We start from the raw sequence: 72089 nt of genomic DNA, 5'->3' as shown, positions 1-72089 counted from the left end.
GGAATAATATTGTTGGAATCTAATGTGTTCATGGCAAAGTTTACTAAAAGGCATGCTTGTGAAAGCTCTGTGTGTGATGACAGATGGAAGTATGAATCAGTGAGTCTCCCTGCTATAGATGGAGATGTGTGTTTAGTCTATGTGTGTTTTGTCCAGCAGTGCACCTTCCATTACCTGCCACAGGGCAGCGAGTGGCCCTCCTAGATTGTGTTTAATAGTTTTCAGGCGAGTGAAAATAGCCTCTGGGCTCCCAAAGCATATTGCAGTCCAAACTCTAACCTTTTTCCATTGCCATGGCAACCTCTGTGCGAGTGTATGTGCTGCCCAATTATGGCAGATCTGGGATACCTGCTGTCACCAACCTATTTGGTTAGAGTCCTACTGGAGGATCATGTTTCAACCCAAATGATCACTAGAGTAATCATGTCAATAAGATAAGGCTAATTTCAATATATTTTGTAACAATATGAAATTTTCTAATCAGTAAAAAAATAAATATAGGGATTCTAGCAAACTATGTATCCTTATCCATATTAAGAGTGAATAGTGGGGTGGATTCTGAGCAAACACAGAATGAAAGAACACTATCATACAGTTGTTGCAATTGATGTTGTTGTTTTACACTATCAAGCTTGTGCTGGTGCTTTCTGTGTCCTACCCTGCATGTTTCCTGCCCATTTTCTTTGCCACTTATGCATCCAAGAAGGTGGATTATAAGGAGACAAAATGTTTTAATGCAAAACACACAGAAGCTGCATTAGGATTTAGTAGCATATGAAAATATCCACAATGAAAATATAAATACATCCATACATCAATTTGTTTTCTTTGTGAAATCTACAAAATAAATTCAGGTTGAATGCAGACTTTGGAGAAGAAAATAATCTGTACACAAAAGAAAAAAAAATGAATATTTGGCCAGAATAGCTGCTGGTATTATGATTGAAAGCTTTCTATTCATGCAATAACCTTCAATTTCAATAAATGCCTTTACATTTCTACAGTAGCAATTTCTCACCTTGCAGGGTGTAATTAAATGAAGTTAGACAGTGGTGCATTTTTTTGTCTAAATATATCCTGTGGTATAGGGAGACCAGCTCAACCCCTGTAGGAATTGATGTGACAGACAAAAAATAAGTTCTGTGCAGAAGCAGATGTGAAAGAAACAGCTTCTTCTCCTTGATTAATGGCCCTCCAGCTGTTTACCACTGAAGAGTTCAGATGACACGTGTATGCTACACATGAACAGGCGATCTGTACTTATGTGCAATACAGCAGGATCATACATGGTCTATTGCTTTGCTACTGTTTAAGAAAAGAGAGTCACAAGATGGGGTGGGAATATAAATATTCATTTTTTATATTCCTTAAGGCACCAGTTGGGTTTAGAATACTAATGCCATTAGACTTTTAATAATGCCCTACTTTTTTCTATTTCCACATTATTTAGTCTGTTATCTATATCCCTCATATTATCACACTCAAGCTACATCTTCTGCAGAAATCTTTGTGGAGGGACACCAGTAATGTTTTATGACCTATTCTGAACTAGACAGCTCAAGATGGAAAAATGTTTCATGACCCAGAGAGCCATTAGGGTCCCTGCTTCAGACCTCTAAGAGGTCATTACTGCTCTGTGCTTTTTTATATTCAAAGCATGTCTCAGTGTGGTGTAAACCCATGTTTACAGAGTCACCTGTCCATGCAACTCACCTCTCCAGACATGCAGCATCTATTCAGAGCTTAGAACATGCCTGCTTTATATACACCCTGCCTCTTTTGTCTTTATAGTCTACTGGTATGGCAAATTAGTAACTGAAATGTCTACTGTATGTATACAACATAAAATACTGTGAAAATGTTTTCCTGGTAAGTACAATTCCCATCTTCTGGTGGGTTTGATTTAATAAAAATTAGTAGCATGTTATCTACCATGAGAACTAAAATTTAGAACATTTTATTATTATTTATCAAAATTTTGATAGCTGTTTAAATTGTTCAGGGTTTTTTTAGCTTTGCTGTATTTTTGCATTATTATTGCATGTTGCTCGATCGTAAACCACAAAGTATAAACTTAAACCAATTGGTTGTTTAAAAACAAACTTAAGGAAATGTTTCATTTAAGCAGTTAGATTAAGTTCTAAAACTTTGTAAAAAAAAATCTTTATAAAAACACAGATAAAACCACATTACTGAATATACCAAACCAAAACCTGGGTAGAAACCTGTAAAGGATGAACATGACCATACTGATATATGACATAAGAGATCACATCATATATGATATGAAATATCATGTATAGAGTTTGGGCAAAGCATTATGCTGGCATGTATGTATGTAGTATAAATACTGAGCTCAGGTTGCTGTACTGTATGAGTCTATTTTGATATATTTGCATGTCCTTTCCATAGTCGGTTGTTTTCCTCCAGCTTGCCCATAGGTTGCATGTATATGATAAATTTCCTCTAGGTTTAAAAGAGTGAGTATATGTGAGAGTGCATGTTGTCCTACAATGGACTACTATCCCATACAGGGTAAATTCCTGACTCATGCAATATGAGGGATTGATATTTCCAAAAATTGTCCAAAAAGCTTCAAAATATATAAAAATATCACTTTTTGGCACACAGCCCATATTTTTGCTCAGTTTCTATCTTTCAGACATAAAATGTCCCTAAAATATTATGCAACTTTGTAAAAATTTCAAGAACAAAAATATCATCAAAATGATCCTGACTGACCATTTGACTGAAAACTAGAGAAAATTGTCATGATACTATAATTATCACACATTTGTCTGTTATGATTTACAGCTTTTATAAATAAAATTCAGTTCAAGCAGAAAGCTTTATATCTTTTATGCAATGAAACATTTTTACTTAATTAATATACTATACTGTGCAGAATCCCACATTCTCACTCATGCAGCCTGGGTTCCAACCCAGAAACTGCGGGGTTAATTCACAGTGCTGGTCCCTCCCCGGATAAAATGGGAGGGTTGTGTGTGAGAAGGCATCCGGCATAAAACCTGTGCCAAAATCAAAATATGCAGATCGTACGATCTGCTGTGGCGACTCCAAAGCTGGAAGACAATAACACCAACAACATACTATAATGTAGTTTATATTATAATATGTCTTTTATTGATTATTTCTCCCTATAACTGAAACATATTTGCAGATATATATGTGTCTATGTGTCTAACACTTCTTTACCAGATTCTCACACCTTCTATATAATAGTCATTGTGTATACTATAAAGACCTCCTTCAGGGATGTTTAGAGCTTTATTGATGTCGCAGCTCACTTCATTTTACATAGCAATATGTTCCCAGGCATTTTAGAAGGCCTATTATAGCTGAAATGGAATAAAGGACATTTCCTGAACAAAATCCAGTTTATACATGCTCGAAAGAAAGAAAGAAAGAAAGAAAGAAAGAAAGAAAGAAAGAAAGATAGATAGATAGATAGATAGATAGATAGATAGATAGATAGATAGATAGATAGATAGATAGATAGATTGATTGATTGATTGATTGATTGATTGATTGATTGATTGATTGATTGTGCCATCGGTGGGAGCTCATGAGTTCATGTCCAAATAAAAAGGATGGATGTCCTGACTTCATCTGTTTTGGAAAAAGCTATTCTAATTTACACAAAGTAAATTAAATCATAGTTCAAATAAAAAGGAGCTCAGTGGTGTGGAATTCTTGCATCCTTAACACTATATGCAATTTTGCTGTTGTACCCCCAGAAAACTTTTTGTGTCTGTCAGGGTTAAGATTTAATATTTGCAACATTGTAAGCTTAAAAAAACTTAATAATCTAAATACTATTTTACTCTTATACTCATTATCTTAGTTGAAACACCAGCTTTACTTTTTATATGTTTAGTTGAAATAAAAAAAAGACAGCAAACATAATTAATTTTGGTAGTTAATTAAGGCATCATATTCTGCTACCCATTTTTAATTTTCCTACTTAATAGGTAAATTCTAACATTGCAGTTAAATTTAATGAGAATGTCCTCCTACCTTACCCCTTCCAAGTAGTTATTTATCTATTTTAGTACTTTAGTTGCCCTAATCTTGTCCAAGTAAACAGTGCTTAGGACATTAATACAGCTCATATGCCATTAAATGCTCATCTGCTTTTACCCTAATTAAAATAATACACTGGGTCCAAAACTCTTCCATAACAGTTGGAACATTTTTGTCGTAGACATGAGATGAGTGCTTGTCGATTTATGTCGATATATTTTATGACCATGATCGGCATATCTGCCTGACAAAAACAGCCTAATAAACAAATAAAGCACATTAGTTACCTAATGGGTACTTTTGTGTTTTATGTACTACACTAGATATTTTTAATAAAGAAAGAAAACATATAAGAATGGATAAAAAACAACAAAAAAAAATAACCCTGCATTAACATTTGGCAGAGGCCCTTATTTAAGGCAATTAATACATCAGTTCAATACTGATTCACTGTAAGAAGAAGAAGCCTTTATTTGTCACATATACATTACAGAACAATGAAATGTTTTTTCCACATATCCCAGCTTGTTAGGACGGTCGGACATGTTGATACAGCACCCCTGGAGCAGAGCACCCTTGCTGAAGGCAGCTTTGTGGTGTTGAGGTTTGCACATCAACCTTCTGAACCACAATCCAGAGCAAAAATTACCCTCAGTCTAAACCTCTGTTGGGAGGTAATACCTTTTTTTAAATAGAAGTGTTAGTTTAAGTTAGTATTTCAGGAAGAGGTAGGTCTGTACACGTCATTTGAAGATTGACCATTACCCTGGCATTTGATAATCATGCATTGTTGGTTGTAAAATATCCCAGTTCTGTGGTAAACTGATTTTGTTAACACTGACACCACAAGAGTAACATTTCGGGCAATCATTTAGACCTGCCTTTTTTTTAGTAGACATCAATCTGAATATGTAATCAGTGGCACTTCCCCTTTCTCCACCCATATTTGCTCTGACTTTCCCACATGAAATTATATTCCCTCCACAAAATTAAATGTATGAGAGAAGCAACTTCTTTAGCAACTGTGTTTAGGCTTTTGCGCCAGATACATATATAATAAGCCAGATTTTTTCGAGCAGAATTCAGCCAAATTGCATCTGAAACGAGCACAAACAGCTCAATACATCATGCTCTCAGTACTCTGGAGTTTGTGCACTTACCCTGCTGACAGCTAGAACTTATGGGACTGTTAAATAAAGCATTACAAGCTGTAAATCCAATGACATGACTAGTCCCAGTTTACGGGGACAGCAAAAGCAAATGTACAGAGCCCTGGAGAGGCCATGATTTTTTATTCATGTACACAGTATACTAAGTTGTGCAAAAATGTAGGTTATCATGACCATAAAAAAATTGTAATGGGTACACACTCCCTGACCATGTTATCTTTAAAAGAGAGCAGAAATTAGTTTAATCATGTTTATTAATTGAGGAACTTAACATACAAAAACTGAAATAATGAATTAACAATTTGCACAATTTAGTAAGCTGCACATTCATTTGCACATGTACATATGAAATAAATGCATCATTTAAATGAAAACGTTTTTGAACATTGTTTAATTATGTATTTTTATTTATATTTGTTGCAGCTATTCCTTCTTTGTATTTTCTGCTAAGGTTGTAAACAGAAAACATTCTACTTGGATCTGACTAACCAGAAAGGTATCAGTTGGAGATCTAATGACTAGACATAATGTAACATTAAATGCTCACTTCCGAACACTGTAAAAATGTACATCTTCTAAATGTTATCGTCGAAACTAAATGGCCACTAACACCCTCAATAGTTGCAACCAGAAGAAGCATTATTTTGGGAAAATGCCTTATAAAAACTGAACTGACACACAAAAGCATAAACCTCAGTAAGAAACACAAAGGAGATAAACTATATGAATACAGAACTTTTTAAGTACAGAACCAATTAAGCAAGCCTATTTTCATTTTGTGTAAAAATTCACAGATTTATTTTTGTCATATTTATTTTACCAGCAAGTATTTTTTTTCCATCCAGAGTGGAATAAAACAAAGAAAAAGACATCGGAGTGTGTCCTTTCAACCACCATTTCATCACAATGTCACCTCCTCAGAGAAAGTAAACACATTCGAGATCCAATCACCTATGGGAATTGTGGCAATCATGTGTGAGTTTGTTTGTATGTGGTTTTGTGTATATGTGTGTGTGTGTGTGTGTGTGTGTGTGTGTGTGTGTGTGTGTGTGTGTGTGTGTGTGTGTGTGTGTGTGTGTGTGTGTGTGTGTGTGTGTTTCCTTTTCTCTTGGCTGATAACCTCTGTAGCACCCCTATTAACCACTGAGAGTTTTTTAAGTACACAGACTGACGACACATGCAGCTTTTTCTTTTTTAACTTGTGTTGGAAACAAAGGAGATTTTGTATACTTGTTTAGCAATGACCATTCATTCATTTGTTTGTTCATTAATTTATTCATTCATTCATTCATTCATTCATTCATTCATTCATTCATTCTTTCTTTCTTTCTTTCTTTCTTCTTCAGTAACTGCTGTTCAGACTTGCAGTGGATCCTACTGGGTGAGGAGGGAATGCATCCTCGTTGGGACGCCAGTGGAAACTGCAGAGTAAAACCCTGCAGACATGAGGAAAACTTTCATGCTGCAGATAGAAGGAATTTACATGTCCTTTTAAGATATCACAACAGCACATGAATTTGGTTTATCTTTTATATATGCTAGTGTCTTGAACCTCTTTATTGGAACAGATAGCTGTTTTAAAGAGCAATGTTGGTAAAGCACGCACAGTGCACAAAGAGCTTCACAAAACCAAGGGCATAAAACATGACAGAGCCACACAATCACTGACATTTAGAAAAATGATCAATACTTAGAAGCAGCTGTATTACCATAGAGTTTACAGCACCAAAATTTATCTTAGCCCCAGGCAAAGGTAAGATTAAGGCAACACAAGGCTGTTGAGATGGCCCAGCTCGTAAAACACCAGGCCATTATCGTCATCCCTGTAATGCAACACTTAGCATTCAAGATATCAATTTCATTTAGTTATGGCCTGGATATCCATTTGAAATTTAGTTACTATTTCAGATTGGTGAGAGAGCAAAAATAAGAAGTGGGAGAGAAGGGGCTCCCCAGCTGCTCACCAGTCGCTGTAATGGCTGTAATTTTCACCACATACAGGGCAGTGCTGCCGCAGGAGGCTATTACAATAAAGAATCGTTTGTTTAACATTTTATAACAAGCTGCCACAGAGACAGGGTTAGATTTGTGGTGGCATGTGTGTCTGGACTAGGCAAGGAATAAGAAGAAAGGGCATTATTGTCAGGTGGACACTTTATGTGCAGATCACAGCCGCTAAAGAAAAGCACTGCACCTTTGTTCTTTACAATATATAAATAGAAGCAATTTTTTTGTCTAGCACATTATGATTTTTTTTCCACAAAAGGGAACCTTTATAGATTCTGTGTGAAACTCTTCAACATATATTGTTCTTTTAGAAAAGGTTACAATCCCTTTATATATAGCAAAACACTTTTTATCCAATTCACAACTGTAGCATGAAAGCCAATCATAAGATAGATTATCTAACATAAACATTTATTCCTAAATGACTGAAAAAAATATTGACATCTGTTACTTGCTTGCAGTTGATATGCACCAGTTGATTAAGGGTTTTAATTGAGAGGTTCCTATTGAAAAGGTCAAATGGTGCCTCTATATCAAATGACCTTTTTGAAGATTTGGGAAGCTTAATCTATTGCTCCAAAGACAGTCTGCAAGGCTTCTATATGGCTTTATAAAATCACTATTGAGCTGGATTAAGCATGTGTGGTATGATTTATTATTGTATATGAATTATTTGATAAAGGTTCTTGCATGTCAGAACAAAAGTCTCAGGAGAAGCACTGAGATGGGGAGGATTTTTGAGGCTTCTGCACTGTCGTAAAGTAGATCAATCATGATCTCTGAGCAATCTGTGAACCCAGAGAACCAAAGCCATTCTACTAAACTGATTCTGCTCTATGCATATTAAGTACCGTGTGTGTTCCTGCCTTGGATTGTCCTACTACCATGAGCTTTGCAAATATGTTTTGGAACAAGATGTGCATAAAGTTTTTTTAGCAGCCAGATTGCTGTTAACCTTTATGTCATTTGACAAACACCATTTAATCTCATTTGATTAGTACAACTAAGCAATTGAGGGTTGAGGGCCTTGCTCAGGAGCCCAGCAGGGGAAGCTTGGTGGTCCTGGGATTCAAATTCACAACCTCTTGATCTATAGTTCTACACCTTAACCACTGAGCTACTATGTCTTCTGTTTGTCTTCTGTTTTTCAGCTGTTTCTCAACTTTTCTCTCACATAAATTTATTCATTATATTTTAAAGGTCTTTAACTCACAGCTTCAATAATCTGATTCAGAGACTTAGGTGCAAATGCAACCATTTTATTGTTAATGAGTCAGAAAAAGGTCAATAACAGTAAACACTGTAGTATAACACTCAGAAGTATTGTATGAGAAAGCATTGGACTAGAATAGGAAACGTCTACCTTGCTGATTTCTGCTACTCATGCAAATTCATCTATCATCAAGGGATAAAACAACCCTAGCATGCAAATAGAATGCTGTATCCAAGCATTTACTGTACATGTAAGGATGTTTAACCTGAATTGTATCCAGGCTGCTTTGTGCTGCTTTACATAAATTGTAATGCAAATTGTAATCATTATTTCATCATTAGTTTAAATCAGAGGCCCAAAAACAGACAAAGAAATCTTGCAATGTCAGAAATCCTGTCAATGCTGCTAAGGCCAAGAACGCAATGTCATCACTTGCAGCACACCAAGATTTTATTAGCATCATTTTTTAGTGTGACATTCAATAAAACTAAGCTTGCTCTTATCACAGTGTGTAAAGATGTGACTGCAGGGTCACAGCACTCTAAGACAAGACTCAAAACCAATATTTAAAAAATGTGCTATTCTAATGTTCCTGTAGAAGCAATACTAATACAGTGTGTATACAGATACACTAACGTAAAAAAGAAAAAAAGAAGAAGAAAAGAAGAAAAAAAGACATCCTCCTTCGTTTGATTGTAGATTGAAATCTGGCACATCTGCTTAACCACAGTTCTAGTGAGGTTAATCCGGTATTATTTATAGCTGCCGGTGATTCATGGCTGATGAGTTCAGCAGCACATCCCGGGCCTCATTCATTAGTAAAGACATCTGGACTACTGCAGTCAACAGTTGTGAATAATGCATTGACAGGTCACAGTTCCAGCTCTGCTTCAGTCACCTATATACATAAATTCCAAATTGAACTATTTATTCAGTTAGAGCAAATCAATATATTGAAATATAACAAAAAAGAGCCGACATTCTTTGATGAGTGTTGTTTATTGTTGTATTCATTAGGTATTCAGATAAACAAACCAAAGCAAGAGCAGACTCAGTGATGTGTGTATACTGTAAACAGACACATACACACACACTCACACACACACACACACACACACACACACACACACACACACACACACACACACACACACACACAGTGACCCTGTATGTTTTGTATTGAAAAGAAACATCTGCAGTGATGTAATGCAATAGTGTACATAATATCTTGATACATGGAGGATGCAGTAAAAGTTCTGCATACACAAAAATGTCCAGAGAAACCAGATGTTTCAGAAAAAAATGTCCTTTGTAAGAAAAGTGCTTATAAGGCTGTATTTACTGTATGTGCAATATCGTACTGTATGTACTGAATATACAACGCTTAGTAATGTGTGAAAATTTAAAGCTAAAACTGTGTTAAAGCTAGATACTTAAGGAAGAACATTTGCAACTTTTATTTGCAAATATTATTGCATAAATACTTATTTGATTTGTTTAAAGCATGGATAAAAACATAGATTAAGCATATTTAAGATTCTGCCTAAATAGTTTTAGCGCTGTTCAAGACAGGGGACTGTGTGAGGATTAGTCCAGCAGCTTTAGCTTGTTTCCTGGAGTAGTTTATGGTGGATTTGGTATGTCTTGTATCACTGTCTTGTTGCAGAAGCACTTTTCAGCCTTCTTGACTGAATGTGTTACATTTACTTTCAGAATTTGCTGATATTTTCTTGGAATCCATTGTTCCATTTATCTGTTCAGTGTTTCCTTTGCCACTGGCTGTCACAAGACCCTAAACATTACAGATACACCAGTATGCAAGATGCTCTTTCAATCAAATTGTTTTATTCCTCACAACATACTTTCTGTGTTACTGGCCAGAAAGTCACAGAATTTGTTCCAAAAAATGACTCTGAGCTATTATTTTGTATAGATAATATTTCCTTATCTTCCATGACTCACCACTCTTCTTTATGCACTTTTTTCAAAAATCATATATACTTTTTTATACTCTGTAACTCCCATGACCTTTTTTTATTATTATTTTGTGATCTTTATTTCTTATTTATTTGGACTTTCCCCATCTAAGCATGCATGCATGCATGCATGCATAAATAAATAAATAAATAAATAAATAAATAAATAAATAAATAAATAAATAAATGATGCATTTTTATTGCATTGAGCTAATGCAGTAGTAGACATGACCTTGCTATTTTCAGCACTTATTAATTAAATACTAGGTTTCCACTCAAAAACTCCCTTGCCCTCTTTTTAATCTTTTAGTTACTGAAGCAGATAATAACTCTAATGCACTGAAATAATTTAAATTCACACCCAACTCCTATGAGCACCTAGTGCTTTAGAGGAATACAGGGGAAATTAATTTGAGAAGATATCACACAGTGGAACAAAAATGAGTGCGTGCAGTCAGCCTCTTTCCTAAAACACACATACTCAGACACACACAAATGCACCTCACACCCTAGTTCCGACTGATAGCACAAAAGTTCTCTTGGTGTAAAGATTGCACAATAAATTTATATGCCACAGATCATCTACACATTAGTCTCTGTGTCTGGACTTAATTTGTATCAACTTCACATGAGGAGTGAGAGCTTGGTAGATGAGTCGTGGTGAGGAAGGAGCCCACTGTGCGGGGCAGGTAATTTCATTACCGTCTCCCACCCGAGCGGAAGAAGCTCCGACAGTTTGAGCTAATCAGAACAAGAAATCGGCAATCATCGCTGTCAGGAGCTGTAATTAGTGCAGCCTCATCTTAATTAAAACTTCAGCTTGTAATTAATAGTCATTGTTTACATTGCAGGGGCAGCACTGATATGAGTGTCATTGCTGTCTCTCTTGGCCTTGCTTCATGTCACCCTGCTCCAGGCCATTTTGCCCATTTTATTGGAACTATTGTTGTCAGAAGAAAGAAAGGTGGGAGCTTGAGGGGAACCTCCAGCTCTACCAATTATTCTGTGTTTGCTAATCTTCTTTGGAAAGTCAATATTGGAGTGTTTTGTAAGGAGCACCTTGCCGGTGGGTGAGGAAAGGGTGAGGAAAGGGTGGCCATTGTTTCCGATAAGGATCACACCATGTGCACGCGCACACACACACACACACACACACACACACACACACACACACACACACACACACACACACACACACACACACACACACTCTCTCTCTCTTAAACTAGAGCTTCAGCAGAAAATATATTTTGCCACAAAAAAAAAAAACATTAATAGGCCACCCATAATTAAACTAGAATAGAGATCATATTTAGTAGCATTTTATAAATGATCAGGGTCATTATTTATAGAAAGCTTGATACACAAGTAATACTTTCACCTTTTATAGATTAAACAACCTTAAAAGAACCATAAAATTAGAACTATGATAGACTTGTAAGTGATTTTTTTTGCCTGAGATGCAGTGCCCTTTTAAAATAATGTAACATCAACATAAGTCAGCTCCTACCATTTAGCTGTCACATTATATAATGTCACACTGTACTTATAAGCTTTGATACCAACATATAATAATGTACTTTATTGCCAAGTATGCTCACATATACCAGGGATTTTTATGGTGCTGGCGAAAGACACAGAACATTAACATTAACTGTAAACAAGGTAAAAATATAAATAGGCATAACTCAGGAGGCATTTACATGTACAAAATGTCAAACTTAATGAGCGTGATATGAGGTGTGTGTTTAGTACTAAACTGAGAGGAAAGGTATATATGTACATGAGATAGTTACAGTATTATTTTATACATACATGGGATATTTTAATATTGCACTAAAAGAAACTATTGGATTTCCTGCCTTTAAGTGCTTTGTAGAACCAGCCAGAAGGCAAACGTTATATAATAATACTGCACGGGAATATAACAATAATGTACTCATACACTGTGTGAGAGCTTTATTAAGAAGACCTGTACATCTGCACATCCAATCATCCAATCAGAGCAATGCAGAAACTTATGCAATGCAGTTAATAATTATCAAACATCAGAATGGGGAAAATGTGATCTCTGTGGCTTTAGCTGTGGTTTGTTTGTTTGTGCCAGATGGGCTGGTTTATTTCAGAAATTATTGATTTCCTTGTATTTTCATGCAAAACAGTCTCTTGTGTTTACACAGGATGGTGCAGAAAACATAAAATATCCGTTAGGATTTGAGTGTGCCGGTGGAAATGCTTTTGGTGTTTTGATGATGATGATGGTGGTGGAGAGCACTGCTTAACATGCTGGACCAAAATCTCCCAAAGGTGCTCACTTGGGTTGAGGTCATAGCATGAAGGCCATAACATATGATTTACATCAATTTTATACTCATTAAACCACTCAGTAGATTAAGTATGTGGATGTGAGCACTTAACGGAGCTACTGCTTTTTTCTTTAATGTGTCACTTGTGTGTTGTGTAAGTGTGTTTGTTTATTTATTTATTTATTTATTTATTTATTTATTTATTTATTTATTTATTTATTTGGAATTTAGTAGATACTTTGAGCACATTCCTGAGACCTTTACTGCACGTTGGTACTGTTGGTAATTCAAAATCAGCAATTAAAAAATAAATAAATAAATAAATAAATAAATAAATAAATAAATAAATAAATAAATAAATAAATAAATTTGGAACACCTGCTATTGTTGCTTTAGAGCAAAGGGTCTCATGAAACTGAATAATATACTTACTAAATAATATATTTATTTGCATGTTTCAGTTTATGTCATTCAGGGATTCTCAAATCCAGCCCTGAGAATGCAGTTTGCATGATGCTAACCCTTACTTGTTGGCAATTTAACTGAGCCCAATAGAAAAAGAATAGCAGCTGGCATGTCAGCTGAACACAAAGCTGGTCCTGTAAAGCTGTGGCTGCCTACACCGTCTGTTTACTTGTAGTTTTCTAGCCTACCACACATGGTTCAATATATTTATTTATCCTCTATTGTTTTTTTATTATTATTATTATTTAGCCTGTATGTAGTGAGAGCTACTCACAGCGTTTTAAAATCTGTATCTGGTTCTTGCATATCTGGCATTTTCCAAGCAGCTGAAGCCTTTATATAAAATAGGAACATGAGTTTATTTCAAGTAGATTACCAGCATGAACATAATATATTTAACAATTGTTGTCACAGAAAAACCCTGAGAAACAGGTTTCTTCATGTCAATTCTTCATGTCTTCATGTCTTAAAATAGATCTATTTTAAGCTTGATTTATTTTAAAGTCACCCGAGTTTGCAATTTCCTAGAGTGCACAGCTTTCTGTTACCTGGTGATGGTCAATCTTGCCAGACTGTAATTTGTCAGGATATAAAAGTGACAGCAAACAAATGTTTCACCATTTAAATTAAATACTTCCATGTAACAATCCGGGTAAACAAATGCAATAAAATGGCAATATTTTTTTCAACATGCCTCAATTTGAATGGGTTATAATCTCCAAAGCAAGCAAAGTGTTCCAGGTACTGAACAATATTTCTTTCTGCCTGACTGATGTTTAATTACGTCATTCAGCCTGTGACCTAGAAATTGATCAAAGCCCACCATCTTTAAGAATATATCAATTTATAAAATGTAAAAAGCTCAGAAGTATCATGAATGAAGATAATGGATTCTGTGAATTGAGGATTCACAGGTGCTTCCTAGGCAGACTTTTATTTTGAAATGTAACATAAACCTAAGATATCAATGTGCTACCTTCTGGAAAATATGATAATAGGAATAATAATAAAAGCCAAGAAGATAAAATTTTAAAGTTTGTGAGCAAATGTTAAATGTTTTTTTGATTCATTCCTTAGAAGCAAAGAAAGGAACCAAAGATAGAGACTGCAGCCATCTGTATACGTTTTACATCTTTGGAAGTTTGACATCTGTTTGATTCTGATAATTGTACCTGACAGTTTGCATTCCAAGCCTTCTTACTCTTCTTCTATATATGTTTTTTGGAATAAGTTCAAGGGTTTTGTTAATAAACTATATATCCCAGTGGAAAGTGCTAGAAAGGATTCATAAAGCAATAAACCACTCAGCAACATCTCCCAAAGCATTCTCAGACAATGGAATCTCCAAATGGATCTGCACTGAAACTATTAAAGAAATCAGAAACCCAAAAGCCCATTTCAGGACACTTACTTCATTTCAGTTTCAATTCAATCTGTTGTAATTTATTCATTGATGACTTTTTTCACAAATACTTAATAACTCTAATGTTTTATTTTTCCGTTGTTTCTCTATTTATCTCTTTGTGTCCCTCACACAGTATAAAAAGGCAAAGAGATTTTATATATAGGAAAGCAATTGAAAGGTGTTTGCTGTTGATGTCATTTCTAATTCAGAATTAATCAGTTTACTTAAACTTAAATAAGGTTTTAATATAATTTTAAATAGTCTAGCAGATTATAATTGTTATCTTTCTATTTAATTGCAAATGAGGTTTCTGGCTTCTGTTCCACCATCGATTTTCTCCTAGCATGCCTTGTTTTTGTGAGTGCTTGTCCATTGTTTGCTTTTTCAGGCAGTATGTGTAAGAAAAACATACTGTCAGCAGCTCAGTAATGTAAAGAAACGTGCAACCTACTCAGGCAACATGACTTCAGGCACAGCCATTTGCAGTGTGTGCACATGCACTCCTGCCTGTGAGGGCCTCCAGGGGAACAATTTCCCTGTCTGTTCTGTTGGCTATGTCATTTCTCACTCTTTAGATGACATGATGTCAGGCGGCTGGGAGTGTGGTAAGATAATTACAGTAATTGATGCATACAGTATGTTAGCAGCTAGCTACCTATCATACCCTCCCACCACTTTAAGATCATGAAAGGTATTTGGCTTCTATGTCTTCCATTCAAAGACACATTTTTTATTTTATTTTAATTGTAGACAATGCCTATTATAAAATGTAAATGTAAGCCCAACATAGAAAAAGTTCATACAAGATCACCTGACTTTGATGCAATCAATTCTCATGTGAACAAGTAATACAATCTTACTAGCTTATTTTCCCTCTGATTCACTGCCTCCAGGTCACAGAATGTGTGCCCAAACAGTAGTCATCACTATCTAAGACTCACATCACATATGATCCTGGAAACCCTGTTCATCATTATCCCGGTGCCTGGTGTGAAGCTGGGGCTTAAGGTCAGAGTCCGTTGCAGGACAACCAGTACGCAGCAGAGTCAGTGATGATTCAACTCACCGGTAAAATGTAGCCTGTCTGTTTCTTGTTAGTTGGCTTCAGGACTTTGGGAATGGGTTGAGGGGTGATATGGATTTCCAAAAGATACTAAACTCAGAAATAGAAATCCGAAACAGTAACAAAATAAAAGTGCCATTATTTGTAAGTATGTAACTTAATAACTATAACAACAAACTATCTTGAAGTTAAAAAAAAAAAATGTTTTATACTCTGTATAGGAAATAGCTTATGTTTAAATTGCAATTTAAATTTATGATTTACCCAAATCAGGTTTTTACTTTACTTTTCTTTTCTTTTGTTAAATTGTTGCCATTCTATTAATAACTGGTCCCTTTCTAAAACAGGTCAAAAACAGGTTCAGACAAAAATAGCTACAACTTAATTCTTGACAAACGTGGAAGTGATTTGACATTAAAATTTCATAAATTCTAATTTGTCTGTGCTGACTGAGGTCACATGGCCATTAAAGGTACTGCAAATAAAAGTTGCCCAAATCATGATTAAAAATGTCAAGTCAGTGTGACTTTTGCTGTGACTATAATAAAGGTGACTATAATATGAGGTGAAATCTTCAGATTTGGATGAAGCATAAATGTAGCCACAAAGTTTTTTTTTTATTTTTTTTTATTTATTTTTTTTTCAAATAGACAACAGATCACATCTATACTGACCTCATACACAGTTACATTATGGTAGGGTCAAATCGGTCTGAACAGTAGGCAATAGAAACAGTACAAATGCAGCCTGAAGCTGCCACTTTCCTCATTATCTTTTACTGTTTAAATATTTTAATTGGTTGTTCTGGTCCACAGGGCTTTACTCATTATGTCTATTAAAGAAGTGTGTGTACAATGAAAACAGTATACCCATTCACTTAATAAGTAATGGCCACAGGTCATAACATCAGTGGTCACAGCAAGGTCAGGGAAAAGTAATAAGATGCTATCTTTTTGGCTGTATGGGAAATATTATGCCTAAACCATTATGATAGCCCACCATGCTATTATAATACCCTGCCACTTTTGAATTTTCAATTATCATTGGTCAGAAGGTGTTGATTAATTTTCATTAACGGTATGGCTTTAACAATAATGCAAAATGCTGGAAGCCAAAGCCGCAGTATTATAGTATTCATTTCAGTTTGTGATTGTATTTTTTCTTTTGTAACAGCTAACTTACAGGAACCTACATAGTAGATGCTCCTTATAACCAAATCCTAATAATTATTTTTGATGTTGCTTTAAAATGTTGTCATTTAAGAAAGAAAAATGTAAAGAGAAAAGAAATACAACACTTCAGGATGTGCTGTTTTGGAAAGATCTTTTTTCAGTTAATAACATATTACACCACCACATCATTGATTATATTCTTATAACAGCACACCCTGTCATGTTTTATTGCTTATTTATTGACATGTGCTATGTTATTACAAGGCAGCTGGGAATTGCTGAAACCTGACCTGTCAAACCTCAGAAATTACTTGGTTTATTGTCGGGGAAGCATTTTGCTAATTGGTCAAAAACAGGACATATGTTTGTTATTTGATCAGAACACCATCACTGAAGGTCACCCAAATACCAGAGTAAAAATGAATAAATGTGGAATAAAATATTAACCTGCATTTGCCTCACACCTGCAGGGTTGGGGGTGTGATTCTTACAGTGTGTGTTGAGTTTGCATGTTCTTCTAATGCTTTGGAAGATTCCTCCTGGTACTCCCCAGTCGAAAAACATGCATTCTAGGCATATTGCCATCTCTAAATTGTCCATAGTGTGTGTGTGTGTGTGTGTGTGTGTGTGTGTGTGTGTGTGTGTGTGTGTGTGTGTGTGTGTGTGTGTGTGTGTGTGTGTGTGTGCGTGTGTGTGTGATTGTGCCCTGCGGTGGGTTGGTATCCTATCCAGGGTTTACCGAGTCTCCTGGGATAGGCTCCAGGTTCCACCTGACCCAGAAGGATAAGCCATGTAGAGAACGGATTGATGGATTAATTATTTACACTGCATTGGCAATAATTTGGAGAAATCTATTAAAAGCAAAAAAAAAGTGTATATATATATTTTTTCTAAGCAGTTAACTTGGATATTCAAAAGAAAACATACTTTTTATGAAAACTGACATAAACATAAACTTTAATACTTCAAGGCTGACATCAACAAGAATCATCTGTCATAAAGAATGCTTTTGTCAAGCCTGATGTCAAGCTGACATAACACTTGAGTTACAAAAAAACTTTATTTTCTTGATATAAAATTGTGTTATTTCATTTTGTAGATTGGCATTTGTATAGCATATGTTAACACAAAGAAGGTCATAAATATTCAGCACATAAAAAATATGTTTAAAAATATACAGGAAAAAATGCTTAATATTTCAAGGGAACATAAGTGCATGAACATTCCAGAATTTGCATGAATATATCATAAGACATGTTATTTATTATGTATTCAGTCGACAGCATTATGGCCGTAAATTTCTAAAAGCATCTGAGTCATCACGTTCTGAGTGACATGGAGTGGGTGAGGGGCTTTTAGAAAGAGTATCTATAGCAAAAAAGATTAAAGGACATGCGCCATTGCAGACCCTGTCATATGTTAGACACTAACCATCACATTACGCTGCAGATCCTACACGCAAAACAACCAAATTGTACTAAAAGGGAATGGAAGAAATTAAACAATGTATTTTTTTTTTATTCAATGTATTTTATGGGTAATTAATAATTCCCAAAGTAGATTTAAGTCAGTGAGATGTGGTGGCAGCATGGAGAAATTGTATTTTTCCATTAGCACAAAATTACGCACACATTTAAAATCATACTATTAAAATAGTTGTTATACTTCTCAGCCTGAAGTCACACATCCTGCTCCTCAGCGCCCGCCCATCTTCTGACCCGTCTGCCTCAGCACCTGTGCAGCAGGCCAGTGAGGTGGAAAATTATATCTTGTCATTTAATTTCCAAAAAACTCTTTGTTTTCACAGAATTAATCTCTTTGCTCTGCTCCACTTAAGTTGAAAGATCAGCAAAACTAAGCAGGCTGTGTCTGTATCTGCAGTCTGTTGAGCAACGTTTGAGAACTCACACTAAGATGAATAATCATCAGCTGCGTTTTTGCCATGGATTGCCACTACAGTTTACTCTGCATAATCCACAAATTCCCTAGCTAAAACCTAATTAAGTGCTTGTAATAAGCATTATTATTAAGAGATATCAGTTCCACCACTAATTTGTGTGCAAGGTTACTAAATAAAATAAAAAGTCAAAATATTTGCATGTAGTAGGTCATATACAAATACATGTACTCTATGTTATGTAATAAAGCTACATTTATCCGCAGACTTGACAAATCATAACTGTATGGATGAAAGGAAATGCATTTATAATACAGTAATAAAGTTATATTTGTGTGCTTCCTCAAAAATATCTATAACAGAATTCAGTGTCATGTCAGAATTGGATTCATCCATGGACTCGGTTTCCTCTACAGTACCACAGTGCTGACCTGCACTGTATTTCTCATCACACACAGTCAAAAAGTCAAGTGCACACACCAATAAACACTTTTTTTTTTTGTTTCCATATGCTTCTGTGTGCTATGATTTTATATGGCTTTTTTTTAAGAATTTTTGTTAATGTTCTGGTTTAGTTTCTTTTTTTCTCTGATAATTTGTTTCCTGATCATATGCCTCTTGCCTTTTTTGTGATTGTGATAGCAAAGCATTTCATCAGACCAAAGGGAGTACTTGAAAGCATCTTTAAAATAGATCCAGCTTGGCTCTCTCACGTGTTTAGGTGGAAGAGGAAGCTGCTCAAGAAAGGGAGAGTTTTCACAGATGTTCATAGATTCAATTTATATACCCTATGTGGTCTGCTTAGTAAGCTAACAACATGACGTTTTTTAAAACGAGTCAACAGAATAGACAGAGTAATGAACTTATTCTCCCTGCAATCTCATATGTTGAGTCTGAAATACAGGTCAAAATGGCTAACAAATATCTAATATGAAACAAATCATAACCTCTTTGAAGTGTCATATTTATAGCCACGAATTAATTGTTAATTCTTGTTAGGGCAATAGTGACTATTTATTCATCCATTTATTTATTAAGAAAATGTTTCTATGCAGCTGGATCTGAACAATTTTATTTGAATAACCCTCTTTAGGATGTTTAGATCGTTTCACATTAAGCTGTAGAATATTGTAGTGCTTATACATGCATATAATTGTATTAATAAATATATCCTCTCCTAAGCAGGACTAAGTCTGGACTAAAAATAATTAAAACACCATATGGCAGCAAGCCAACAAGGCCAATTCACAATTCACTGTCCATGCAGCACCACAACAAGGCCTAATTATAAGAAGAGATATTATCAAATCAGATTCCCTCAGTTGGGTTAAGCAAGGAAAAAAACTGTTTGCAGAATCGATGGTTTTACAAGTGCACCCTCAGGCTTATGAAGGCGTGTCCTTAATGAAAGCATAAACAAATGGGAAAAGAAGGAACTGCTGAGCAGAATAAACATGGACGGAGGGCTCATAGATTAAGACAGCACAGGGGGAAGCAGGTTACTCTTATTAACCTTTCTGAAAATGGCCTGTGTTGAAGGGTTATTGATGACCTGGGTTATGAAGTTGCAATGATTTCTCTGGGAAGCTGAAATTAAAGGTTAAACTATTCACATTAATTGCAGTGCAGGATTGCATATCGACAACTCGCTGAGCTTGTCCACCCTGCTTGCCAATGAGGGTGGAGGGTGATATTGGTGAGTGTTATGAACAAACTGCTTTTGGATGGTGCTCTGTGGCTAAAAAAGCCATGAATAACTCTGAGGGTAACTGCAAGCGACAGCCATCAGAAACCCCACAGGACTTGATTTTCTATGAATAAAATCACCATGGGATTGTACAGTAGCTAACACTGCATTTGCACATAAATGCATGCCTCTTATGAGCACCTCCACAATCCCATACAATTCCTGACCAACATCAATTGGCGCCCTACGATAGCTATGTCTATTCAGGTTCAAATCAATGCAACTTCACTACTTTGAAACATTATGTACAACACGAATGGAAGGAAATTAAGGTGAGTCGGTTTGAGAGAAAAACAGAGAGGAGAGGTGGGGGAGCAAATTGCTGATAGAAAATGGAGAGTAATTTTGGTTCTCCCTGCTGAGTATGACCTCTGGGTGTGCACAGTCATGAAGGTAATGGTGATTGAGGTAGATAGGGGAAAGGCGACTGGGGTTACATCGGCAGTTGGAGTAAGGGTGATTCATCAAAGGGTCGTTTAGCAGCTTGGCTGCACACAGTTTTTACTAACACACCGGGTTCAAGCTAAGGCTAACAAAATAGAACCCTTAGGGTGCAAATCAACTTAACAGGAGGAGAAACGATCAGGGACAGTGATATTGGCTGAAGTTACAAAAGAGATATAAGCCATAAACAGACTGTGTCAGGGGGGAAAGGAATAATAGCCATGGTGAAGTAATGAGCAACTCTTAACAGAGTGTGAGCCTTAATGAAGGACAGGACTAACCATTTGATATAAAGTATATACAAACTTTTTACAATGTTGTTTTAAAATTTTAAAATGCCTTAATTATATACAGACCCTGACCATGTTAATAGGAACACATGTACACCTGCACAATTATGCAGTTATCTATTAATTTTATGTTCAGCCAGATACAAAAATCTCAGTATTCAGTATGTTTTTATTAACTTATAACTTTGTTGAGGTCTACATTGGTCATCTAGTCAACACGAATTGTGTCTTTTTACTTCAACTCTTTTTCAAACTGAGAAATGCAATCCTCAGTGTAGGCTGCAGCACTTTTGTTAGCCTCATGTCCTAAGCATTGATCTTAGCTGACTGGGGAGCCAATGGCTCAGTTGCTGTCAAAGCAACAAATTTCTTCTAAAATCATCCACCATGCTTGCTTCAGCTACCACCTTCCTGAGGGCTGGCTTTTCTGGGGTGAAACAAATTGAACGGCAATGGCATCGCTGCAGGTTTTCAGGTTGTTGGACATTGTTCTTTGGTTAGGTGGAACCCTCTCAGTGAAGACAAGTCAGTCAATGGCCTTTACAGCAACAATCTTTCAATGCTGGTCAATGATCAATTCCTGGCCAGGGAACCTACCCCAAGCACTGACAGTGCACTCCCAATGTTAGTCTCCAACTCAGATAAAGTATAGGGTTGTATCAGGAAGGGCAGCCAGCATTTGACCTGTGCCAAATCAAATATGCAGATAAATTATCCACTGTGGCAACCCCTAACAGGAGCATCTGGAAAAAGTTTTTGTTTAGATTTCAAACAAAATTGTTAAAAAAAAAAAAAAGGCACAAGTTGCCATGAAGGATATAGTAAAGGGTGATGTATACGCCTTACAACTACGGTGAGAGGAAAAGCATCTCGTCTCAGATATTGATATCCTGTTAGCTCAAACCAATCTGATTTGATGTCCAATGTCCTTTTAACAAGGTTTTTTAGCCTGTTGACCTGTTGATTTGTACAATTCTCAATAAACTCTGGGAAGTTCAACTGGTACCAACAAACCATGCCAGGGTTAAAGTATTTACCTCTCCTGACCTGTATTCAGATTATTCAGTTCCTTTATTCAGTACTTTATAGAAGCACCTTTGGCACCAATTACAGGTCTTGTTGGACTCAAAAGGACTCGAGGCTAGGGGTTAGAGGATCTTTGATTGTAAATTTAGTATGAAAGAAAAACAGAGTACACAGTAGCTAAAAATACCATGCAGGAATCAGTCTATGAAATTCTTAACAAGTACCAAACAAAGTAAAGTAGGAAAACAGGTCCCAGTGGTAATTAAAGTCAAAAGTGGGTAATAGGACCAAGGTTGAAAGCTCAGAACAGGCAACACAAATAAAAGCATTGACTGATGAATAAATTGGCAAGACGTCAACACGAACATTGAAAGCTCTGGTATTTATATACATTGGGTCTACAGAGAGTCAGGTGAAATTGATTACCTTAACAATTAGCCCTGTTAGAATATTGGTATTTCAATTCACCTACAGTCCCCTCTGAAAGTATTAGAACGACTAGGGTAATTATTTACTTTTTGCTATGCACTGCAGACAGTTGGTTTTGAACCAACATAAAGATCAGAGAGCTTCCTATGGGAGAAAAAGCAAGTCATTTTGATGCTGACCAGAGCTACTGCATAAGAACTGGTCATAGCATCACAGTGTTTAATGTCCAGGAAAGAATGAAACCACTGGTATTCAAGTCCTTTTTTATTCAAAGTCTGTATCTGTTTACCAGAAAGTATGACTTTCTCTTCCCAAACCTGGTGATCCAGCTTCCTTTTCTCAGCTTCTTGACTCTTTTCTGATCTGTTTGATTTCCAGCAACTTAACAAGGAAATGGGAAATGTCTATCACTATATGGCCAAAAGTATGTGAACACATACTCTAGCATACTCATATGTGCTTGTTGAACATGCCATTCCAAATTTAGTCCTCATTTTAGTGCTGTAACAGCATCCACTCTTCTGGGAAGGCTTAACACTAGATTTTGGAGTATGTGGGGATTTGCCCGTTCAGCCATGAGACCATTAATATGGTCAGGCACTGATGTCATGTGAGGAGGCCTGGAGTGCAGTCAGCATTCCAGTTAATGAAACGTCTCTATGGACTGTGATTTGCACAAAGGGGCGCTGACATGCTGGCATAGATTTGGGCACCTTATTTTTTTATCTTATAAGGGGAATTTTTATTGCTACAGCATACAAAGGTATTTTAATAATTGTGTGCATCAATCTGGCAATACTGTACATACCTTTGTCTATATAGTTGTACCTACACTTTTCTTTTCATAAATATATGTAGATGCAGATAATATTGAAAATTCCCCCATTAGAATTTTCAGCACAAGGCATGTAGTGTAGAACTAGTCAAAGAAAGCCAGTCTTGAGAATTAATACAGATTTTTGTTATTCAATAATGCCCTCTGTTCATCCACTTAAATTAAACCTCTTTGTTATATATTGTCAGATGGATATAATTGCATAGATGATGTTAGTAATAGATAACACTCTAGAATATTAAAAAATATTTAATAATCATGCAGATTTGATGCACATAAAGGCAGGTGCTCATTTGCCCTTTTATTATGTTTTGAGACCACTTAGGACAAAAGTGAGAAGTGTCATGATGCGGGGTAAGGAAGTGGATCCAAACGCATGATAGCCAAATCAACAGGGTTTAATAACAAAAGGACATGAAACAACACACGGACTAGAGACAGGACAAAGACAACAGTAGATTCCACGCTGCACAATGCAACGCGGCACAGTTAAATACACAGGGTAATCACAATAGGAAACAGGTGTGTAGACAGTGAGGAGCAGAAGAAGGCGGGGCAGACACGTGACGAAGAACGTAAACCGATGCACATGGCCAAAGTCCGGGCTGAGTCATGACAAGAAGGAATGGATTTCACCAGTTTAACAGAGGGGCTAATAAAATATACAAATATTGGAGGTAGTCAGACCCAGGAAAAAGGGTTAACCCTAACCCTGACCCTGACACTAGAGACAGGGACTGGTTGTGATTTCCCCAGTACCTCAACTAAGTTGCTATGGTTGGGTCCCTGAGAAAGACTTTACTCTCAACAGTTCAGTTGCATCTTTTCTTAGTTGTAAACTGATTTGAAAAAAGTGTCAGTCAAATACATAAAAATGTAGAATTACACAGCCATACTTAAATATGAGTGGATGGACTTTCAAATAATTAAAAAAATGTAAAAGCACACAGTCATTTTCAAAAATGAATTAATAAGCAAACTACTTTCACAATCAGTGTAAATGCATGACAAATCCATGGAACTGCATTTTCTAATTTCAAGAGTATTACATTGTAGGGGCTATTTTAATACTGCCAGATATAGGCTATTAAATATCATTAATGTAGTGTCTGTGCATTACAGGTGCAGCATGCTGTCACTAAGAAAATTACTTTAATAGTACTGATCTTTTTTTTTTTTTTGCTCAGTTCCTGTTATTCATATGTACCCCTCAGTTTTTAAACAGAAAATTGCACACAAAATAACAATGCTGTTAATAATGCTGTTTATAAGTTTTTTGTTACTGACATTTTTAGAGCATTTCCTGATGGGATATTATATTTAAATATTTTTTTTTTTATCTAAAATCAGTCTGAGCCAGATGTTATCCACAGTTTCCTTTTAATCGTATCCAGAACAATACATCCTGTTTTTTTCTTTCTAACTCCTTTTTAAGAGTTATCTTTCCTTAAATTTATACTGACCAGATTAAAAAAAAAAATAACTCCTGTCCATGGCCAATCAGAACCCTCTATTCCAAGGGTGTCCAATCTTATCCACAAAGGGAAGGTGTGGGTGCAGGTTTTTATACAAATCAAGCAGAAGCTTCTGCTGGTGTGGCTTCTGCTAGGTTTGAATGAAATCCGGAAAGGGCCGGTATGGTGCAGGTTAAGATTGGACACAGTTGCTCTATACTATATATCTAAATCTATAATTATACTATAATTATATTATATATCTATATGCTCAGAATTCATTAGTTTATGTCTTCTGTCTGCCACTGAAGCTTTTTGGCAGATTTTAGCTTTGATTTAATAGACAGTGTGGACAACAAGGCCAGTTACTATATGTACGCTTACCTGTTTTTGAATGTCATAGCTCACAGTCTCAATGTTGAGATCAAAGAACTATTTAAAATTTGATTGTCTGAATCAAGGACAGTTAGAAGACTTTGGCAGTCACACATAACAACACGCACACAAAAAAAAACTGTCTGGCAAGAATGACAACCTGACATATTCCCATTCAATTTAACTTCTAAAGTAAACAGTGAAAGTCACGCTCATCTTGTACTTCACTTGGAAAAGAGAGCAATAGCTGATGGCTATGAACCACTCTCTTGCCTAATAATCGCACTATAATCATTTGATTATACAAATGAACAAAGATAAATCTTGTACTTAGCCCAAGAATCCAATGAACAATATGGCTAAAACAAACATATAATTCAACACTTTTAGCATTGTTTTCTCTGTATGATAGTCCATTTTAATAAAGATAATGCTACTGTCTGATTTCACCCAAATGTCAGGACTCAGCCTGGACTGTGGCTATGTGCTTTTGCTTACTTTCTGTGTTCATGTGTCTGCCCCGCCCTTGTCTCTTCCTCCCCGCTTCTGCACACCTGTTCCTGATGTTTCTGATTGTGTTGTATATTTAACTGAGCCGCGTTGCCTTGTGCAGCGCGGAATCCGATTGTCTTCATGTCTGGTATTGTCTTCGTCCTGTTCCGTGTTTTTGTTAGTTAATAAACCCTGTTTTCGTTTAGCTGTCCTGCGTTTGGGTCCGTTTTTTTACACCAAAATGGATGAGCTTTCCCTGGCTCTGAGAGTTTGCTATTAACTATTTAACAACCATGCTTACAGTCCAATAAATTTAACATCTTTGAGACAATTCTAACTGCAACTGAAGTACTGAGCTATCCATTACAAAAAATAAAAACTTCCACTTTTAGAAGAACTTACTTCTTAAACTTGAGAATTTTACTGCTGTATTTATCTTTTCTCTCTCCTTTCACCAATCATCTCAATCCCAAACTAAAATCATCCAAATCCTTATCTGGCATGAGTGGGAATGATGAAGGCATTGTAATTATCCAGCTGTGGCACACATCAATCATGAGTCCCAGAGACCTTGCAAAGCTGCTGAGATGCAGATGAGGGAAATCCGTTTGACCTGTCCGAGGCTGAATTAATTATCCAATTACTCCTCTCCAACTGACTGTGCTGGCCCGATAACTTCAGAGCTATTTACAACTAACTGCCTCCTCAAGATAACAAAAGACCCATTTACTATATAATCACCTCACATAGCGAACGTCTGGCAAAAACTCCACACACCACAGCACTTTCATCAGCATTTTTTCCCCTGACATACGGGCAAATAACAGAATGAAGTTCAAAAGTTCAACATCCCAGACAGACAAGCCTTTCCTTTCCAGACCCTTACGTCAAATATTATTGACCATTTTTGTGCTACAGTTAATGAGTGGTCCAGCATGTATTGCCTATTGTAAATTGCAATAGGACATTCCATTTCACAAGTTATGAAAATGGCTACATTTGGATTACATCCCTCTGCAGTAATCTGCAACTTCCTTTTATTTACCACAACTGACCAACTGCAGTTTTAATGCAGTGCATCAGTGTTGCCAAAAACAACAGGTGAAAAGAAACATCTATCAGCAGTCACAATGCATCTTGCAAAGCACAATGTCTTCTTTTCTTTCCAAAGTATTTCTCTGTGGAAAAGAAATCTATAACTCTGCAAAAGAGCTCAGGTCTTTGATATGTTGATGGTTCAGTCCCACTCTTCCTTCTTTTCAATCAATGATAGTGACATACACAGCTTAAGCTTGAGAAAGCAAATCATTTCAAACCATCTGAGCTTATGGGTTTTTGCTATTATGACTGACTGAAGCACCCAACTCTATTTTCAAATGTTTGCATTTCTATACACAAAATTGCCTGCATATTTTATCAGAAGCAGCAGGTTGGTCCAGATAAAATGTGTAAAGAGGACATTTCTCTAAGAGTGGGTTTGGAATTTCAAGATGATTGTACAAGAGAAAGTTATTTCAAAAGTTATTTAATAGGTAGATTCATGCTTTAATTTGTTACTCACATTCTGAGGATTGCACGGGTCCCTGTTGCCACACACCTCAATGGCACATGCACAACAAGAGATACCATTGAATGACTCATTTTCCAAAACAAAACAAAAACAAAACAAGCTCTGATTTAGCTTTGTGTTTTCTTCTATGGAATAAAGAGCACCTTTTTTTTTCTTGACACATGCCAAGCAATTTGCCAAATGCAGGTCATAAGATTACTGCTAAACTACATCTAGATCTTAGTAGATAATTGCATATAGATATAGCACATAACCTCCTTTATTCTGTTTAACACATGCACCTTCTCTCTTAGTTATCCCAAACAAATATAACCTTTATTCATTCCATCATTACTAGTAGTCAAAGATAAACTAGAATAAAATAATGTTACACTTATAAGCTCCCAAATGTAAGCTACATGGAGGACCAACTGGGAAATATAAAATGTATTCCTTTTACTTAATTTTTAAATCAGCAACCATTAACAGATCAAGAAAGTTTTAAATCATTGCCTATTAAATTCATAGTTGTATTTCATATGAAACACCCTGACGCTGAGTTGGAGAAACAAAGAGGACTGATTCTTATGTCAGGCAGGCAATAAAACCATTTAGAGCACATCTCCAAAAACAGGTGGATGAAAAGCATGTAGAGCAAGTCAGTAACAACGATTTGCACTCATAGACTCCAACATCAAAGCCAATGTCAAACAGTGGTGCAGGGAAAACAAACACATTAAGTGCATTGACCCCTAAACTAGAACTACACTGATGTACAATCACAAATGATAGACACGGTTATTCTCTTAGGCACATGTGTATACTCTCTCTTCCTCTCAGTATAACGATATAATGTTTTAGCTTTACTTTATATAATGCCTGAAGTGGCATGGTTGAACAGCATGCAGTGATGCCAGATCACAGAGTTTGTGTTATAGCCATAGTGTTCCACATGTACTCTCAGCATCTGCACATTATTTCTCCACATTGTCTGGGTTAGTGGACTGGTCGTGCTCAGATGCCCCAAGAAATGAATGTATGTGTTTGCAGGGTACCCTGCAGTGGACTAGCACCCCACTGAGGGTAGAATCTCACTTCATATGCAATGTTTCCTGGTATATGCTCTGGATCTACACCAACCCTGACCAGGATAAAGCCGTTTCCAAAGAATGAATTGTGAATTCAATATCAATAATTCATTATGAAATGTAGGCAGGCAAGTAAAGTAAACTACCAGAATAACCTTACAGTACTTAACTTCAAGCACTTACTCAACATTATATACTGTGTAAACAGTGTGTATACATACAAAAACCCACTGTATTGTAACCCATTGAACACAGTAAAAGTAAAATCTGAATGTATTTAATTTATTAATACATCTTTTTGCATATTTTATTTTGAATTAAATACATGCAATTCTTAGGTATTTATTTGTTGCATATTCATTTACAATTTATCCAATATAAATCAATAATCTGTATTACAAATGAATGTCAGATACAGGATTAACAGTTCATACTTATTTATTTATTTATTTATTTATTTATTTATTTATTTATTTATTTATCAGTGTAAATATGCCAGAATTAGCACAATAGCTAAATTTCATCCGTTGTCCTAAGGAAGGTATCATAAAACACAAAATACAACTTACTTACAAAAACAAAATAAATAAGAAGGTATAAGGTTAGCGGGAAAAAAATATGTGGTCTCAAATAAGAACATTCAAAATAAAATGTAAATTGTGTGTTAAATGTAAGAGCTTTTTTAGTATCGCCAGTATCCAATTTTGATGGCTCTAGCTGAGTAGATTTTAGATCATTTTAGATCACACTGTGCATATACAGGTGCATCTCAATAAATTAGAATGTTGTGGAACAGTTCATTTATTTCAGTAATTCAACTCAAATTAGTGTGTATTATATAAATTCAGTAAACACAGCCTGAAGTTCTTTTAATTGTGATTATTTTCGCTCACATTTAACAAAAAATCAGCATCTTTAAAAAGCTGGTCAGCAGAGGGAAGCATGAAGTGCTCTAAAATTTATTTTAAATGTCTTCTTCTTTTTTTTTTTTTTTTTTTCAAAAAACACAGTGGACCAATACCAGCAAATGACATTGCACCCCAAATTATCACAGACATTGGACTTCAAGCAACTTTGCAATGAATGTTTGTGGCTTACCCTAATTGTGAAAGTTGTCAGTGATTGCCTTCTGGACAACTGTCAGATCAACAGTCTTCCCTGTGATTGTGTAGCCTAGTGAACCAAATTGAGACAATTTCGATGGCTCAGGAAACCTTTGTATCTGTTTTGAGTTGATTAGCTGATTGTGTATCTGTTTTGAGTTGATCAGCTGATGATGAATTGATGGGTTTTTGTTAAATATGAACCAAAATCACCACAAATAAAAGTACCAAAGACTTCAGTCTGCGTGCACTGAGTCTATATAATACACAAGTTTCACTATTTTAGTTGAATTACTGAAATAAAATAAACTTTTCCATGACATTCTAATTTATTGAGAATTGTACAATGACACTTGTACAATGTCATGATATGTATCTGCTGCTACTGTACAGTGCAAAAAATTACAGTGGATTTTAAACAAGATCTGAAGCATATTGGTCTCCATTAATGTAGAAACTGCCAACAGCAAGCCAGAGCTCCTGCTGACAGAAAACACAAAGAACTTTCACCTTGAGTTTCATCCGACCCACACACTCCTCTGCACACTCTAAACTGTATAGTATTGGAAAGTGAAGTGGAAGATGAAAGACTGAATTTTGTATGCTGCTCTCCACTGAAACGGGTCATAGTATTGTGATAATGAACAGTGTATTTCTTCTTAACTTTGGGATGAGGTTTTGTCTTGCTTGGTGTTATAAAGTGAATTCTTGGTTAAAATTGATCTTAAATATTTTTTTCCCCAAGAGAAATGTTTCTTAAAAGAATAGTGTTTTACAAATTGTTTAAAAAATCTTTTAGCAAGGGGCAAAATAAAATGCTAACTGAATGCTTAAGCAAAAGAACTCCTATTTTCTCTGTCAGTAAATTCCCGAAAACCATCCAAATAAAATGTTAATCATTGTACAAAAGGTTTGTGTGTGCCAGAGAGAGAGAGAGAGAGAGAGAGAGAGAGAGAGAGAGAGAGAGAGAGAATGAGATAGAGAGAGAGAGAAGTTACCCTTGTTTAAATAACAGCATGACACTGTGAATTCCTGGATGGCAGCAGAAGATGGTCTGGGCAAACATTCACAAAGCATGTCAAAAGCAATTCATACAAGAGGACGGCCGGTGCATATTCAATGGCACTGCAAACGATACAATCTGGCACGGCTCTTTCCCCTGCTCCCTCCGTCTGGCCCACAGCACCCAGGCAGCCTGTGAGCAGGAGCGGCCGAGTGAATTAACGAGAAAGAGCAGCTCCTGTAATGAGGATGCCAGAGCACGTTAGGGCTGCCGTCCAATCATGCTAAGCGTCTGTGAGCACTGCAGTCTGCCTCCACAGGACGCTGCAGAAAAAGAAGGTGAGAGGAGCTCCCCATCTGTGGCCCCTCACATATTTCTCACCTAATAATTCTCATTATCGCAGTGAAAACGATGTAAGAAGTAAGCAATTTATATAATTGAAACTTGTTTCGAAGGCGTTTCCTTTGTCCCTCAGTGTCATGGTTACTAAATTCTCTCTTTACTCAATTTGTATCCTCCACATCATTTGAATTATGCCATCCTTGGCACTCTGCTGTAATCTAGATGCCAAATTACTATAAAGGCCAGTACACAAAACAAATGGCTTACACATTGCATGCTGTTAACCACTGTAAGCATTGGATCAGTCTAGCCAATAACAATCTGGTGTCTTGTTATCTGGTTTACTGGTCTATGTATTTGTTATTTTTGTTAGCTAATCTTAATGCTATTGAATTTACCCTGAGATCCAGATTAAGGACAGTGAATGATCAGGCATAAAAGCACCCATATCATTGCACTGATCTATTGAATAGAGATCCAGTAATCAGCACTGAGGAATGCTGTCTGAATTACCATATTAGACATCTGAAATGAATTATAGAAACTAGAAATAAGAATCATGATCCTACTTTTGTGCTATAAGGTTATTTTTCTTATTAGTCATGTTAACATGCATGATTCTGCCCAAACTATAAATGCTTACTAAGCTTAGGTATCTGAATAAGCCCTTCTAACTTTCACCCATAATTTTATAAAATGGACTGCAGGGACAAGGTGAAACTCAATAGCAATTTATTCTCCAAGTGAAAATTGTGCTAGCCACAGCAATAATTAGGCGAGGCAGAAGAGGTGTGATAGTGACAGCTTTCCTTAATTTCATTAAATACCATTTTTATATATATTTCAAGTGATTATGAGGGTTATTATGCTTTTCTGTATTATTACTACTGTAAAATATGGCTCAGATTCATGCACTTTTTGTGCAATGTGTGTGTGTGTGTGTGTGTGTGTGTGTGAAAGAACTTAGTTTGTTACATGATGTATGAAATAAGTTACTGCTTTATGACAAATGTAAACAGGAGTTTCATTGACTGATCAGATGAAACGGAAGGACTATCTATGTTTCCAATCATCAGATGCTCCCCTACCCCCATCTCCCACTGCATGCCTTTAGAGGGGAAGAAAACAATCCTGCGATGGCCTCAAGTAATTTATTTGTATTTATTTTATTTTAACCCAGATATAAACATTTTAGCGTGACTAGTTCAAAGCAATCAGTGGCTTCGAACCATGCACAGATAATCAGATTTTACCATTTTACCTCGGTATGTTAATATGTTAATAATGTGGTAGCTTGAAAAGATTGAGCATGTCATTAGCTACCTTTTGTGTACTTTGATGTAGAATATGTTAATTTCCTTCTAAACCTTATCCTCCTGTAAACTTAATTACTGTATTCTGATTTCCAGGGGATACATACACATTGTTTAATAGAAGCATGTATTTTTGTTGGATCATCGTTAGGGAACACATGTACAATTAGGGGTTAAACGTCCAACTTATGCAGAATTACCAGATCAAATGTCAGGCATCAAGCACTGGATCAGACACATGCCAATATGTGATCTCTATTGGCTTGGTGTAAATATAGCAACCACCCATTCTGACCTTGAGTGAATATCACAGATATGCTTGATTATTATACAAATGTAAGCAGAGATCAACCTAAAATCTAATCATTGCTGAGCCAGATGAAGGAGTATGACCTGGTTTTGGAAGATGCCTCTGAATATTTCTGATTTCATGGGCTGGAACTTCTGTTGAATTGGAACAGATAGAGCTGGAATTGAATGTGAGTTAAATTCACAAGTGTGTGTAAGTGGCTGGTGACCAAAGCACAGTGACACACACAATGTGCTTTAGAACAGACTCACTCTTTCAAAGAGAAACGCACACACACACACACACACACACACACACACACACACACACACACACACACACACACACACACACACACACACACACACACACACACACACACACACGACTTCATCTTTCTCCGACCCCCTTTCCATTTCTCAACTGTCATTATGACATATGCTGAGCTCACCTGTACCCCAGTTCAGGTTCAAAGCCATGCTGAGTGGCTTTTGGATGCTGTGTTGCCATGGAGAGCCAGCAATAATTTCAGTAGCGTTGCCATAGTGAGCAGGTAATATCTAGAAAGTGGTGTCTCAATAGAGAGCAGAGAGAACATGATATTTGCTGTGGTATACAAAATCTAATTAGAAAAAAAAACCCTTTTTTTGCACATGGAATTTACTTTAAAAACTTTTCAAGTTTTCCTGAATTCCACTGATTCTATTTATTGATTTTGCTCTTGTGTAAACTAGAGATAAATGTGTAGAGCTCTTACCCTAGTAGTTATTTTTGGAAAACAAAAGAATGGAAAGATCACAAGTGTTTCCGATGATGTAAAGCAAAAGAGTTTGCTGTTTTTACTAGCAGCAATTTGTTCTTTAAAAAGGCAAACTATAAATTGCTGATGAATGAGGCATCTTTTTGATTAATTTATTTTACTTACCATGAAAAGTCATTATTTCATAAATCATTCATTCCATTCTTATGTATACTGTGGAAAGAGAATTACCTCTAACACTCAATATCATGTTGCTAACCTTAAAACAAACAATAGAAAACAGGACATCAATAACAGCAGCATTAATGCAGCTCAATGATGGCTGATTCCGACAGAATACAAATAGGTTTAAGGATACCAGTTTCCAGCACTGTCACTGTGTGTAGCTGACAGAAATGTAAGAGCAATTTTCTGTAGATGGTCTTATAAAAAGCACGGTAAGTCCCATTACATCCATGTTTTCCTTGAGAAGACACATACACTCACACACAGAGAGAGAGAGAGAGAGAGAGAGAGAGAGAGAGAGAGAGAGAGAGAGAGAGAGAAATTAAATAAAACTCTGAAAATAGTAAAATACATACTTCAATATTTCAATGATTTTTTTGCAAAAGATTCTTCAGGATTGTGTATACAATACGCAGTCGTTTTACAGATGAAAAAGTATACAACCAAATCAAAGTGATAATTTATAAGAAATATAAACATATGTTCGCACTACTTTATCTACTCCTTCTCTAGACATAAATCATTCTATTCATGAAATAAAATGACATCTAGCAAAATATTTGGCACCATTGATCCAATTTGCATTCTCAGTAACACAATCGTTGAGAAAATGACATATTAAAGGACTTTTAACAATGACTATGATAAACAAACCAGCATTACATAGCTACATGGAACAGATATTACAGATGTATGAAAGTCCTTGCTCTTATTGTTTCCAGCATTATTTGTAGTTCCCTTTTCCTTCTGTTTTATAATACATGAGCACACAGACATACAGACATACAGGCTTTCATGTTTAGCGTTTACAGAGGAATGACAGATTGAAGGAAAACTTGTGGCGGTTATGCTGTGGGGCATTTTGCCCACATGGTTAAGGTTCATGTCTCCCCGGTGACTGGAAATAGTGACTGCAAATATATACAAAGTATTAAGCCTAGTCACAATGATGGAACATTTCGATGCGGAAGGGAGTGCTTTCCTCCAGGATATGGCAGATTCTGGACTAAAGTGTTAGATTGTATTCTGCACCGCCATTCTTGAAACAACAAATATGTTCTTAAAGAATAGGGCTCATTCCTTTAGTGGAGTTCTGGAGACTTGGATAATTTATGCCACCCGAGCAATGCACACTGAAGATGTTCTGGCCACTCATGGTGGCCCAACAACTTATGTGACTCTTTATGCTGTTTTCCTTTAATCTGTCACCCATACATTTACATATATGCATACTCTGGTATACATCATTTCAAAAAACGAATATCATTTGACACACAACACTGGAAGTACAGACTGGCAAAAACCGACATACCACATTTTCAGCATTACATGTTGTTATATTTCCCTCTCTCAGGTTTACCTTCATCCCTTCTTTAGATTTGAGAATTTAAAATAACACCATGAAACCAAAAGGTCCGATTACCAAAGGAATGAGTGCAGAGGATATCCCTGAAATGAAATACACAAACCCTGGTGCAAGTGTGTGTCTATATAGCAAGCATCCCAGCCAAAAACAGCAGAGTAAGCATCATGCCATGGTGTAACCATAGCTTCCACAATGTAGTGCAACCAGCAGCCGGTCACGCAGGACGTCCTTGCTGGGGTATTCTGGGAGTTTCAGCATGTTTATACTGAAGGAGAGAGATAGACAGACGAGTCAGAATTATTCCCTCGTGGATTGCAGCAGAATAAGTCAAACAGCTGCATATGCTTAACTTCTACCCTTACACAAAACATGCCTTTTTTAAACTCCGGGTGTCATGCTTCGTTTTTGTTCAATGTCTTTCTGCCTTTCTGCCAGTATGTGTGATTATGACTCTGACATTTTCCATCATGCTGTGGAGCTTCTGCTTCAATCACTGCAGTTTGCTCACTTGGCACCACTATGAATGTTTCAAAAGATCCACACTGCCCTCTGCTGCCTCAAAATACTGAAAGGCAGCCAAGTGATGGCACGGTGACCAAATGGAAACCAGGACTATCTGTAACATGGTCAAGTAATGTATGTAATTTCCGCATTCAATAACACTATCCACATATTTAAATGGATATCTCCAGAGGTTATGGGTTGGGGTTTATAAATCTTCGGTTTATATAGTCAGAATTTCCTTTCTGTATTAACTAACTAATCCCATTTCATCTTAAAATGTTCCTGAAGACATCAATCGTCTCATATTAAAATAGAAATAAATGTAAAAAATGTGCATTTGCTCTGGTTGTTTGTACAGTGTTATACCTTATGTAGTGAGAAAACAGGGAATAGAAAGTCACTGAGGAATCCATATGTGTCCATTCTCTAACCACTTATCTTACACAGGGTGTCTGGTCCTATTACGACACAAGGTGGGGGACACCCTGGACTGGGTGCCAATCTGTCACAATTTATTATAAACACACTCAAACATCCAATCACACACTACAGATAATTTAGAGATGCCAGTAAGCATGGGGAGGAAACCAGAGTACCTGGCAAAAAACACCAAAGAACAGGGTGAACATGCAAACTCTGTGCACATTAGATAGAGTTGGGACTCAAACCCCCAACCTCAGAGGTGTGAAGCAAACATGCTATGAAGACTGCTCTACCATACAGTCTGTTATCAAAGCCATTTTAGCCATACAAGTTCTATAATTATATTTGACATTTCATAGCTTCATTCATCCACTCATATGAAATCAAGGCAAGAAAGGAAACACAATTTAATACCCACCAGGTACTAGAGGTAGGCAATAAGTTGGATGTGTAAGGTACAGCAGCGATGGTGAACTTCTGTAAGCCACTGCCACCCATAAGAAAAGCAAAACCACCATGTGGAACACGGGAACTAGACAGAGAAGGAAAAAAGAAACCGAAAAATGAGAAGAGCATCAAAAAGAAACAAGTACTGTGCACTCATTGTCATTGCTAGCTTCACTGAAAAACACTAACAATGCAATAAAGAATTGGTCTGGAATGCAGTCTCACCTCCCAGTGACAAACTGTAACATGAGTACCCTCTCCTCCTGAGTGAGACCCTCCACTACTTCCCAAAACCACTGAAAAACAAGAAAGAACACAAAAATATGATGCCTGCCTGGTCACATTGCAATGTTCTGTTGACTGACATTTGTGTTTTAAAAAAATGTACCCACAAAGGTATAACAGTGGTCTGCCATTCTGCATAAATGACAAAAGGTTATTTACCTAGAGATAGAAGGTTAGGAAGCCAATAGATATAAAACAATTTCCCCATAAAAAACAGACCCTAAAAGCTTTTCCCATATACATTTATATAAGATTTATATTGGGTTTGAAACCATAATAATAAAGATGCAGTGAGACTCCAGAAGTGTTTTTAGAAAATAAAATCTGTAATAAAAGTTTGTGCTAAGAGATTAGAGATGCCCTCTTCATCCTCTTCAAGAGTGTGATAATGTTGTTGATGTGGTGGCAGCTGCAAACCTGGATGACTGGCTCCTCGAGGTCATAGCCACTTGTATACTCTGTGTTTCTCTTCCAGTCCATCACATCAATCTCTGGCATGCCAGACAGCAGTAGCTCCTGCGCACACACAGACACACACTTATACTTAAGACTAGAAATACAGCGCAGAGTGTGTTTGAGCCCCATAACAACAAATCTAAGCAATAACTCATCCATCTCAGACTGACTCATAACACGGCTAAGGTAGTGCTCCCACAGTGTTTGACATTTCCCATGAACCCCTTTATAAAAGGACACGTGTGCGAAGTACTGCATTGGAGAAGAGCTGTGAAAAGTGCCTTTAATCACTGAACACACACTCCATGTGAAGAATATTGCAGGCCTGCTCAGTGTTCGATTACACAAGTGAGAGGCAGATAATAAGGACAGAGTGTGAGACAAAAAAGCACTTTGAAACATGGGCCCTCATTAAATAGTCCCTCTGAGGATTGTCAGTGGGCTAGTCGTGGCTGTGGGACCGACACATGGGCTTACAAATATATGCATGCTGGAGGCCCTCGGCACAGTAATTTCCCTGAGAGAGCATCAATCTGTGGGAAAATGGGGTGTCAGAGAGAGAGAGAGAGAGAGAGAGAGAGAGAGAGAGAGAGAGAGAGAGAGAGAGAGAGAGAGAGAGAGAGAGAGAGAGAGAGAGAGAGAAAGTGAGGGAGAGAGAAAGAGAGAGCGAGAGAGACCACCTGTGTGCCGAGACAGAAACCGAGAAATAACATGGAATGAGAGGAAGGACACTCAGTGTGGAGCCTGAGGCCTCAGTAAGGCCCCAAGGCAGGGACAACAAGAAAGAAAGAAATATTAAAGTGTGACAGCTACTCTTATCTTTTTTTGATAAATTATTTGTGTTATACATTAGAGACTAACATTACTCCAGGTGTGCTTGTTCTGTGCAAGAAGCAGAAATCATTTTATGCTCTTCTTCTATCTTTAAGACTTCCACTTTGAGGCACCACAGGCTGGATAGTTATCCTTGTCTTTAAATTCTAGGCCTCTTCGCTTCCTGTGAGGAGAACAGCAATTCAAATGATGTGTTCCCCTGACAGACTCCATCCTCTCTGATGAAAATGTGTATGCCTCGAGTTCATTTTTAAGAAAACAGGGCAGAGATCTGAAGGGAAATTGAGCCAAAGAAAGAAAAATCTGAATGAAAAAAGGAGCAGGATTTTATACTGCAATATTCTACAACTCATATTATTATTATTATTATTATTATTATTATTATTATTATTATTATAGAAGCACCTCTTACTTGAGAAAAATGTTCACAGGATAATCCCATTTAGTCATTTTAAATTTTACTTGCTAACTGATCATTCTTATCAGACTATTATCTTAATCCTGCACTCAGGATTTAATCAAAAGGTGTAAGCTTTTTAGTGCAGGCACAGAGATAAAGCAGGGCAGATAAAGAGCTGTCACTGTCCGTTATGGAAGCACTTTGCCACTCTCATATGAATGTACATGCAAGAGTCTCAATCGTTAAATCCATCTATTTCCCTCCACTCGGTTACCATTTCTTTATTAAAGCTGTCTAATGGACAGTTGACCTTGGGCTTAGAGTGTTATGTTGACCTGAGTAATAATGTCACCCTCACCATTTTACATGCACCAACATCAAAAATGAAAAGTGTGCAGAGTTCAAGGCAAGCCAAAAAAAAAAACCTGTATGTATCTTTTTAAATCTGTTTAGATGATCATAGTGAGTCTGATTAAGTGCTAGAATTCTTGAAGGTCATGTAGGACATTTACAATTCAAGGTCAACCTCCAAAAATAAATAAATACATGACATGGGATTGTGGAAGCTTGTGGGTTCATATCCAATAACCCTCAAGAACATGCATAATATCAAGTCTGATTACTGGACAGAATTTTAAAACTTTTTTCAAGATTTAAAAAAATAATAATAAATTCCAATTCTTGAACCAACCATCCTTACCATCATATTATCTATAACCATTCTTGTTTAGCCAATTACCCATCAGTCCCAAATTCTCTGTCTTTCCTGTTTTCCTGTTTGCCTGCTCTATTGTTCATACGCCTCATTCTTCATTAGTTCTCATCAGCTGTCATTTTTGTCACTGTCATTTCCGGCATTTTCACATTCATAACTAATGCACATCTTTAATTTCCCCTCTGTGTGCCCTGAGCGACAGGCCAATGAGGTTTAGAGATGCAACATTGACAAGGCATCAATATAATTTCTCTAAAAACCTACTGTGCCTAAAAACAGATTAGAACCAGTGCTCTCTAATACACATCTCATAATATTTAAACTGTATTCTTCCAGACTCCACTTTTCATTCACTCTAATTTAATCTATACTGACTGACTGTAATATAAACAGTTGCTTCCAGCATGAGTTTCCTAATATCACAATATTTGATTCTCAGTGTAGGCTCAGCCAGAGAAGAATTGATTCCTACATCTGAGGGCTTATTCGCTTTCTACAGTCATGTGAGAGATTTTCTCTGTAACTGCTGTCTTCTGCCCACAGGGGGTTTTCATGCCTAGGCCTCTGTAAAATTTTGTTAAAATTAAATAAAGTTAAACTGAACTGATCTATTGAGAATGATTGTGTGGGAGGGGTGTTGGGAGAGAAGTAGAAAAAGAAAGAATCAGAGAGAGAAAGAAGAACTTTTCTCTTATGTAGAAATACAGTATATCATCCAAAATGAGCTGGATAAAGCAAAAAAAAAGGACGCTACTCACCAGTTCATACTCATCAAAGAGCTGAATGAGTGAGGGTGGAATAAAGGTGTGGAAGCCCTGCAGGAAAGCATTGATTTGAGGCTGAATGGCTCGAGTCATCCTCAACTCTGTTACAAGCTGCACATATTCAGCCTGACACAGAGAGAGAGAGAGAGAGAGAGAGAGAGAGAGAGAGAGAGAGAGAGAGAGAGAGAGAGAGAGAGAGAGAGAGAGAGAGAGAGCAGAGACAAAGCCTTATATCACCTTCAAAGAAAAAACTCTAACCATGGAACTACAATATGAGAACATTTTTATCTTGTTTATACCCGAATTTATGTCTTCACCTTGTTATCTTGAGTGACCTGAATCCCACTTCCACCTGGTTTGAGTGGAACTTCTTCCATGGCTCCAAACACATCAGTCTCCACAGAAAAGGTGAGCTCCAGGCCCAGGTCACTGATGTCATTGTCCAGAATCCACTGCAGGTTCTTGGCATATTCAGGATCAATCGAAGACACATCCTGATAATTCACTGGGATACCTGGACAAATGAACACACAAGTACATCACTCTGTGCAAACGTGAACAATCTCGTACATCACATGTACATTTTGTAGATATTAATATCAAATGTGCCTGTTTGTGTATTACCCAGTATGTGCTTATAGAAGGAGCGGGTGAAGTATATATTCACCAGCTGTCGATGGTACAGGGCCAGGCTGAGGATTTGACCTGCAAACCGAAAGTAGTTCAGATGGTCTGGGTTGACAGAGGAGTTACTGTTGGGCTGAAATGTAGTACCTGCAAAAGACACACGCAGTTCAAGCAAAGAAAGGATTGTACTTAGTCAGCAGTGTTTCTCCGATGATTATTGACAAAGCCTCTGATGTGTAACACAATCAATATCTAATAATTAAATACAGTCAATCAAGGTAAAAGAGACAAAGTGAGTCAAAGTCAATGATACTTAACCACATATACTCTGAAAATACACAAATATATCATGATATACAAGAGCTGCATGAAACACACAAATGAGGAAACTCACATAGAAGAAACTGAAGAGCCTGAAGTAAATCTCAACAAAGGCGCATATTAATTGTCAGCATATTGCAGAGTTACAGTTAGAATATTGCTTACCATCTGCTGATTGTGTGAACAGTGCGTAGTCTGGATTGATGATCTCATTAGAGAGAATGTCAAACCACTCTCTCACCACCCCCTGACCCTGAGAGAGAGACAGAGAGAGACAATGTGAGTACCATCTGCCAATGTCACCAGCATAAGATCTGTTTCCCAAGACTGCAGCACATCTTGCACAGCAAGTCCAGCTTAGAGAGCACTGCATTGTGTACTGAAGCCAGAGCAGCTGAAAATAGCTGAGAACATAAGAAATCTGCTTAGTGATGACACAGAAGAGATATTTTGAAACTGACCATTCCCTCTTCACCATGAAAGCGCACGGCGATGCCTTGCTTGAGCTTCTCATTGGTGAACTTGGACACGACCTCACAGCTGCTGCGGAATATGGACTCTAAGTAAAGAAGACAATGTGCCATGGTTATGATCTAAATCTAGACAGTGAGTACCTAAATAAAGGTAGAAACCTTCTAGCATTCAGGACGGGAATTCAAGTACCTCTGTGAATCAGTAAAATGTCATTCTCATTGACGGGCCGATGGACCATATCTGAGTCTGGCTGTCCAGCCAGGAGATGCTCATAAAACCACTCACACCTGTCCTTAAATGGCTGTGGGGAAAAAGGGTAATATAAACTTTGTCATATTGATTAGACACTCACGTCTTATACTTTGCCCAAAGAGCATTCATCTGGCCTATTAATCACCCATTCGTTACACTATAAACTACAGACCTTGCCTTAGTAAGTGGAGATAATGGGGAAAAAAAGAACACTTCAGCTATACAGAGAGGAGAGATTGCAATCCATTTGCATAATATTTAAATGACTTTATTCATGATGCAAGGAGGGGGAAGTCTGCAAGACGTACAAATTAATAAGATTGAAAGGAGCTCTTTCCTCCAGGGGCACCTGGAGCATGCGAAGAGGAAAATCAAGAGATGAAATCGGATTCGGCAAGTTAAAGTCTGTAATTAAAATGGCACCGCAGTCCCCAGTGGACCATAATCTGGAGGTAACGAGGCTGAGCATGCAGTAGCTCCAATATGAATACCAAAAACTTTGTGAACACGACATAGTAAAGCAGCAGTTAAAATTTATGAAACCATATAACGAACCTTAAGACAAGCCCTATCTGCTGCATAATAACACAGCTAAATGATCCTAGCTGAGTGAGACAGGTGTTTGAAAGTCTATCAACCCAAGTCCCAAGAGTTCTACAGCACAAAAGGTCACTTTTGTGAAATCAAACAAAAGGACTATGTTGGAAGCATTGCTTTAACATGTGCATCAGACCTCATACCTGGCCTTTGATTATGTGCATGAAGCGAGACATGAGCTCTGGACATTCCAGCAGGAAATGGAAGTGATTAAATATAATCTTTGGATTCCTGTGGGAGAAAAAAAATGGGCAATCTCAATCTCAATTTTAAACTCAGTTTGAAAAGATATTGTCAAGAACAAGGAGACACTGTTACAGAGGTGATCGTCCCTTACCTGGTTACAAAACACTTAAGTACTTCATCATGTTTGCAAACAAACTCGATGAAACGCGGAGAAGTCATGCTGGGCAAGACAAGAGAGAGATGGATAATAGATTGTCTGAAAGAATAAAGCTGCAGAAACAAAGTGCTAAGAAAAGCAGCCTGTATTAGGACTTTAATTACACAGATTGCAAACTTATTACAGCCATTGAGCCATTAGCAAACACAATATAGCTGAATTATTTAAAGGGTGATTTCCAGAATCATCACTCCAGTCTCTAATGACAAAGGCAGTCCAAAATATACAATAAGACAAGAGACATCTCACTAGAACCTGCCAAGAGATCATCAATTCAGAGGTAATTAAAAACCTATTTAATTTCCTAATTACATGCAGTTAGAAAAGCTTCAGGGGTAACAGAAGTGTGAAGCGGCATTATTTTCTTGTTTATTTCAGTGACTGCTATACAAAGATGAGCTCTGATTAAAATAATTATATTGCTGAAGAGAAGAAATCAGTTGAAGAAGATTTAATATTACTATTTGCATTTTTCTTCTGAGCCACTGTTATGGTTTAATATTTTCAATTGCTCTATCATGGCTTTCCACCTTGCAGGGTTTCTAGTGTATAGAGTAATGACTGTGAAGCTAGTTGAAGCCTGATTTTCAAAATATAATATTGACATTAGTAAATTAGTTATAAATAATTAGTGTTATCATCTTTGTGGCAATTATGCATTGAAAACTACTGCAGTATGTTTGACCAGAACTCCTGGGATCAGCGCTCTGCATAATTAAATGCACCCTTAAAAATGAGCAAATATTAGAATATCAAATAAATTACAAATGGGTTTAATTTTCGACATATGTTTAATCTGTATGGTTTTATTCTAACTAATTTAGATTCTAAATTAATTCTAAATATTTTTAAAATATAAATAAAACAAAACAGTGCAATTTCTTCTAATTGACAAAAATTGCAGTTTAAGAGTTACTGCCATATAACTAGTACTACAAGGTGAGGCTCTCTTGGAGAGAATAACACCAATAACATTCACAGACATTAAAGGTGAAAGTCTAGTCACATTTTTATTCTTAGGTTTGAGCCTTAGTCAATTAAATATCAATGTTTTTTGGAGCATGACAATAAAACTGCAACAATTTTAGAGATTATTTAAGGGCATGATAAAAAAAAGGTTACTGAATGGGTTCAAAATGTCCATATGTCCAAAATAAAGGTTATTAGTATAATTTGTAAAGGTCAGATCCACCTTCAAAAGAAAGGCACTTCATTGTCTTAACAAAACAGCGAATATTTCATTACTTATTATCATCATCATCCTAATCATCTGCATATAAATATCTTTGTTCTTTGAGAGGCATTGTGACACCTTTTGGAATCTTCAGTGCAGTAATGCTTTGCACGCTATCTAGAGCAAGTCGTCTGATAGAAAAGATACATTAACGACGACGTGATTAAAAATGAGGCTGGGGAAATGATAACCTTTATATGCAGATAAGATATTTATTGTTATAAATATGTACAATGTATTAATTGCAGCTCTTCATAATTAGCATATCTCAGTAGGCAACGTTGTGACATCTGCAAAATTGATTTTGCCACAGTTGGTTCAAAACATAGTGAATAATTAAACTAAAAAGAAACTTAAACAATAAACAGTTATTAAGGGGAGGAAAATTATATGCAAATGTATAGCAACATGTTTGGCAACAAATAATGTATTATTTGTATAAGCTCCTATTCATTTTGTTATAAGACTTTACAAAAGGTAACAATCTTACTTTGATTAAACTCAATAAGCTTTAATAATGCATGAAATCTCCACACTAGTTTATTTGCTTTATCTCGGATAAAATAATGAAATTTATTCCTAGTAGCTCATGCAGTGGCCCCAGTGGCATGAGGTGTTGCGTGTGTAGTACTATACGTGTAGCTTTGACACCAGAGACCCGGGTTCATTACTACCTTCTGACAAAATTGTTTGTTTGTTTTTTTTTTACACTTTTTCCATCACATCATTTCAGTGATGAGGAATTTGTTTTCAATAAAGTTAATTTAAAACTTAAAATTAAGTTTTATTCATAAAGTTTATGTTTAGGGTTAGGTCATAGGGTAGGTGTAGGGCTTTATTATCTCAATAAGTTATCATACTTTTGATATTTCTTTTATAAATATAATGCTTTACACTCTGTTATCATTGCATAATGTTTAATGCACAACAACACTGATGTGCAAATAGTATCTGCCACTATTTACCAATAGCACATAGTACTATTTACACTTAATATTACCAATAAATGCTATAAACCATTGAACATTAATAAATAAGGATTAATAAAGCTAACAAATGGTAAACTGTAAGCAGGGCTTGATACTGTAGCTAGTGGCTTTCCAAAATGATAAGACTAACTAATCGTACTCAACGATCTCCGAGCGAGCCACGAACCAACGCGACCAACACAGGTACGGAGATTGAGCCTTAATGATGACCCTAAGCATCTGTTGTTAGAAAATATCTTGAAGCACAACACATGTATTTAAGGATTGCGTTATGTTTCCTGTGAAGCTGCCCGAAAAGACGTGCATTCTTAATAGTTGCATATGTATATCAGAGAAGTTATATTACAGCAGTTAAATTAATATCAAGAATTCATTTGTAAAGGTAAGAAGTTATTCTTACCCTTGGGGCATCTGGCAGGAGCAGCACATATAGAAGGCCTGGATTACTGCACTCAGCCGGTTGGCAGTCATGGAGATCACGTCCTGTCCATCTACATAAGCCTTAGGTGTCTTCATTACCACCTCAGGATCCAGCGAGGAGGGCAGAAGGTCAGGGACATCGACAGCAACAGAGGGACTTGCCTCCCGCTGCTTCATTAGAAGCGAGGCAATGTCACTTCCTGGAGAAGACGAGGCGGTGTCTCCACACTTTTTATCCAGTTCTGTGGAGATGAGCACCAGCCATTCATCCAGAGAGTGCCACAGCAACTCCAGAGGCTGAGGATAAGCATCCACACATCAGAATAATGGCAAAACCTTCTCATACATTACTTACACATCAACATTAATTTGTTTTTCTATAAACTATATAAGACATTTTGGGTTGAGTTGAAATAATGAAAATGAGACGATAGATCAGAATTTCAGTGCACTGTAAGAAGCTGTGGAAAAGCATCACCAAAAAAGGGTTCAAAAGTTTATCAGGTGATGTCAGGGATGTATAGGAACTTATAATTTATACAAAGTCTATAAGTTCCTATACTTTAGCTCAACTAAAGTTGGCTGTTCTTCAAAGAAAGATGCAATGCTCTAACTCTTACACATGTAGATGTAAATTCTCATCTATCTTGTCATATACATCTTTGCATCTCAAACTCAAATATCTTCAATATCTTAAAAGTATTGTTCTTGCTGTCATACACTTTCAGGGGTGGCATTAATATTAACAGTGCCTCTTGAAAATATGATTAAATTATGTCAATTTTTACAAAACTGAAGAAAAAAAAACACTACATATTAAATCGTACTTAAAAAATAAAGGGCATTTCCTTTAATGAAAGACACACCACAATAACCAAGCACTGGGATTATTAATTATAAAAATTAGACAACTCAAGATAGAGAGTTTTAAAAGCATGATAAAACACGCACACATTATGCTTTCATTAAATTTATCTAGTATCTGGTGGCTGCATTCGAATTGTGTGCAGAATTAACTGATGCACACATTCAAAAATAAAATCAAACTGGTCACGCACAAGTATATTCCAAATAATGATGGTAGAAGCAATATTGTTCAATTAAACTAAAATAATTAACACGATGCAACAATATGTTGCAATATGACGCTATATACTAAACTCCTAGTAGATGTTTATTTTAATGCTTGTTGTCTTCTCATTCATCTGTCAATTTTAACCTTTTTTTATTTTTTCATTTTAAAAATTCATTTTATGTTGCGTTGTGTTACAACAAATTTTTGACAGCAAAAAAAAAAGCAATATGCCACTTTAGTTTGCATTCCTACCCCAAATCTTTAAAAGCTTAAAGGCAAATACACCATTGAAACTGCCAGTCTCTAGCACCTCTAATCAAGAAAAATATGCCATCTTCAGCAGCATGAGCTACATACAGGTAATTTTAATAATATGAATGTGTCATATTAAAAATGATGCCTCATCTACCATAAGAAAGTGATAAAAAACTTACAAATAAATAAATAAATAAATAAATAAATAAATAAATAAATAAATATAGCTGCTTGTCATCTTTGACAGATATGATACTTCCATAATGTTTTTATTATTTAGTCTGTTTGCAATTTTCTTGCCTTAGAACAGATCATTTTTCTGTTTTACATCAGCATGTGTTTCACTCATCTGGTCAAGAAATCAGACTGCAGCACCTGAAGGTAAACATCTGAAGATATATGAAGGGCTGAGAATGTCAGCGATGAGTTAATCATCACAAGCCCCCACAATGTTTATTAAGTGGGCTAAAATATATTATTGAGCTATTTGGAGAGGAGAACTGCAAGTTCTCCATATATTGTATACAAATATTCCAAACTGCGGCTTATAGCTTTAGTATGACATTAGGTACTTCATATTAGATTGCAAACATAATCGTGGGTAAAGGAGGTATACTGTATCTAACTAGGAACATGTCAAATCATCCAAACAAACTCAAGCAGCAAGCACCCTCTTCAGGACACATCAGTCCAGTGCATCTTTTACAAGGGACTGAATTAATTAGACTGTAGAACACAGCACACACTGACCTTGAAGACCTGACTGCGTGGGGTTTTGTTCCCATTGTATGCCATGTCAACGCCAGTGTTAGGGGACGAGGGACCCAGGCGGAAAACGTGGCAGAAGATACGCACTATTCTGAGCAGACTCTTCATCTGGGCCTCATAACTACTAGACAAACTAAGAAGGCAAAAAGAATAGGATTACACAGAAGCAAAATGTCATATTAGAGGAGCTTATGTAGCAGAGAGCGTAGTGAATTATCTCCACAATGGGATGACGTCTACAGTACCTGAGCAGCTTGTGTCCATTGGTGGTGGCTACCTCAGCCAGGCTGGTAAGGATTCTCTGATAATTGGAGTCATTCTGCTGAGATACATGCTCAAGAACCTGCCTGAGCTAAAGCAATGTATGGAAACAAACACAAACGTTAAATATAGACACCTATAGATAGTACTTATTGTGACAAAAAAGGCGCACATTCATGAGATCTCACCATGTTCTCTTTTAAGTCCTCATTCTGTGTCATCTGAATTAGTGTCTGAAACAGCCTTCCATGATGCTGTATAAGAATCTCACATGTTTCACCATAACCACCCTTAAAAATGGAGAAAAAAATGTATAAAAGTTAATAAAAACAATATCTGTACCTGAATGTAGACTACACATCTGATTACACTTACTACAGTGAGCCAGACGCAGGCCCGCCAGCACCATGGTTGTTATCTGTACTCGAAACATTACTTACCTGCACACATAGGTCAAGCGGGGTGACTCCATTCTTGTCTGGCAAGTACTTGGCACCCCTGAGGAGCAGAATTTGTGCTGTGTCCCGCTGGCCATGGCTGTGGGAGTGACAGAGTGAGCACAAGCATATCATTTCATCTGGGCATCACCAGCATACAACTATAGCAATACTGCCAAGGTCACAATCTCACCTCAAGTGAAAAGAGTAGACACTGGAGGATACTGTTGTTTAATTAAACCTTATTGCTTTTCCCTTTTCTTAAATCTCCCCATATGTCAGTAAACCAACATTGTCAGCCTCATATAGCAGATGGAATTTGCCTTTGCAGATTTTCAAGAATATTCACTCGAGGGTTTCCAGGTGGCTCAATATGCTTCAGATAATAAACACTTGACTTAATATATATAACTGTAGGTGGCTGACCAAATTAGTAAATCCCTGGGTGTCACCCTTTTGTCCAGAGGTATTTGCCTGTAGACCCCAACACCACAGGTGACGTGTGGTATAGCTTCTCACCAAACAAACGAATGCATGACTCAATCAGCAATAATCAGGTGATTGAAACATGGCTGGAAAAACAAAAAGACTTCTGACCCAACATGTTACAAAGTCTTTTGGTTTTGTGCTGACTTCCTTTGCTTATTGGCACATTGTAGTCTCCTATATTTTACTACACGGTGCAATGCCTGCCACATACTGTATATTCAATTAACACAACACTTCATGACAAACACTTTTATTCTTTTATTCACTAACAAAGACCATGCCTCAAATGGTAGAAAGATACAGTACAGAATGTGCTTGACACTGTGGCACCTGGATTTCTGTAGAGTATTAATATCCCAGTTGCCATCACCTAACACAACACAGCTGGTAAGTTAAACACACACATATCTTGATTGACAGTATCTGATATTAAAGAAAAAGCAGACAATAAAGCTTTCAGCGCTTTGTCAATAGACAGTTACTTAATAATATGTGTGAATTATTTATTAGAAAAGGTGCTTGGCTTGAATGCATGCATAAGCAAGTCCAAGTAGACAGCCATTGACTGCCATTTGTAATTGAAATGGGAGAATAGAGGAGCATTGTTGCTTGGCAACCCACTCATCCAAGTGTATCAAGCATGATGCACAAGAGAAAAAAGAAAATTGGACATCTTCTCAGTCACTACATTCTTATCAAACGGCAGTCTCATTAGTCTACCACAAGACAGAAACGCATACATTTCCTTGTTATTCTTAATTCTTAAACACACAGTTGGAAAAGGCAGCAGTGGTTAGAAAAAGAACAGTAAAAGTCAGAAAGGTGCTTGGGACCTTCAAACTTTGTGTGTCATTTTAAAGCTTGCCCCACAGCAAGTGCATTACTGTTTTTAAAAGTGAGCGATAATATTTCTAGTGACCTGCAAGCAAAGTAGAGAGGGGTTGCTCCAGAGACGTTGGGCCTATTGATGTCGGCTCCACTGTCCAGAAGGCAAAGCACTGTCTGAATAAAACAGCATAAACAAACAATATCAGCATTGATCATTGCTAGAATGCAAAGCATGTCTGATGTGGTGATTGAGAAAATAAGGACATTTTTATTTTACATCTAAATTCTACAACTAAATAAGTTGAACATACCCAATCCTCTATGCCCCCACCCCCTTCACCCTGTTAAGCAGTATTATATGGCTCTGTATACTAGATCCTGAAAGTCTCATATTTTATAAGGCAATATCACATTTTATATGATCCATACTAAGAAATGTCTCAAATAAAAACGTATGCATGATATTTACAAATGACATTAGTGTAATAACAACCTGTACACAGAGTGATATACTTACATACATTATTCCATGGTTATTAATAGTAAAGCAGAAATAATGATCCAGTAAAGAGTAACAGTATTGAGGTTATATAGGTCTGAAATGCTGGATTTGTGTTAGATTGGAGTTGACACATTTTGGATGGATTTTCTTACATGTATTATGTTAACTGAGAAAATATTTTGCAAGTGAACATGTCTTAAGGCAAGCTGTCATCATGCCTCTGATGAGATTCACATACTAATTAGCAACAAAATCGTACAAAAATACGGCTCAGTTACTGCAGAGCCAAGGTCTGGATATTATGCTTTTCCAGTCGATACCAGTGCTCGGGTATGTGTATCATATTTAAACACCATCGGGGTGCTTCAGTTCAGTTCTTATCAGATTCAGTTTTTCCAATCAGGATATAAGGGTTACATCTCTCAGGCACACAGACATTTCACACACCTGAACACTCTTGCTAATTCCAAGGGTCCATTTTATACATCCATTTTCTGAACCGCTTATTGAACACAAGATCACAGGGAGCCTGGAGCCTATCCCAGAGGATTCCAGGTGGGAGACACCACAGATGGGGCACACACACACCCACACTCCTCAGAAACTATGGACAATTTAGAGATGCTAATCAGAATATCACACCTCCTTAAACTGGGGGTGGAAGCCAGAGTAATCAAAGCCCTGAACCACGAGAAGAATTCAGGGCAGAGGAGTGAACCAAACTGCTAACCCCAGAGATGCGAGGCAAATGTGATAACTAGTATGCCACAATACCCCTAATTACTTAGAGTAGCAAATTTTCCTTGTAGTACTTTTTAGGGAGATGGTATGTAACCATAGGAACTCCACATGAACACATGAGAACAAGCAAAACTCCACAGTAATAAAGATTAGAATCAAAGGGATGCAAAAGCAACACAATATTTTCAGCATGCATGCCACCCCAAACTCTTTTTTTTTAAATAAGTATACACAAGTATACATTGTAGCCCAGTTAAAATATTCTATAATTGTGAATTAATGTGGATGCATAAAGAAGACAAAAGATGTGTCAAAGAAATACATGCCAATGTGGGTCTAAATACTGATCAGAAAGCAGATCAATCATCAAAAATATGGTCAGAGTTTAACAATAATTTTTCTGTTCTAGTGTTCTAGTACTTCTTAACTAATGTATTAGTACTTCATTTGATGTAAAATGAAAAGATCCTTACTAGACTCACAACATTCTCACACATTTAAATAATTACATATTGTCTTACAGTTTTGTGTCCATTCTGGCAGGCCACATGTAAGGCTGTCTGACCCATTGCGTCCTCCACATCCACATTGGATACATGCTGCACCAAGTCATGAAGCAGTTCCGTTCTCCCATTAACCGCCAGCCAATGAATCTGTAGACACATAAATAGAAGGGTAGTGCATGAAACAGAAAAGATGAATTCATAAAACAGCACAACAGCCTCCAGAGTATATACCTAATGTCAGCTCTTAACAATTGTAACAGCTAATTATAGCAGTGAAAATCATTATGAACAACATATACTTACAGCTGTTAGGCCTTCGTTGTTACAGATGTTGACATCTGCATTATACTCCAACAGTCTACCCATGCACTTCTTCTGCCTGTTAAAGTAGGTATGCATATAATTTACATAATATCTACAAACAATACAGGAATTAAGGCAGATGCCAAAAAAAAAACATATTTCCCTCTAAGCATATGTTCATTTAGGTGAAGGAACTCAAACTGTGGAAAATAATGACATTTACAGTTACATTTATTTGTTTAGCTTGTGGTTAAATCCAAAGCGACTTACAAATAGGGAAATACAAGCACATGAATATATCAAACAGGGGACAATACAAGTAGTGCTACCAGATACAAGAGTTTTAACCATGTCTAGAGGAGCAAAAAGTACAAAGATTAGAAGTTAAACAGAGGTCAAAAGTGGAAGTGCTGGGGTTTAAACCCCAAACCTTATGATTACGAAACCTGAGAGGTAACCAATGAACCATCCCACCTAAATAATACTGGAGATCCACTGACTTAATGATTTTCCATTTTTCACTGTTTCCTAAATAACTAATCATGTCTCCATAAGCTAGATCAGATAAATCCTGAATACAATGCAGCAAAGCAAGCCTAAGGAGTGTTCTGGGGCCAGGAGATGGCAGTAGTGTATCAGTTTCAAAAGAAATACTCTACCCATTTCTTGCTGCCAAATGGAGTGGTGTACATCCCGAGATGTCCTGGTAGTTTGGGTTTGCTCCTCGCTTCAGTAACAGGACTAAACATTCCACTGACCCACAGCTTAAAGCAGATACAAAGAGAAAAGATCTGCTGTAAAACCAGATGCACTCTATGCAAAACAAGCTGACTCATACAATATATTCAGCTATTTGTTTGTGAATTTATGAACAGCATTTTTAAGTCAGAGCACTGAACAAATAAAAGATATGGTGATGCACGAAACTAGAGGCAAGCTATGTTACTTGAACCGAAGAGTAAAACACAGCCAATTAGACACTCAAACGTTAACATACTTGGCAGCTATATGAAGAAGGCTTCTCTTCACTCGTCCAAATGCGTAGTTGACATCAAACTTAGAGTTCAAGAGCAATTCTGAGACTGATCTTCAATTGTGGAGAAAAAAAAGAACACTTTAAGTACCAGCATATTCAACATATCATACTAAATTTACTATTTTATTTTGATCCTTTACCTGTGTTGATCAGCCATCACCATAGGCATGAGTGTGTAGACAGCTGTCTCATTGTCTGTACAGGATGCAAGAACAATAACTTAATGTAGCTTAGTTTTCCCATAACAATAACAGGGTTTACTTTCCTTTCACTGCACAAAGTTGAACTCTGCTTTTGAATGAGGTGTGGACTAAACAAATTCAAGTAAAGAGGGTGACGTGATGTACAATAAGTGGCCACTAGATATAGCTACCTACATTTTAGGCTTAAAGCAGCATTTAGGTACACAATTAATGACTATAACCCTTCTGACTCTATGTACAATTTATCCCCCATGCCAGTGTACAAGTATATCAAGTGCAGCAGTTTTACTGGGATTTACTTCGAACACCTCGGTATCACAACCGAGTTAAGATAACAAAAAATCTTTAGTCCACAGTGGTCCTGTAGTACATTATAAAGGACTATATTGTCTAACTTCAGACCTACAAGGTGGAATAACAATAATATATAGTAAAGTGGCTCTTCGGACATACCTGAACCATCCTGATGCCATACTTTGGGATGGACTTGGAAACCAAATCACTTCAAAACCAGTCACAGCTGTTTCACATTGAAATTCTAAAGATATGTGAGTTTACTGTAGATGGTACCACTTAGAAATCATACAGATGGCTTTGGACTACAATTCCTATGATAGCTTTAGGACTGCAATTGCCCAGTTTTGCAGTCATGGAAGATAAATCCAAAATGTATATCCTAAATTTATATATTTATATCCAACTTTGTGACCAAGATTAATATATATTAGCACAAAACACCCCAAAATATGTATGATCTCAGTGTTATTCCTATGGTGCAACACCTGTGTAGATGTACTGGTTATAATAAGCTGACGCTAGATTTGAATGTGAGCTTCAAGCCCAGTGTTCCTGGGACAAGTTCAGGATCAATCCAGACCATGATCAGTATCATGTATCCTTAACTTTTGCTTAAATCAAGAATTAAGGCCTTACTGAGAAGAGGAATTATTCACAGCGGTGTCAGGTCAGAAACCGTGACTTTTGTGATACTCGTGTGAAAACTGAAATCACAGCATTCATTAAAATGGTGCTAAGTAGTGGTAAATGTCTGAGCGTTACCTTCAGGGAGCTCCACTGTCCTGGCGCGGCGTAAAGAACGCGTCAGCCGGTTCAGCTGTACGTTTAACTGCTCCATCGCCCTTTCCATCATACGGGAAAACAATACCTAGATGAAGCGTATAACTAAGGATCTCCTTAACTACATTTAAACAGCCAAATATATTAGGTTATCCATTTCGTCAAGGGGCTTGGCAATTGACAGCTCAATCCAACATTAAGAGACATGACGCCTCTGATCCATCTGACATTATTTCCTTGTGTTGCACTCGCTTCCTGTTTTCGTTACCTCCTGCTCACGGTGCATACTGGGTAATGTAGTTGTACACTTTCCCCTTAAAAATTCCTGAGCGTATATTTAGGGTGATCCTTGATAACCTGAATATGTCTGCCATGTTTATCTCTTCACTCATTGCGGACATTAATATAATGTTCTAGACCTCTAAAAAAATAAATAAAAACACCAGACATCTGGGTTTTACTTTACAAATCATATACATTTCTGTCATTTAGCAGACATCCAGAGTGACTTACAATTTATACAACTGAGCAATAAGGGCCTTGCTCAGGGGCCCAGCAATGGCAGCTTGGCAGACCTGGGATTCAAACTAAAACCTTCTGATCAGTAGTCCAACACCTTAACCATTAGACGTCCCCACCTTAACCACTTAACCACGTCCACTCAGATCATCCCTCAGTTTATTCACAGTTGTTTGGACTCTTTCAGTATGGTAATGCATGTATGCTCACACAATAAGTCCAGCAACATTACAGAGCTTTCATTGCTTCAATTGAAAACCTTCTACCTTTCAATGCAGGCAAAAATGGTTATTCACAACAGCAGTGTAATGTCGTTCCAATTCATAAAAAAAAGCACAAATGTTATCTAGATACATTTATTAAAACATAATAAAAGATCAGAAAAGGATAAAGACTTTTAATATCACATACAAAGTACCATGACCCATCTAAATGAAATACTACACTCATTGTCCATTTTATTACACTGCATTTTGTAGGCTCATTCTATTAACTCAAATTGAAATAATATTCAAAAATATCCATTCATATGCTATTCAGAGTACGGTCATGGCTGGATGAAAGAAAATATTTGTAATATTTGTATTTTGAAAATCTAAATAAAAATGTTAAATGTATGCTTTTAATTTCAAGTGTAATTAAGAGTAAATATGTTAAGATTCAATGGAAAATAATAGTAATATAAAAGTATAGTAATGAAGGTGTTTTTCTGCATGACATTTACTGCATTCACGGATTTATTGTAAATTAAAATACTTATTTCTTTCATTTTGGATTGGGTACATAAATAAACAAGGTGACTGTAGACAATAGGTTCAAGTCAAGTCAAGTCAAGTCAAGTCACTTTTATTGTCACATCACCACAGCACATGTGCCTTGGTGAGTGAAATTCTTAGGAGCAAACTCCAGAAATTGCAGAACAGTTATACCGATAAAGATATAGATAATGAGTTGACATGTGAAAATGTGCAATTTGCTCATACATATAGTCAGTTCGATGTGTGGGTACAATATGTACAATTAACAACATAATGAAATCAGCAGGTGAAATGTGCAGTATGCTCATACATATAGTCAGTACAATGTGTGCACAATATGTACAATTAACAAACAGATAACAAAATAAACAAGTAAACGTGCAATATGCTCATACATTTAGTCAGTACACAGTGTACTATTGGGCATCCTTACAGTAGCACTACACATTATGTGCAATATGTACTTATATATGTATATGTGTAAATATATTATATATAAAATACTATAAAGTGCAACAGATTGTACAGGTACAGAAGTGACATGGATGTGCATTGGATGGTATCTAGTGGTAACAGATGGATTATGGTATTAAATGCAATGTGTATGTATAGTCCAGTGTGTATAATGCAGTGTGTATGTATAGTCATAGACATATTTGGGCAGATTTTTATTTTGCAAATGTCCAAATTTACAAGAATCCTTTTTAAACTTTTAGGAACACAAAACACTATTTAAACTATAAATATTATGATTTTGACCAATTTCTTATAGCAATCATTACAGTAACAAGGTTTAGAAAAACATTATCATTTATTATTTTCCAAAATTTAAAACTTTTCCAATAAAAATTCTAAAATTCATATGAACATGCATGTTCAAGGAAACTGTACGTTGGCATATTCATTTATTTCAACATATAATTTAACAAATAAAGATCAACATTATATAAACCCAGTACACTAAGTAAAAATCTCTTTCTAAGCAGCAGGTCTATGTAATGTTCAAAATGTCTCAGTCTACTGCATTTCCCTACTTCTTAGAATGCTTCATACAAACAGCATTTAATGAAAAACAATGCATATAATGCATATTTATCCATAATCCACACATCCATTCAATCATAATTTAATCATTTATATCCTTTCACTTTTCCTCTTTACACTTGTATTTTAAGACTGACCCAATTAATTTGGATCATGGTGTCCCAATTTGGAACATCTTGAATTACTTGAATTACTGTGAAGAATCACCAAAACACATTCCTTTTGTGCGCATTATCTGTCCAAAGAAATTCCTGAAATTGCGCACTTGCGGTTTCCTTTCAAAACTGCAGTTCCCTAAGAACTTCCGTAAATGTAGTAGAAGAGCAGCAGCACTTGTATTAGTAGTATTATGGAAATAAATATAGGCTGTATACAGATTTCTATAGGAACCTCCTCTTCATGGATCCCACGTAATAAACTTGGATTTCGTCCTGGACATTTTACTTATTTTTTATGCTTCTGTTTTTCTGAACGTCTGAAAAAGGTCGGTGTCAGTGTCGTTTGCGAAATTTAACCCCTTCATTCCCCAGTGTATGCAGTTTCCAGAACCGGCAACAAGGGGCGCTCATCTTGATTAATGACCTACTTTCAATTACATTAAAATTTTGTTGAAAACAATGAGAATAATAATTTAATAGTTTAAAAAATATATGACATCGCCTATCATTTCAGAAGCAGTTATTAGTTGAAAGTGATTTATATTTTCTAGTAAAATTTTACTATTATACTGAGACTTATTAAAAGTACTCTTTAAGAGTTATGTATGAGATCTTTACCTTGCTAAGACTTTTCGTTTGAAACTGTTCTGTTTTCTGTTTGAAAGCCTTTCTGTCTGATATGGAATTTATGGTAGGGTTAAAAGATTTAGGTTTTTCCCAAACTGAAGTACTGTATATTTCATTTTTTTAGTATAAACAGTACATAATGTGTGTGTATTTATTTTTATTAAAGTTAATCATCCGTATTTCATTCGCACAGTTTTTGCAGGTTGTTTACCCCCTGTATCTTACCTCAAGATAAAATGCACGGCAAAATATGTGCAAAACGAATTATGTCCTTGTTTTCAGTACAAGCCTAGCTGTGCTTCTGCTTCTCTGCTTCTAAGGAAACAAATATATCCACAACTATTCTACTGTATCTTTAAATCCTACATACATGTCAGACTTTAAGGGTTTGTAAATACGACACTTAATAAATGTGTATTTAAAAACACTTTAATTTCTTGCTTTACGCAATTTGTGGCAAGATGTGTTTATATTCAAAGTTTTTATGTTCAGGGTGTGTGTGTGTGTGTGTGTGTGTGTGTGTGTGTGTGTGTGTGTGTGTGTGTTAGAGAGAGAGAGAGAGAGAGAGAGAGAGAGAGAGAGAGAGAGAGAGAGAGAGGTATGCTATGCAGGGCTTTCCAACCCCCACCGCATGTTTTAGCATCCGCATCGGAGAATCAGTGGGTAACACACACACACACACACACACACACACACACACACACACACACACACACACACACACACACACACACACACAAGTCAGTACGTTTCTGATAACAAAGGAAATCGTGCTTTACCCGTAAATGGGTAAGGAATAACCATGCAATACATTTTACTTAAGTCAGTAAACTTAACACTGTGTGATGAACAACACCGCCTCGTTATTTGTCTCTTCTTAATTTAGGAAGTGTCTTTGGGATGAATGGTAAGGGCCACTTGATTTTACCTAATCGTTAATTCTACAGACGGACATTCCCAATGTTCAGAATAAACTGGTTTAAACCGATAAATCTGAGATTTTCTATATGTATGTATATACACGTGTGTGTGTATATATATATATAAGTTGAACACATAGATATAATTATATCGACTATTTTCACTTAATAAATAAATATTACTGGTTAGAATAGAATGTGTGATATACCAAGAGTAATAATAATTGTTAAGCCTTTTAAAAAGTGGGATTATATATAAGGACATATAAAATAATTAGTCGATCACGTTTCATGTGTGTTAATTGTTTGTTAGTTTGGTGTTGTTGTGTTGCTGATTGCTTAGTTGCGTTCTGTAACTGTTATCTGTTTCCATTTAGCAGCCTGCATTAATTAGTGTGTTATCTTTAACCCAGTGTAAGTGTTGTATCCTACACATAGGATTTAGTAATAGCTGAAGATTTAATCCAATAACGGGGAGAATAGATATTCATCAATACAATAGAATGCAGGGTTTTTTAACTAAGCAAGTTTCCAGTAAAGCAGGTTTATAAAACAATAATAAAATGTATTTATATATTTAAAAAATAATAATAATTAAAAAGCTAAATTATGTTCCTTACTTTTCTTTGCTCTTTAAACGGTAAATAATCCTACAAGATATTTTAATAGTACTAACAAACACCTAGGATTTGTAATGAAATCGTGTTCGTTCCGAGAAAACCACACCGCATGCAGTGAAAACACAGAAAAATAAATGTTTTCTTCAGTGAGGATTCTACGGGCATGTGTGCACTCAACGACGATTGGCTGCCGTGTCTCGCAAGGCCCCGCCCCTAAACCTGAATTCGAAGAGAATCCAGCGTCTGTAATTGGCGCAGAGGGGCATGTGACTGAATGTGGGAGTGGCTAATGAAAAAAGGAGCAAAGGGGGGAGTGCACTAGATGCAAAAGAGAAAAACGTCTGTGTGTTGTAGGGCGCGCTAGATCATGCACGCTACATTATGGTTTGTGTAAAGCATTGGGTTACATTTATGACGAGGACCAAATATTTCCACAGAAGGACTTACACTCTCCGAAGTTTGGAGCAAGGGAGCCAAAGGAAACATGGCCGAAGGTATCCTATGGTTGTAGCGACGTAGCCTGAGCTGCTGCTCTCACTGTGTTGTGGCTAGTTCACTACTGTGGGTCCTTTTTAAACAAGCATCATGTGTTTATTCCCTGGGCATATAAATATACAGACTGTGTTTGTGTACAACAGTTTAGATCGGCATTTAAGACGAGAAGTACACCTGTTTGTTTATGTATACGACAGTATGTTGGTTCATACTCCATATACACATCAGGCTTAAGGATCCTAAACAGTACTGAAATTACATACACTGAAATTAATCGCAAAATAAGTCTGACAGAATGACCAAGGAAGCACCTTGTAACCCTGTAATCTCAGGACATAATGATGTAAAAGGCTTCCTGATGCTGTAGCTCAGGCTAACCTTGTGTTGTTTACCCTGTCAGGAGGAGTGGGGACTGGTGCAGGGAGCCATCGTCCCGAGGCGCAGGAAGGCACTGGCTCCTCTCACATGTACGGCACAGGCCACTGTAAGTGGTTTAATGTACGAATGGGCTTTGGATTCATATCAATGACAAATCGCGGAGGAACACCTATTGATCCTCCAATGGACGTATTTGTTCACCAAGTAAGTCCAGCATCCAACGAGATAAAACACGAACTTGAAGGAGTAGCTATTGCTTGTGGTTCTGTGCCCAAGGCCTAGTTAAGTTTAACTTCTCAACAGGAAGGCCTTCATTCAGAGAAAGACACATTTACACTTATTTTGCTCCATGATTATTAGTTTTGCCAGCAAAAGATTATTACAGGGTCACAGGATCTGGCTCATGTTAGCGTAGGCCTCATTGTTTACACTTCAGATTAATGTTGATTTTTTTTGTGCTTGCAAGCCCATTCAGCACATCTTAAATCACCACAGTTTTTCAAACTAGAAAACGCCATGCATTCTGACAACCTTAAGCTGGACCTTGAACTGAAAAGGGCATTTAATAAGATCTATGCCTCCTGGGTTTCCATTCAACTTTTACTTCATTCACATTTTGTAGTTCTTACCATAGGTGATATGAGCTGTTTTCAAGATCATTTACAAATAGTCTCAAGACTCTTTAACCTTTTACAATAGTTTAAAGACAATAAAACATCTTTCACCTGATTGTTTATAATTTTTAAAAGAATACTCATTAAATACAGACTTTTAATGATTACTTTCTGTTTATTACTGAAGCACTATTCAAAATGTATCAATTGTTGTTTTCCCTTAATTGTTTGAAAACCATCCCATAAGTATCCCATGTCCTTATTACCTTCACACACATCTGATCATAATTACAGCCTTTACTTATCCAGCCAGGGTATGAAATTCTAATTTATAGCTCAAATAACCCCAGACAGCTGTTTTAAAAAAAGGAAAAGAAAAGAAAAGACAAAACAAATGATCTATCTTAGAGAGGAAATTGCTACTGAATGGTGAGTGGCATTACCATTTTGATAGTGAGTCTTTTGTCTTTCATTTATGCTTTACAATATATATGTTTGGTATTCTCTCATGTTCAGTTTTTCATGTTGGGGTAAGCTGTAAATATTAAAGATTATCCGGTAGTACTGAGGTGATTTTATGTTTAATTTGTTACTTGAACAGCCTTCATGTTAAACATTCAAACATAAAATCACCTCAGTACTACCGGATAATCTTTAATATTTACAGCTTATGTTAAACATTCAAACAATTCTATAATTTAAATTAATTGCTGTATAGATTACACTATAGTAGCATAATAAAACTATGAAGATGGTTATACTAGTATATTTATTCTTAAACTATTTTTTTTTTTTTAGAAAATATATTTATTTTTTAAATATTGTACTTTATTAACATAAAAATATTAGCTCATGCTATATAAGCATAAATCTGTAAGGTTATTGCTATAGTAGTATAGGATAGGATACTGTAGTAGCCTGTATAGATGTATTATGTTAGTGTGGTGTAATCTGTAAAGAATGGATTCCCAGCATAATAAATCTGATAATTGTATGATTTACTCCTGTAAGAAATTTGTAAAGGCTAAACTATGGGATTATCATAAATATTAGAAAGGTCTAATTATTGACATTGGCTCATTTTCAATATCTGGACAATCAAGTGTTTTAATGAAAAATATATTTCTTTGTTTATTTTAGTTCTGTGGCGATGACTAAGCATTAGGTTATTGTCTAGTATTTGTCTGCTGATTGTCTTTGCTAATGTCTCATTTTGCATCCCGATGGATTACTCAATCATTGTGCTGATTTTACACAATGGGACTGATCGGTTAAAAGAGAATTTAATTTTTCTCTTTTGAGTTTTCATTTTTGCAGTGAAATTTTTGGCAAATTTTTTACTCCACCTGTACTTGAAATGGTAAAAGTCATGTTATTTAATTGTAGAAACAGTTGTTCTCTAATGCCTCTACCCAGAAAAACAATGTCTAGGCACTGCTGAAACATGTCTTCTTATTGTGCTCAGCTTTAGTATGAGTGTGGGGGAAGGGTTTCTTTAAATCCGCTTTTTCTGAGGTGAAACTATGAGGGGTTAAACAAGTTTGGAAAAAAACACGAGATTTTCAGCTTCAGGATTGCTTGCTTCTTAGGTGAAGCTTGCAAGTTCAGTAAGGGGTTTAGCTAGGTGATGGTGCACACTTCTAATATGTGTGTTCTACAGAGAAGGTTAGATTTTGTTAGTGTGTTGAGAAGACTGTGTGGGCCCCTGGTAAGATTAACCAACAGCCCATTTTATCATTTGGCATGTAGGCCCCAACCTTCTCAGCTAATACCAGGCTTTGTTTCTCTTACTCGTGGGCTTTTCTTCTCTCTGTTCCTTTGGATGGAAAAAAGGTAGCTTCTGTTCACGTGACTTCCTCTTGTGAGGCGTCCATACATGCTTGATCTCTGTTGGGAGGAGCAGAAATGCCTCTGAGTGAGTGGCCTCTCATGGTTGCCAGAAACAGTTTGTAATCTCTTGTTGTCATTATTTTACTCTCTTCCAGAAACAGTGATGTAGATTGAAAGGTACAGTTAGTTTGCAAAAAGACAATAATCAGGATATTGTTGCATTTGTTCTATAAGACATATTTCTATGTATGTAGGTATTTTGCACTTGGACCAGCTTTTTTAATGTAGCATCTACAATTGTATTTTTGCTTCTAAAGGTTTATAGCCGTCACCTCTTTTAAACTTTCTTCTTCTTTGCTTAATCATCATGTGACTGAAACTGCCAGTATGTTTGTAAGCGTGTATTTATAGATTGTGGTCTATTATGATTCTCTATATATCGTGCAGAATTTCAGCTCTGTTTATAATAATTGTTTTTCTGTGCACTGTTAATTTTTCTTTTAATTAACACATAATAGCATACAAATAATAAACAATATAATACAAATATTGTTCTTTAGATTCTCACTAAATGATGACTTCCAAAAAATATGATTTAAATGTTTCTTTATTAATATTGCTTAAGATTATAAAATAAAGAAGCATTTCTTGAAGAAAGATAGTAGTTATTAGTTTATAATGGGTAATAATTATACATTAATTAATACCTTAAATAATTAATGATATTATTCATTATATTCATTATTTTTTAACTAAAGAAAAATTACACATCGTGTTTTCATTAATTTGATAATTGTATTCAAGTAAATAATGAACTATTATTTCAATAATAAAATATTGCATGTTTAATTATGATTATTCTTTTAAACATAATGAATGAATTAATTAATAAAAATTCATATTTAATTTTCTACTCAACCTACTATAAATATAAACTGTAAATATTTGGTATTAACCAGAATAGTATTTGTTTTTTAATGTATTTAAAAGTAATACTTTTATTTTTTAATGTAGTTAAATATGAAGATTATTTTACAAATATATTATTTGGTAACATTATTCAGTAAGTGTATTAAAGATTAATTTATTTAATTATTTCTGCCAGCCACTGATTACATTATTTTATTCTGCCCCAGTTAAAACAGATAGAAGCACTAAATTTGCCATTTCTGTAGTTAAAGATTCTTTACTGTAAATGAATGCAAATTTGACAGTGAGGAAAAAAACGATTCAAAGTGAAATCTGTGTTTTTATTTTTCTATACGTTGTTAAAATGCAGACATATCTACATAGCAGTAGCATTGTATTAAGATGAAATCATATCAGTTGCATTAAGTAATATAAGATTAAGTAATATAAATGATTTAAATCCAGCTGTTACAATTTCATCACACACTTGAGTCACATGTAAAACATATATATATATATTTTTTTATATTATAGTCATTAATACGTTTTTTCTTGTAATTTTAGGTGATGACCAATAAATTGTCATTATTATTACATTTACAAGGTTGTGAAATATTCATTATGGTCGACCAGACAAGTTTCTTATTATTTGTTTAGTGTATGAATTGTTACCATGAATGTCTTTCCATATGCTGCTGGAACCCTACTATTTGTGTACGTTTGCAAGTTTGAATTTTAGTATTGTTTTTTCTTTATTTACAATCGTCGACCAGCCATATATTATTACAGTTACAAAAAATTTTTTTTCAGGTGGTGCTAAATATTCTGGATGTTGTAATAAATAAAAAATATAAGAAAATAAAACGATGAGAGTGAATATCTTAATGAAGAACAAGAAGTTTATTCCAGCTTAGCGGTGAAAAAATACATGGAGTACTTTGGGTTTGTCGGAGTCAGTAAGAACCCAGGACAAATCATGCTCAAGCATTTTATACTGTTTTCTCTTTTTGTAGTTTAAATGAGGTTCTGTTTTGATCTAGCCGGATGTCTTTAAATGTTAATCATGGTCACGTAGACTCTTGTTAGTGGGGATCCTTGATGTCCTGCTGCCACTCCCAAACTAACGATTTAATGGACTTTATTCATTTAGCATTCTAACTGCATTACCTTATGTATGGCTTTTTAGGAATGATCTCTTTTCCATGTGTATCTTGGAGTGCAATCTGGGGACGTTTATCTGTAATTTCTTACATGTCTAACTACATGTTTTGATGTACTTTTCTACTGTCTCAGAGTAAGCTGCACATGGAGGGGTTTAGGAGTCTGAAGGAAGGTGAGGAGGTAGAGTTCTCATTCAAGAAGTCCTCCAAGGGACTGGAGTGTGTGACAGTGACTGGGCCTGGAGGAGTGCACTGTATAGGCAGCGAGAAAAGACCCAAAGGGAAAAACGTGCAGCAAAAACGAAAGCCAAAGGGAGACCGGTGAGTAAATAGCAGTTCTTGATCGCTTCCCACAAAGTATGATCTTCTTCCCCAAGCCACAGTAAAGGGAATTGCAGTATGTAAGGACTAGTTTGTATGGATCGGCTAATGAGGACTAACCTGTACAAGTTAACATATTTAATAAGAGGTATAACCAAGCTTTAATATTCGTTCTGCTGGATGAAGGTCTTGTCATTACTGTGTTGTATTTCGAGGGATGATAGCAGCGTTAGTCTGTTCAATTTCATTTTTCAGGAGAGAGGCTGTTCTTTGCTCAGTCTAGGCTTGTTGCCATGGTTTTAACACATTTGTGTCCAGGAGCTTTTTTTTCCTGCTAAATTGCTGCTATTTCTGCTTGGGTTTGGGTAAAGCCTTGTAGCATCACTTTGGTTCTTAGAAGTGTGGTAGAGAAAAAAAAACAGTATGACATTGTACTAAGAACATAACACACAACTAATGTTTTGATTGTGTGTATTGTAGAAAAGTGATCAATGACCCCTAATTCTGGATTAAGATGACCCTGATATCATTAATTTCTTTAGAAGTCATGGGTGTTTAATGCCTTTCTGTCTTCATGCTTATGAAGAGTTTTCTTTGCTCGTAATAATTCTAAACTCTCAATTAATCCATAATTCCTGACTGTGCTGTGTCACATGGTGTTATTCATTAAAAGAATTTCTAACACAAGGTGCCATATTCTGTGAGGTAAATCCTTGTTGTTCTACTATGGCAGTTTGTTGATTTAAGAGATGGGAATATTATAATTTATTACTTTAAAAATGTATCTAAGCCTACCTCTAATTGCCAAGAACATGCCATCCACTGTTGACAAGGCTGTGTACATATATAATTTGTGTACGTTTAAGATGTGTTCTGTTGTACACATACATTTGGAAATGATTGAAATATGAATGTCCTCTTGTATGATTGTAATATGAATGTAGACCTCTAGAGATTTATATACTATTTATTATTATTTCTCAGTGGATTCTAAAATCGATCATATCTGAGGTGATAATCTTTGTCCAGTTTTTACTTGTACAGACAAATACCCTTAAAGGGAACTGTGAAAATAAGAGGACATGGACACTAGCATGGCGAAAATCGTCATGCTTTAAACATTAAACATTTTGTGAAAGGGGAGCAATTCACCATGCAGGACCCCCTACAAGCTGAATGTCAGACCATGAAGTTTGTTTTGAGTAAAAAGAAAAAAAAAGTGAATCCATTAAGGAGATAAGCTTTTAAAAATAAAGTAACAAGAAAGTCATACTTGGCATGAATACAGTAGCAAAGCTTGAATCGTAGAGGTTTAAGAAATTGATGACACAATCCTGGAGAATGACAGGCTGAAATGTGTGTCATGCAGAAAGACAAATTGTCTAATGGGGTAAAATATCTAATAAATATCCCAAATCTAGTCCTTTATAAATGTTAATTTGTTCATCAGCATGTAATGGACTGCTGGAGCATCCATGGTTGATTCCCATGGTTGCAAAGAGCTTACTGAAGATGAACAAAGGATTATTTTGTGTGTGTGTTTGTGTATCTCTCTCTCACACACTCTCTCTCTCATTTTATATAGTCTTATGTACGATTGTTGATTCAGATTATTTCTTCCAACAGCTGTTACAACTGTGGTGATCTGGACCATCATGCCAAAGAGTGTGGCCTCCCTCCACAACCCAAAAAGTGCCACTACTGCCAGAGTGCCTCCCACATGGTGGCACATTGTCCCCACAAATCGCCCTCAGCCTCTCAGGGAAGATGTAGCTTAGAGCCGTGCAGCTCGAGCTCTGTCCAGATCCCAAGCCCTCAAAGAGCCTTGTACACATCTCAGGAAAGCTCCACCCTTAGCAAAACCTCTAGCTCTCCCACACTGAAAGCTGCCTCATCACAAAGAAAAAAGAGGAAAAAATGAGTTGCTTTATCATCGCACCAGTCTTTCAGGCTGCCTAGTTTTATCCAGCACTTCATTGTGAGAATTATACTGGATTCACCCTACCTCAGACCAGCGAGTTAAGGCCAGGTTAACATCTCTGGATCTCTTTAACCTAAAGAGAGGGAATGCATGCTGCTTTTTTTTTTCTTCTTCTTCTTCTTTTGGATTCATGATCAACTGCACTGTGAACGAGTGCAAATGGTTTCCCAGTGCTTTTAAGAGACTGAGACCTTATGCACAATATATACATCTAGCAAGAATGCATTTTGCTAATTTTATTGCTTTGCTGTTTATTCTTGACCATGTTCTCCAACTTGAATGCAGTATAAAACATTTAAAACAGATGCAGGGATTCTTGACTTCAGTAGGCACGTTATACAATCTTGAGCCAAAGAAAATAAGAGATTGGTGTTCTCTTATAGGTTTTTAAACGTTTAAACATACTTCCTGTATTAGTATGCTTAATTCCCCTTTCCATTACTCTAAAGCCACAACACACTATATCGCCACCCTATTTGTTCATTTGAAAGTGTCTGCAATCGTGGGATGTCTACAGAGAGAAATTTTCTTTTTATTGTCTACATGTTTTAAAATCAGGTTCCAAATTTAACTATGAGTATTGATCTCTTTTGTCTGAGATCAGATTAGATCCTTGAATACTACTGTCTCTTAATACTGTTAATGTAAACATTATATTTTGGGTGAGGAAAACGTCTTGCAGAGACCATTTAAAACTGAAAAAAGTGTAATTATTTGAAGTGCAGGATTTTAAGCACACATGCACCATAATATCTGAAAACAGATTTCTTGTTAAGTGTGTTAATGTAGGAGTCAGACATGAAGGATATGATGTAAAAGCAGTAGCTAGTTCTACATTAGGCAATCATGGCAGTATTAACTGAATCATGTAGTGGATGAACAGACATGAAGAAGCACAATGGATTTTATCTGGTATTTATAATTAATTTTTTCTTCTTCCTTTTTTATATAAAGAGGTAAGTTTTCTACCATCAAGTTCATGCTTATTTTTACTTGCTTATAATGGAGGTTTTGGGAAGTTGGTACAGCTAAGTAACATTTCTGTTAAACTTATTCTGAATCTTTCATAAAGAAGTGGTTAACAAATACGTTTCCAACTAATCATGCACAGAAATATAAAACATTTGGGTAAAGTGAGCAGAATTCCATATTTTAAATGTTTATTGAAGGAATTTAATAACTACCTTTAGACTTCCATTATAAGTGAAAGTGAAGTAAATGATTCGCAGTTGTTTTGTGTTCTTTTAATTGAACCTCCTAATATGATTAACTCTTAAGATATGGGCCATATCAGTGAATATATATTCTTAGTAATAAAAATCTTTCCTTTTTTAATCATTTAAGTAGCTGCTTTTTAAAATTGGCTAAAAGTAATATAAAAAAAAATAATCATTAAAAAAATTTAAGTAATGGGCTTAAAAAAAAAATAGATTCCAATTTCTAGACATACTGTATGCATTCTCATAAGCAGATATTGCAGGATTAGTCTTCAGTTCGTGTGTTGTTCAAAAACGACTTGTCAGCTTGATGTATTTTCTTAGAAATAGGGAAATGGGTAGAGTTTTGCCTGAATTGAACATCTAGTCAATCTAAGGTGAAGTAAGTTAATGGTGCATATATGTTTACCAATTATTTATACAATCTTGCATGTAGTTCTTTTCAAACTAACAGAAGGTGGAGTTTTAGTAATAAATGATCAATCTTTATTCTATTTTATTTTAACAACTCAGCAGTTAGATTTGTTATCTGTGGCACAACCAACATAAGCCAACCTGAATCCCTGACTGTTCCACAGAACTGAACAATGAGCTGCTCAGTGAAAAGCCTCCTCTCAGGGACTTGTTTAACAATTATGTAACTTATGTCAATAATTTATAGCTAGTTTATTTATAAACAGGCTTCTTATATGTGTTTAACTGTTAAAAAAAGTAATCTGTATGAAATATAGAGGTTGTAAAAATTAAATGGAAATGCTCATGATACTTTTGCAATTTTTGCTTCTAACGTTATTACTGAAGTTTAAAAATGTACTTAATGTAATAATGACTTGCTGGACTTTACTGTACTGACATATCTGTAGTAATGGATACTTGTATCATGTTCAGGTAATAATGTTTCAAATTCTGCATAAACAGGCTAGTATTGTACCTGCTGTTTTGAGAAGTTTAGTGCCTCCTTGTGGTTATATAGGGCATTTTCTCTGTAGTGTTCGTGATTTTTATTTTTTTTTTGTTTTCTTCCTCCCTCAGTTTACAGTAACTCCTACCTCAGTCGTTTTGTTCATGAAGGTCATTGCCTTTGACAATTTTTTTTAGAAAATTTAGAGCAACATAAGTGACTTTAAATGCAATTTATTGTAAAATGCTTCTGTTGTTTATACGTACAATATCGTGTGCATAATTGACCTTTTATTAGGAGTTTGTCACACTGCTAAAACAAGACAAATGTACTGCTTGTCTTTTTGATCTGAGATGTTTCACAGCTGTGCGAGCTAAAATCTTTTCTAATCTCCTTCTAATCAGCAGAATGTTTTGGAGTTTTAGATCTAGAGGTTTTCTTCTTTAATAAACTTACCTACTGACGTGACCATTGTTCTGTATAAACATGAGCAAATGATTGTTTTTTATGCTTTTTGTTAAAATTATTAAATGAAGCCGAGATTTTGATTAAAAATGGTTGTGCCTGTTAATATTCATGTGCTTTTTTTTTCCAAACCAAAGAATTTAACTGTCTGTTTGGTTTGTTAGCTGTGATGAAAAACTATTTTCTTTTCATTATGTGACTGAATGCAAAAGCAAAGAAAAGTTCTCAGGAATATTTGTCTTCTTAGAGTGTCAGATTTTTAATATAATAAAGTGACATGATTTTGTTTGTGATATTTTATGTGTGGACCCTACCAAGCTTTAGAAACATTACACAGTATCTCCAGGATTTTTCAGTTTTGCATTTGGAGAAATATACAGACTATCAAGCATTTTATTTATTTATTTACTTTTTTAATTTTTAAAAATGACTCCAGAAATTCTGCATATTTGAGCCAAGACACACCTTGTGATGTCATTTGCGATGTGCATTGAACATGTGTACAACTATCATATAAAATAATTACAAATGTGTCTCACTGGTAGTAATTTAAACGACAAAGGTTGCCACGTCTTCTGCACGTTTTGGTTGCAACAATCATATAAAATGCAGAAACTGATTGCACCATCATTTGGCAGGATTAAGTGTGATGTGGGATAAAGGTCATACCTTTTAACTATAATAAATTGCCCAAGGCATTTTTCAAGAGACGTAATCTTTACCTGTATCTAATTTCACATAATTGCATTTCTTAAATGTATTTCTTTTAATATATAAAATTGAAACAAAATTTGTAGTAATCTTCAAAAGGAAAAATCCATATTGTGCTATAATGGTTACATTTTTCTCCTATTTGAAGCACTTTAAGTATTTTCCAGTATGCTCTATAAAATTCTATTCCAGTGCAATTTCTATTCCCACCAATTTCTGTTGGTTGTTGCTGCAATTTTGCTTTTACCGAGATAACTTAGTGGTTGTGTTTCCATTCACAGGTCATTGTTAAAACCATTAAAATGGTGATTAGAATTTTGATGCTAGCTTGCAATAAAGGGGAAAGAGCTTTTATTTTCACTGAGAGCATATCAATCAGATATTGAATGTGAAAATAATGGAGACAGCAAATGTTGGATAAAAGTTCCAAAGTGCAAATCTATTATATGATCATTGAGTTACAGCAGACACTCTTTTTATATAGCTACTGATCCATGAGTTGACAAGCAGGGTTCTGGAAGTTTTCTCAGCAGCCTTGAAACTTCGATAATTATGAAAGGAATGAAAATTAAACTTTTTTAAATTTTTTTTTTGTTTTACCCCAATTTACATGTGGTCTTTGAGGATAAACATTTGTGATAAACACAAACACATTTAAATATAAGTTTAATATTAATCTTGAATCTTGAAACTTTTGTACTGTTTCTTATGTTCTGTAAAGCTGCTTTAAAACAATGTCCAATGTTAAAAGTGCTAAACAAGTAAATTTGCATTTGAATGTGCAGACATTATGTCAAACTATAGCTCATGCTGCAAATGGCTCACTTGGAAATAAAAATGCTATCTGCCCTGTCCCACATTCATGAAATCACAGAATTCATGACAGGCTGGTGATTACTGTCATTGAAAGGATAGAGGGAGTATGCCATCCATCCCTTCCAACCAGAGCACCTGACCAGTTTTGCACTTTTGGCTCCACATGGCTGTGGCACTAATGCTAAACTTAACGATATGGTGCACTCTTTTCTGTTTCACTACGTGGGAGCTTCATGGAGCCCACATATTTATTATAAAAATTAATATGCAAATTGTTCATAGTGTATTTTTTTATTTATTTAATTTATTTAATTATTTTATTCAATCCATAGTTAAAGAAAGCAACAGGAAAGGAAATAAGCACAGTGTTTGCATTTGTGTACCAAGTGATAAGCTAACTATTGATTTTAAATACATAGTGAATTTATATCATTATACTTAGAAAACATTAAATGTTCCTCGTGCTCCTATTAAAAAGTTGCATTTGCTAAGCCATTGCAGAGCAAGCACAGCCTGCAAGATGCTATCATGGTTTAATGACATGAATCTCTGATTGGAAAAGCTGTCTATTCTGTATATTACAGTACATAGAGAATGTGACCTCACCCCAAAAGTCATTTCTGATCAATAACAGTCTATCTTCACACAGAAGTCCATCAAATATCAGTTTAAACGTCATCTGGAATATCATCCTACACAGGTTCTGGGCTGTTTTGGGAGTCAGCTGAATCACCTTCGAAAACATCATCTTCCATGGCTTCTTCAATTGGTTTCATAGTCATGGAGGCCTTATTATGTGGATTATTTTCTGAAAACAAGAGTCACAATGTCAAAAAGGAGATGCATTTACAATGTTGATATTTTTATAGGTTATTTTAAATGTTGTCAATCTGTCATTTCAATCACATGCAGTTACATTAATAAAATGTCTAACATAAATTACACGTTACGGTTTACAAAAAAACCCTGAATAGTGAAAGGGTTTGTATACATTATTGTTAATTAGATCCATACATGTAGGTGTTTATAGACATATATTGTGTGCACATTATATAGTTTATATATATATATATTAGTTGTTGTTTTTTTTAGCTGAACAAATTTATGAAACACTTATGCAATTTTCATGTATTTTTGGACATTTTGATATGACACCAGAGCTCACTCTGGTGCTCAGATGCATTTGTTATTACCCTGTCTTGCAAACTTTATTTATGTTATCATATGTTTAAATGTAATACTTCTATACAGTGTGTGAATTTTGGTTAAACTCACGAGTTGTTAATTAACCGCACATCTTATTGACCAGTGTATTTGTAATACAACAAAAATACAATATGTAGCAATGTAACAAGTTAGAATAGTAATATTTGGACTATACTGTATAACACTCAATTTGCTGAACTTCAAGCAAAAGCATGTGTATGTAATTGGCGGGGGAATACAATACAAGTTCATCAATTCAACAATAATGAAACTGTTCATAAAGCTAAGCATTAGTTGCAACAGTTCTATGATAGGCTGAGTCATAGGATTGTGGGTTGTGATGGATTATGAAGTTAATGAGGTGAGATCCATGATAGATGACCATATTGGCACGCTTTGAGTACAGTGGGAGACAGTTAGGAATTTATAGAGAAATGCATCAAGTCACTTGGTTACATTTAAGCTAATAACTGGGTGATTTGGGGTGGGGGGGAATGTCAGAGAGGTGGTGAGAGAAAATAAAAGGTCTTACAGCCCCATCAGGTACGATCTGAGGTCAGAGCTAAAGGAGGGACAGGAGGAAATATGATCAGAGAAACACTGAAGCAGTAACATGAGCCCATGTGGAAGGAGAAGAGCACCAGACATTCAGGTGATGGTGAGGGACCATGCTGGACATGGAAATCATTAGTTTATATAACTGAAAATGGAAATGAAATCATGTTTCATATTTTCTAGAATTGGACATATATTATAAGCCAACTGAATGTACACGTAGTGACCTTTGATTAGACCTGTAGCAAGATTAGCATTAGTGCTAAAAGCTGATAAACAAACAGGTGGTGTTAGCAGGGTAAAACTTACGAACAGATGAACCACCTGATCCACCTCTAAGAATCTGATTAAGCACATCATCTGTGTCACTGGTGCTGGCCATGCTGTTTCTCATCTGCATCATTGAGAGCT

At 36.0% G+C, this 72089-nt stretch overlaps 3 protein-coding genes across 6 annotated transcripts in view; 1 reads left to right on the top strand and 2 right to left on the bottom strand.

Annotated features, from left to right (window-relative positions):
- Positions 1-33376: 33376 nt before the first annotated feature.
- On the bottom strand, positions 33377-53732 carry hace1 (HECT domain and ankyrin repeat containing E3 ubiquitin protein ligase 1). The gene is made up of 24 exons (XM_027149712.2): positions 53456-53732; positions 52334-52388; positions 52155-52244; positions 51817-51921; positions 51158-51233; positions 50870-51001; positions 49197-49279; positions 47792-47888; positions 47540-47641; positions 47336-47442; positions 47073-47223; positions 44973-45289; positions 42284-42352; positions 42090-42177; positions 41287-41398; positions 41085-41182; positions 40789-40876; positions 40300-40449; positions 39993-40189; positions 39670-39801; positions 36924-37022; positions 36447-36517; positions 36193-36306; positions 33377-35112 (listed from the first exon to the last, which is right to left on the bottom strand). Exons 1-24 carry the CDS (start codon positions 53544-53546, stop codon positions 35010-35012), a joined length of 2727 nt encoding a protein of 908 aa, XP_027005513.1. The 5' UTR covers positions 53547-53732; the 3' UTR covers positions 33377-35009.
- A 3638-nt stretch (positions 53733-57370) lies between these two features.
- On the top strand, positions 57371-68923 carry LOC113644225 (protein lin-28 homolog A). 2 transcript variants are annotated; one of them, XM_047811872.1, is made up of 4 exons: positions 57371-57486; positions 59015-59196; positions 63639-63826; positions 65453-68923. In XM_047811872.1, exons 1-4 carry the CDS (start codon positions 57480-57482, stop codon positions 65745-65747), a joined length of 672 nt encoding a protein of 223 aa, XP_047667828.1. In that variant the 5' UTR covers positions 57371-57479; the 3' UTR covers positions 65748-68923. The 2 variants fall into 2 exon arrangements, with proteins under 2 accessions (XP_047667828.1, XP_027004680.1); XM_027148879.2 differs by lacking the exon at positions 57371-57486 and adding an exon at positions 58393-58613.
- A 1269-nt stretch (positions 68924-70192) lies between these two features.
- The window catches only part of bves (blood vessel epicardial substance), a 6046-nt gene continuing 4149 nt past the window's right edge, over positions 70193-72089 (bottom strand). The window contains exons 7-9 of one of the 3 annotated variants that reach the window (XM_047811866.1): positions 72003-72089; positions 71656-71685; positions 70634-70725 (exon numbers count right to left, since the gene is read on the bottom strand). The exon at positions 72003-72089 is cut by the window's right edge and continues 40 nt beyond it. In XM_047811866.1, the coding sequence (XP_047667822.1) occupies positions 71663-71685; positions 72003-72089 (110 nt within the window). In that variant the 3' untranslated portion in view covers positions 70634-70725; positions 71656-71662. Of the gene's footprint in view, positions 70726-71655; positions 71686-71987 lie in introns of all 3 variants that reach the window. The other 2 variants (XM_027148951.2, XM_027148952.2) reach the window with 2 other exon arrangements.

This window comes from Tachysurus fulvidraco, chromosome 3 (assembly GCF_022655615.1).
Source record: "Tachysurus fulvidraco isolate hzauxx_2018 chromosome 3, HZAU_PFXX_2.0, whole genome shotgun sequence".
NCBI lineage: Eukaryota > Metazoa > Chordata > Actinopteri > Siluriformes > Bagridae > Tachysurus > Tachysurus fulvidraco.
Note: the sequence above shows the minus strand (reverse complement) of the source record. Positions and strands in the feature narration are given on the sequence as shown.

Coding starts and splice junctions, on each gene's coding strand:
- hace1 (XM_027149712.2), bottom strand. CDS start 53,546: ATGATGGAAAGGGCGATGGAGCAGTTAAACGTACAGCTGAACCGGCTG. Junction 51,234..51,816: donor CATTTGGCAGCAAGAAATGG/GTAGAGTATTTC, acceptor CTACTTTAACAG/GCAGAAGAAGTGCATGGGTA. Junction 47,224..47,335: donor AATGGACACAAGCTGCTCAG/GTACTGTAGACG, acceptor TTGCCTTCTTAG/TTTGTCTAGTAGTTATGAGG.
- LOC113644225 (XM_027148879.2), top strand. Junction 59,197..63,638: donor TGGACGTATTTGTTCACCAA/GTAAGTCCAGCA, acceptor CTACTGTCTCAG/AGTAAGCTGCACATGGAGGG. Junction 63,827..65,452: donor CGAAAGCCAAAGGGAGACCG/GTGAGTAAATAG, acceptor TTCTTCCAACAG/CTGTTACAACTGTGGTGATC.